Raw genomic sequence first — 63,013 nt, 5'->3', positions numbered from 1 at the left:
TTGCTGAGTTAGAAAAGACGTGCTGAATTCAAGCAATTTTGGGGCAATCCTTAATCCAATCTTGACCCAGAAGTGCCTCTGACATAAATAATTACTTCACTGACTGTGAGTGCTGTGGCTTAATCTAGACTTAGTCGACAGTACCTACTTTGGAAGAGTTGTACTAAAGGTAGACACTATGACATTGGGCAATCCGGATGGTGTGCCACTATTTAACTTCATCTGTTGTTCCAAGCAGAAGATCAAACCAACGGACTTATAGTTTCAAGAGTTAACTTGTAAGCTTCGGCAGGCAAACGCTAACGAATGCACAATTAACTGTGGCTGGTCCCCATTCCAAAAGCAGGCCCACACAAAGAGAGGAGATGCTTTGTTGGTCACAGGAAGGCCGGCCCAAACACTGGCTTTGGAGAGAACGCCAGAGGAGGAGAAGACACAGTGAACAAGTAAATCAGCACATCGGACTCGGAAGGTGTACAGGTGTGAGAGGAAGAAAGCATCAGGAGAGGAGGCAATGTTATAAAGTGTGCCAAACAGCCCAAACAGCTTTGTCGCTCCATGACTTAATATTGTAGGTCTTTTATTTACTAAGAAGCATTTACTTTGGGACTTTTCTGCTATATAAATAAAGCTTACATAGGCAAATGTGTCCGAGCAGCCCCCACAGTGAAGTATTTTAAGCCATGTCTTCATGCGCTTTTTGGTAACTTTCAATTCCCTGTGAGTTGTGTGGTTATTCACTGGAGCATATAATAATAATTATATGTAGTGCTTATTGTTTTTTATTTTAAATGTTCATGCAATTGGACGCATTGGATTGAGAGAGGCAAAGATAAAGGTGTAGACAATGGTGGCTGCGAAGAAATAATCAAGATAACCGGTTGGAAGATAATAAAGAATAAACACAGAATATTCATTCAATGCTCGCATATTTGGAAATACTACACTATTTTGAAAACCTGACTACAAGTGTAAAAATACACATGTATGTAGATTGCTCCTTATCTTCTTTTCTCACTCATTTTCCTGCCCCTATTTCTGATTCTACTTTGTGTAGTGTTAGCTATTCATTTTCTGCACCGGATGTTTGAGAGTAATTTGGATGATTTGTGTGAACTTTACATGGGGGGGAACTGGCAACAAAGCTAATTGAACTGAACCCACGCAAACTATTTCAAAAATATGGAAAGGGATATGCACAATTTGCCATGATGCCATTTTGACCGTTTTAACATTTGAATTGCAATATTACTGTCAGAACTGGCCTTTTTAGGGACACTTACACCAGACTCAAGTGCACCACACTCTCTCACATGCAAAAAGACTATGCATCCCACTCATAACGACAATCCTGGCATCAGTGCAACACTCTAAAGAACAAGTCCACCCAACAACACTACTTGGCACACTGTTCCTTTCATAAATCACCTAAAGCCTTTACTGGCACGAGCCAATGTATTAAATAAAGTGTTGCATTTATAGCCTTGAGTGGGGTGCGAGTTGAGGACAGCCAACTCCATGTGGTGCATTGATTCATCATGGGAATTTAGGAAAGAAGTGTGACAAGATTGCACAATGTTTAAAATATTCTAACATTGAACAAGCCACATTAAAAAGCAGGTTTAATGACAAAAAAAAAAGTAAATAACACTATTGGTGTATGTGTTTTTATTTGATTATAATATTTCTAATGTTTTACCATGTGTCGTTAGCTGGACAACAAATTGAATGATTGAACTGGATAGCAGTGTTTTGAAATATGTTTAGAACTGAAACAGTAGGCCATAAGAAGATGAAGAAGAAGATGACCGCCTTGATGAAAGCATCTGCAAAAAGTAAATATCAAGCGTCGGCTCAGATGTCTTGAATTGAGGAAATGTTACTTGTTTTAAGCAGTTTTTGGTCACTTTTTTCCTGATCTGACCAAGTTTATTTTGCTCTTTTGAGGACGTTTATGACTAGTTCTAAGGTAAATCTCGCTTGAAATAAGAAAGTAACACTGCCAATGAGATAAGACCAATGTTCTTACCCCATTGGAAAAGAAAATTACTTGAAATGAGGACAAAATGTATTGAAACAAGTCAGAAACGTCTCAAAACAAGTGAAATAATCTGGGTCAAAAGCCCACCTACATCTTTCCTCGCCAAAACAACAACAAATTCGGATTATTATGCTCAAATTGAGACTTTTATACTAATCTAGATAATGACTTTTTGCTTATAGACACAAAACAGATGGAACAAATTTTTCAAGTTTTTCAAATTATCTGGGATTTCAAAACCTTACGTTAGTGCTGTATTCTGACACACACAAAAAGAGCTCATGCATTACCGAGAAAAGGAGAAGACACTGGGAAGAGCTATGGCGGTCCAGTGTAACTAAGGACGAATGATCCCTCACTCTTCATAGTGCCCTTTAAGGTACCCATCAATCTACTGTAGAGCCTCTAGAGTACCCTGTGGAGTGCCCTCTGCTCCATTGTGCAATGCTGCCTCCACTTCTGCATCATTTGTTAACAGGCAGACCCCGTCTTTCTAGTTGGGGTGCAGAGCTGCATAGCAACCCCACAGCGCTTCCTGCAAGACCGAGGGGTCCATGTCCGTAGTTCACTGTCGTTATCCCACTGCCTTTATGGGGAACCGGTCAATCGCCCTTTGTGTCTTGAGAATTTAGAGGAAAAGGCAGCCCCAGTTTACTGACTGCACTAAAGCCAATGTGCTCAAAATAGTTCCTGTGAGCCTGTACCTAAATAATCTTCATCATTGCAACATACATATAAGATGCTGGGTCTACGTAGGACGAAAAAGGTTCCATGATTGAGCAAGTGCCATGTTATAAATATCTTGGCATTTGGATCAATGAGAAGCTCTCATTTGGTAAACATGTTCAGGAACTTACAGAGAAACTTCAATCAAAACTATCTTTGTTGGATTTTGGATACAGTGCCTTCCACTGCATCTCTGCTGAAGCCTCTGAATGCATTTTCCATTCAGCACTTAGATCCATCACAGGAGATAGCTAGATAGCTTATATAGTGCTTTTCTAACTTCATTAGGCTCAAAGTGCTTTACAGCAAGCAACCACTCACCCACTCTCATTCATACACCAATGTACACAGACACCGGAGGTAAGGTATAAGGAAACAAACAGATTAACACAATACAAATACGACTGTAGGCTACTGCAAAAATGATGATTTTTATTGCAGGTGAGATGAGTGATCTGAGTGAGTGATGGTTATAGGATCCACCACTGTGATCTATTTGCAAAAGAGGGATGGGAATCTCTAAAAGCACACAGGGAGCTGTCCAGCTACAAAGCAAAAAGCAAAGTTTTTAAATTTAGGAAATGTCAGGTCAAATGCTTACCAGTTGAGGTCTCAGGAGTCTCTGACTCTTGAATCACACTGTCCAAAGAGAGGGTGGGGTAAGGTAAGCTTTTCGAATGAGGCACAGAAGACCCTTGAACAGTTCAAATCCCCTGTGAAGGAGTATTCCTATGTGTTGTCATTGTTTTCATTGAATTCATATTTATATTGTTATTGTTGTTTATACTGTATGTTTTAAAAATGTGTACAACTGTTCAAACAGGTCTCTCTTGACATCTAGTCTCAAGAGACCAGTATATAGTAAATAAAGGACAACATTTTTACATATTGGGCGGCTGCGGCAGTGACTTTCTTCACACATCATTCTAAAGGTCTTACAGTTACAGCTCTGGTCAATTTGTCCTTGGGCAAAACACTTACCACCATAAACATATAATGAAGGACAGTGTTTTTTTAGTGAGAGGACAATAAACTCAAATGAGCTCGTGGATACAATCTGGTACGGCGTATTTACACGCATTTATCTCTTGTATCTTCATCGGCATGTACTGTCTTAATGTCTTATTCAGCTGTAATGATTCATGGGCATTTATTTATGGGCTGTAATGACAATTATGTAATGACCTGTAAAATGTACATAACAATATGTGCACAGAGAAGGTTCAAACCATTTACCTTTCAGTTGTTGGAAATTTCTGAACCCACGACTGTCAGCACCAGTGTGTGGACAAAGGTGTGGACTGTATTTTCTTGGTAGTTAAGATAAACCCAGTATTGTTACAAAGCTGTAAAAAGCAAAATATTGGCTTTGACACTTGCCAAACGTAGTCCATTGCCTTAACTCATAAGCTGCTTAGACAGTTCAGAGGTCAGCCTGTGTTGAGCAGCAACAGTGAAAGCTTGGTTGAACTTGTGAAAGTGATTAGGTCTACAGTAGTATTAAACAAGACTGAAGGATAGGAGATAGTTAAGGGTTTCAGGGTCAGGTTTGAGCCAATTTCTAATCTCGGGTATAATTATATAGGTTCACCAAACCGGTTTGTAAAGCAATGAAGGGGGGAAAAAAGTCAAGGCGTGTCTGCCACTCAAAACACTCTCATGGCACACAATACATTAAACTGCAAAGAATTACAAATGTTTAAATTACTTCTTATGTGTTTACTTTAATTAAACACATTAATAATCATTCGTTCTGCAGATGGATTTTTGAGGTCATTTTTAGATGCCGCTTAATCCGATGATCCTGAAATAATAGCTCCATCTAGTGGTTAGTCCGTTGTGGTGCAGCTCCACAGAGTGTCTGATATCTTTTTGCTGAGCATTTAAGTTCATATGGGCCTAATGAAAATTCTGATATTTACTATTGGCCCATTACAGACAGATAGTGATAGAATATAAATGAAAGCTCAAATTTATTACACCATGATTAATATGAAAAGCCTTTATCGCTTACTCACTCACAGTGGAAAGATTAACAAATGTTTTATTCAAGAGTTCTGTAACTTAAACATCATTTTCTAGCTCATTAGTTGGCTACTCCCGGCTTCTGTCTGTCACCTGTTGCTAAAAACCCATTTTAATTTTTACTGTACGATAACGATTATTGTATTACTTATTACTTATACTTGGTTAGGCATTGATAATGTTATTCAATCAATTCTAATTGAATTCTGGATATTAATACTCTCCTTTGTACTGGGATTCTACCTGCTCTGGATCTGGAAACCAGATTCACACATCACGGTCCTCCCACCCCTGTGTCTAGGTAAGACTGACACTGAGAATAATAAACAATATAATTCCTTGCTGGTCGACACACACACACTCAAACACATGGAATAGGTCTGATACTGGTCATATACTAAATTATCATCCTTATGAATCGTTTTCTTCCTCTTGTGGACTGACTACATAGGCCAATATTTTGATGGTTTAATGCATAACAGACAAGGCCATTTTAATTGTATCCTAGAGCTCAATTTGAACACAGGACACTTCAATGTGCTTCACAGCGAACATGTGTAAAATGTAAAAAAGGAGGGCAAAATCAATCCTAAAGCTAAATATAGCCTAGTTATTAATAAATTAACTTAAAAGCATGGAGTGTGGATGAAACACCTTCAGTCGTCACAGTCGCGTGCAAAACAAGTAAAACATAGGCTAGGCCAATCAGCAGGGGAGACCGGGGCTATTTGTCACACTTATTTTTTAGAGTCAGACCTGCATTTAATGAACACTTGAACCCTTGACTTGAAGTAGACTTCGCTCTTTTTTCTATCATATTGCGATTAATAGTTGTTAACCATCAAAGACAACAAAATCGACTGTGACAACTTGCCCCACATATTAATGGTTGTCACTATTAATGGAGTTTTTGATGTTAACACTCAGTTGATCTAAATGTTGTTTTTTTGTGTGGTAAATACTATATAAAATATACAAATTCACTAAAATGAGCCAAACATACAGCACAATGTTGAAACAGATTGATAGCCCATGTGACAAATGACCCCTCAAGTTTTGAGACAAATAGCCCCGAGTGTCCACTTTACCAACAATGTAAACTAGATAAGCATGCTAGCTCTAAAAGGGCTCAAACCAAAGCTAACATCTGTGTCTTTCAGATCAGTGTCTTTTGTTTATGGCACTAACTAAAGGAAAGCTCTACAAAAATAGTTGGGAAAAGGCATTAAAACCATTAAAATGTGTCCTGTCCTCCTCGTGTCTTTAGTGCAAATGACAAAACTATTTTTGGAGGAGAAGAGGAATGCCAATACACATATTATACACCAGTACCAACGTACAGCGCCCTCTAGTGTGGCTACAAAAAGCAAAATTGACAATTACCCATTAACTATTAATCACGTGACAAATAGCCCCAGTTTCCCCTACATCATTGCATTATTTTTTTTCTGAAAACAGGGAGCAAAATATATTGAAGAATGTTGTGAACCATCGACAGTTTAACCCCTTAACTCCCACCTGAACCGAGCACATTTTCTCCAGTTTGGCTTTACCCCAATCCAAAAGCTTCTGGGGAAAAAAGCTGGGAAAATAGCGACAAAACCGAGACGAAAACAATGATGAAAATGTCACAAAAATGTCACAAGAAATTGACAAAAATGTGACGAAAAAATGACAAAAATGTGACAAAAATTTGACAAGAAAATGACAAAAAAAATGGACGAAAAAATGACAAAAAAAATGACAAAAATGTGACAAAATGTGACCAAAAAAATGACCAAAAAAATGACAAAAATGTGATAAAAATTTGACAAGAAAATGACGAAAAAATGACAAAAAATGACAAAAAATGACAAAAAATGACAAAAATGTAAAAAAAAGAAAAAAAAATGACAAAAAATGACAAAAATTACAAAAAAGTTACAAAAATTTGATACAAATTTGACAAGAAAATGACAAAAAAATGACGAAAAAATGACAAAAAATGACAAAAATGTGACAAAAATGTAAAAAAAAAAGACAAAAAAAAGACAAAAAAAAGACAAAAAAGTTACAAAAATGTGATAAAAATTTGACAAGAAAATTACAAAAAAATGACGAAAAAATGACAAAAAAATGACAAAAAAATAACAAAAAATGACAAAAATGTGACAAAAATGTGACAAAAATGACAAAAAAAAATGACAAAAAAATGACAAAAAAGTTACAAAAATGAGTTGAATACCCAACAAAAAAAATGATGGAAAAAAAATCTGATAACGTGAGGATATAGATCTCTCGGTTCAGGCGGGAGTTAAGAGGTTAACGGAGCTATACCAGATTTTACTTCTAGAAATGGAATGAAATGACTTGTGTCCTCCTTTAGTATATTATAGACTCAAACGTTGTGGGGGGGAAACAGCGTGCGTCGAATTATGAAAACATTTATATTGATTTAATGAGCTTTCAGGCTATTTTCCCAGCATTTCTGTGAAGGTGACCCCGAAAAGTGACCCTGCAACTTGGGGAAATGCGCGGGAATGAGTTTGGACCATAACTAACACTATAGTTCAGTTGCTTCCCCTTTGTTTGCCTTTAAATGTTTTGCCCACGTAACCATAACGCCCAGCAGGTATCGCCGGTGGGTGAGGAACACGGGGCAGTCTATTGCGCTCCCAGTGGCCACTCTCCGTCCTCTGCGCGCTTTCTGGGCGGGGCCTGAGCGCAGACGGAGCAACAAAAGTCCCACAGCGACGCGAGCAGTCACTAAACACGGAGGGACGCACCGCTCACCTGTTGCATCGCGCAGAGGGATTTACTCGCAGTTGTATACGCATTTTCTTAAGATCTGTTGAGTTTATAGTCTGTCCCAGCCATGACAGACGCTCTTTTAGGCCTCCCGAACGGCATTAAAGACGGAGGAGGAGGGGAGCGCAACTACTTCAAAAAGGTGAGACTTCATTCTTATAGTTGCTGCGTAAAACGAGTCAAAAGAAATAGTTGGGAAAGAAAGCTAATCCAGTATATTTTGTACCTGAATGTTACACTTAAGAGCGGGCGAAAGGACTAAACTACATGAATAGCATATGTAGCGTATTTTTATGCAAATGTTATCCTCGTGAAATAATTTGCCAGTGGATCGAAGACTGATAACGACCATTGTGCTTAGACTATATTTAATCATTTCAAAATAAGAGAAAATTGTATCTTGACAAAACTTTATTCTTTTTATTTTTTGTGATGTCATGATGAGGAGCCGAGAGAGAAGAGCTCTGTCAAACTCAGGTGTCGCTGTGTGTGGGTGTGTGGTGATGTGCTGGGACAACAGCCTTATCTCCTGCAGTGAAACTGAAAGGCTATTCCGCTGGCGTTTCCATAATTAACTTTATCAGTTACCTGACGGGGGATGATGCCATTGACAGCTCATAGGGAGTTTTTGTTGAGTGGGAAATCTATTCATAGATCTGAGGTAAAGTGACTCTCTGGGTGACTTCGTGGAGTCTAGGCTAAATAGTTATTGTTAAAGTAGTGGTTGGTGGTCTCATCATGGGACTGTACTTTGTTCAAATGCAAACACGCCTTCATGTGATCAACTGTCATTACTTTGCTCCGATAAGGGAGCTGCTCGGGAATAAGCACAGGGCTATGTATATAAACACTGCTGTTGGCTGTGGGTAATCACTATGCCATTAGTTTCATCAAAACACTGTTTCAAATTGGATAGAAACTGGTGTCCTCATGCAAATGTTGTGATAGATTGTGTTTAAACAGGCTCTTTAATTCCTGTGAATCCCCTTCTGAACACAGTCTGGTTAACAGCTCCTGCTGTACTTCCTGTGTCTATAAAGAGGTCAGTGGGAGTTTTGACTTTGGCTGTTTTTGTTTTAATACCTCTTCCCATCTTTGTCATAGCAGAGTAGAGCACACCATTAATCCGAGTTAAAGATTCTAAAGTACCATTTCACTTTCATTGTGGAAGCTGCAGAATGAAAAGGCAAGCACATTTTTCAAACCACTGCATTACTCCTAGTTGGTCATGTTAAAGAGATTTCACATTAGGAAAGAGTTTGACCAAGTGGAGGAGGGATGATCTTCATGCACAGTGCCCGTCTGCTGGGTGAATAGGACTCTAATGATTTACTCGGCCTTGCTCTTGCTGGGACAGCTCAAGCTCGGGGGAGCTGTTATGGTTTGGGGCTCTGTTCCCAGCTGTCCACTGTTTCACCTCCAGCTGGCTGAGGTCCGCCTGCACCGCTGCAGAGTGGAAACATGGCACAACAGAAAGCCGATTCGGCATGTTTCTCCATTTTCTCTCCTTAGCCAATAACAGCATTGACGTAGCATCAGGCCTGAGGCTGTCATGCTGCAGACCACAGACACAAATTGGCAACATGTGCCCTGGTTCACAGAGCAGTGGATGTGCTCAGACTCACTGTAATCCCTCAGTGGGCTTGGGTTTAAACTACTTCACTAAGTACAGTCGAGACTGAATGGATGGGAGCCACTCATGATTTCATACAGTCATTAGCCTACTTCTCCTGGAAAGAAGTGCCAGAGCTTTCATTATGTGATGTCGCAGCTGGATTTCAAAAGTGGGCAATAATTGCTCACACTTTATTTAAGTCACTTATAGTATGTATAATGCATTGTTTAAAAAGTTTTGTATAATAATTACCCATTTTTATTTGAAGCCACAGTTACGCAACAGCTTAATAATTTGTTGTCTGGTGGCCACAGTGAGCCCCTGGCTGCTCTTTGTGCTGGTCTCTAATGAAGTGTTGTGTACACTCCGGGAGAAAGGCTGAACTGTGAGCGTGCCAAAGAGAAGGAGGGCTTCACCCCTGCTCTGGTTTACAGGGTTAGACACTGGCCTGTTACATAGTCATCGAACCACTAGCACTAGTAAAACCTTTTTCACATTTTTATTTTTTAATGCAACATTGTACAGAATTAATAATAGAACATAATGTTGATGTAATGGTGAGAATGGGAGTGGCTTAGATTGCTCAGGTAAATATCACCACTCCTTGTTTTTATATGCAGTATGTGTGTCAGAGTTTTTGTGACACATAAATACCACGGCCACAGTGGTATTTTGATTTCCATTCTGCCGCACCTTTTTCTATCTAGACGAGTGTTTTAAATATGTCATTTGTTCCTTTCGTATTAGTGGTTAATGATTAGACTGGCAGGTCACTGAAACATTTTCAGAGGAGCAAGAGCAGAGAAGAATGGTGATTATAGCCGAGGGCCAAAGGAGCAGGTTATAAAGTAAAAATGTTACCCACCCCATTTATGTTTGACCACAGTGTTGAAATATGTGCTTCTTATGAACATTGTGTATATAAGAAAAGGGTGACAAAAACATTTTTCAATGATAAGCCAGCTGTTTTTCTACCAATAGTATTGATAACTTGGTACCTTTTGCCCAGTCACTTCTAACTTCCATTATTACGGCTGTCACCCGAGCCTCCATCAGATAAGTACCTGCAATTATGGTATTTAGCTGTAACCTAACTGGTTTTACTGAGCACTTGTCTGCATCATTCTCTCATTCTCTCAGTGCATTGTACATTACAGACCACACCTCGGTGAGCTGTGAGTCAGTCCCCACAAATTTCAGGTTTCAAGTTATTGTCTGGTGATGAGGAAACGCAGAGCAGCCACATGTTGAGCATTGTGTAAAGTCACCGGGAGGACAATATGGTTTGTTTTTAGATCCTGTAATGTGTCAGTGCCACACTCCCATATGGTGGGTCATTCATTACAGGAGGATATTTTTCCTTAATGATTGCATTCCATTTGAATGAGAAATATCAGAAACTACAATGCATTCATTTTTAAAGAGATCATTTACTGTGTCATAGTGATTAGGTTCATTTCCACACATCTGCACATTGATAATTTTCAAGTTACCTGACAAGACCCTCATCTCAGTGTTAATATTAGGCCTAAATGTTGTGTCAAGACCTTTAACACTAATTTTTTGGGAGATTTTATATTGGGTGAAGGAAATGTATCCACTTTAATTAATTTATATATGTCTAGATATCAATAATTTGCTCTAAATCATTCCAACGTCTGCAATTTCTTTTGTTTTTCATTTGAAGTGCAGTTTTCTGTGTAGCCTTCATCCAATTAGTGGCAATGTAGGTAACTCTGCCTCACCCTAAGTCCCTCCCCACTCACTTCTGCTTTCCAGCTGCGACTGGTTTAGATTCTGTGCATTGACTCATTATACAATATTGAATATGTGTTGAATATCTTCCAGGGATGCAACCCTTTTGCCCAAACTGGACGAAGCAAGCTGCAGAACCAGCGCGCCAGTCTGAACCAGCAGATCATCAAACAAATGCGGTTACGGGCCGGGGCGGAGAACCTCCTCAAGTAAGTTGTCAGTAGGGCATCGCACAGAGAGAATTAAAGACGAGGCTGTACGCTCTGTTTCAATTGTGTATCAATGGATCTGTGTTCTGAATTTCTCATGCAAGTTTTCCTCATTTCTCCCTCGTCTTCTACTCCCAAGTATCACAACGACCTCCGTGGTTTTTCGCACATGGCTCGGCCCATTTTAAACATAGTCACCCCCCTCTCTCTGTAACCAGGAAGCTCTGTGCCAAGCTCCTCTCCAGCTCACTTTTCCCTGGCAAAACAATATGCTGGTGCTTAAAGGTGTGAGCAGAAGTTACACTTATAATGAGCCCTTTTAGATGAATATAGCCTTTCCTAATACATGGTAAGATCATGATCTAGCTGTCTCAATACCCGGCTTTAAAAGTAGACAGCATTTCCTAACTAACAAATGGTAAGATGATGATCTAGCTGTCTCAATACCCCGCTTTAAAAGTAGAGACCATGTTTTTTCTCAAAAGACAGACACATGATTAGATCTACTTTCATAATGGACCAAGATTATCCACAAGTTCTCCTCTCTGCCTTCACTGTTCCCTCAAGTCATTATTCTGTCCCATGCATGTCGTGGCTTTGTGAATGTGACCTCCAGTAAACTCCAGCTGGTTGGTTTTGACAGCTCGGGCTTGGCGTGCTTCATCACCAGTCTGTCAGGGCTTGTCATCTGTTCTTGGCACGATTTAAACAAGCAAAGCAAAGGGCTAGATGATATCGAGTGATAGCCGTCTTCACACAGGCATTCCGCACGGTCCAATAACAAAGATGTATTGTGGTGCGGCCGAGATGAATAGAGCCTTATCAAGCTTGAGTTTCGTGTACTCACTCTTAAAAGTATGTGTACATGGCCATAGAAATTCTTAAAAAGTGTTAAAGTGCGACTGGAAAAGTGCAAATTTACTATATCATTGAAAAAAACATTACATTACCAAGTGTATGTGGTTTACATTGGGCAAAAACATACACTACCAGTAGCGCACTCGCTTCAGGTAAGACTTCACTGTTCAAAGTGATAGTCGGTAAGTTTAAATGTTTTACAAACTCGTTCCCTTTGTTGATCTTAGCAACGTGGTGCCATCACTTTGGCCAATGAGACGAGCTTTCCTGTGAACCTGCCAGTCAAATGAGGACAGGCTCTCAGGTCCGATCAGGAGGGGGAGGGAGCTTGATTATGTACTTTAAAATTTTCTCCTCATTTTGCAATCGTGCAGACTATCACTTCAATTAATAAGTAAAAGCAACTCCTCCCCCAAACCAATCATTTACTACTTGAAGAATTATATAAATAAATGTTCATAAACCTTTAACTGAAAACATATTCTTGTGGGAAAATACTTCTTCTGTTGGTACATCCTATAGAATAACAGTGCTGGGCTCTATACTGTGCCTGTGCCGGAAGTCGCCCTCTCACTTTTCCCACAGGGATGGCCCCTCTGTGTTAAGATTAGCTGGTGAGAGAGGATGCGAGCGCTCATGCCTGTGTGTGTGTGTGTGTGTTAGTGGCCGTACATAAGCCCTCTGTCAGTATCAGAACCCTGCACATTCCGCTAGTGCGTCGGTGTGTTTGCCTGAAGCTGGACAGATGGGCACAGCCAGTCCAGCTGCAGGGCAGACCGTTCTGTGCACCCTGCTTCACAGGTATTTATTTTAAATTCATAAATCAAAAAAAGGAGTCTGCCTCGGGTTCTGTCCTTGGGTCTCCAGATGGGGATCGTGTGTCTGTGTTTGACTACACAGAACATGAGACCCATATACTGTATTCGTACTGTACTGACAACGCCCCTTGCCCTAAAGTAATATACAGGAGATCCTTTCACATGCAAAGACCTCGGTGCGTGAAATATCCCACTCTGTTGAAATCTTTGATAAGAAAATGCTACTCTGACATCATAGGATTTTTATAATTTTTCCTAAGCTGAAATAGAAAGTTAAATACGCAGTAGATTCATGATAACGTTACATGGCAGCTGTATATCATGCTTGTGCCTGTTCATTCTTTCAGGAAAAACTCTGACAGCCTCTTGTCAGTGGCATAACGTTACATTACATAACATCATCATTATCTCCTGATCTGACATCTCGGCAAACACGCTCGTTTGCATAGGCCTCATATGAAACAAAGTTTAGTTGTGATTCTCATAACCTCTTTCCTCGTGTTTCCATGCTTTGTCGTCACTTTTTCGTCACCTATTTGTCACGTTTTTGTTGCCTTTCCATCCTCAATTACATCTCGTTTTCCTCGCCATTTTGACGCTTGTCTCAGGAAGCTTTTAGATTTGAGTAATGCCTAGACACCTGGATAATAACTGGATAAAATGTGCCTGTGTAGGTGGGAGTTAAGAGGTTAATGCATTCCAATTCTTCAGAGTTTATCAGCATGTTTTATACCTTTAATGGAGCAACAACTAACCAATCAATAGAAATGATCGATAATTGGGTGCACATAATCTCTTTCACAATATTCTGAACTAGGATAAAGCCCATTTCAGCTGCACCTCCTAGAAAAATAAAATGAACTACAGCAGCAGAGTGTGGCAGAGGGGGAATACCTCAGAAATGAACAGAACTACCTCAAATTCCTCACGAGAAAAGGCTGCAGTCATGTGATGTGAATACTAAGCAGTGGCTGGCATCGAGAAGCAAAGTGAAAGGAGGGGATGATAAACGTGATAATGTGCTGTGGTCTGGCTTTGCTTGTAAAGAAAGATGTAACCTGCCAAACTCCCCATTTTTGTATGTTTTTGTCATCCGTTTTCTGAAGAAAGGTTGCCGCCAGCTATTTTAACATCTCTTGTTAGACATCACATCCTCGGTAATTATAGGTTAAAGAAGGCGCACAATAAAACAGGCTGCAGCATCTCCACACAGGTTTGTGGCGTGTGAGGCGGCGATAAGGACAAGCTCCTTGTAAAAAAAGGCCTGTGTTTACCCTTAGTTGCCATGGGGACTTCATTTCAGCTTGTCCTAACCTTTAACCTCCTGACATGCAGTAAATTGCCCCCTCATAAAGGATGTCTTTGCAGTTGTGTTTTTTGCTCGAGCACGTTATCTTGGTGGTTCAGGGAAACTGTGTGGCGCTGGATGACAATACATGGTACATCTACAAACTAGTTCAAATTGTTTTGTTTTGTTCTATTCATAGATAGATACTGTAGATAGGGCTGTCACTGACTTATTGTTCAATAAATAACAGAAATACAATACACTCATTTATGTGTAGTGTTAATCTTAAACCGAAGTAAATTGGGTTACATTATATTGCATGTTTATTGCAGCCTATTTGGTATTTTAGGATACAATTAAAGGAATAGGCCATCGTTTTTACATACTGAGATATGTTCTTAGCTTAGACGAGTTCATTTGTACCCGTCTGGTCTTCACGCGTGTCCTCAGTCACGTTAGCATTTAGCCGCTCCTCCTCTCCTCTATAGCTCCAAACGAGGTGAAGATAGAAAGTACCAAGCTCTTCCACGTTTTCCCTATTTAAGTTACATGATAAAGTGTAACGAAAACGTGGAAGAGCTTGGTACTTTCTATCTTCACCTCGTTTGGAGCTATTGCGGAGGAGAGGCCAAATGTTAACGCCGTCTGTGCTGTGTTTACGTGACTGAGGGCACGCGTGAAGACCAGACAGGAACAAATTAACTCGTCTAAGCTAAGAACATATCTCAGTATGTAAAAACGGTGGCCTATTCCTTTAGAACAACGATTGTCTTTTTTATACTTTAGAGTTGAAAGTATCAAGTATCTTTATAGTCAGGGATATCGTTTATCGCGATATTTTCCTCTCTCAATGTCTCGAACTTCAAAGTTTGCTACCATGACAGGCCTAACTGCAGTTGCATAGATATAATGACGGAATACCGGTAAATGCAATATCCATAAGCCACATCACTTTACAAAATCACTTAGTTCTTCCATAGTTCCATCTGACTGATATTTACACATTTTTGCCAATTACTGATCATGATTTTACAGCCCAAATAAACCAAATAAACTAATCTAAACAACCAAACCTATAATTAAAATTTATAAGTTATTATTATTATTATTATTTAAAAGTTTTGGCATGATATGGTGAAAAAAAACACATGCTACGTTTTGCTTTTTAAATTGAATAGAATGTGCTTTGTTGAAATTGTGCAGTAACTAAGCCAAAATAATATCTTTTTTGCTTTATTCAAGACAGCTATTCGGCCTAGTTAACATAATCTCATATCCCACTGTCTACTCCAACTAAAAAGTTTTCCTCTGCAGTAAGTTTGTAGGGCAAATGTAAATGCACTCTGCGGGACACAGTGACGCAGCTCTGCGGTGCAAAGTACTCGCGCATGTTTTAATAATCAGAAGCAGATGAGTTTGGCTTGCAGAGTGGATAATTAGAGGGGGGGTTGTTTTATTATTTTTGTCATCTGGATTGATTTAAAACTCTGGCTTGATCTTTCTTCGTGCAGGGCTTCGTCCAACAACAAAGTCAAGGAAATGGTGCTACTGGAGTTGAGCTACTGCAACTCCAACCTGCAGCTACTGATGGGGCAGCTGGAAGGCCTGAACAGCTCAGTGGAGGTCTATCAAAGTTCACAGTGAGTATTTTTTTTATTACTACGCACTTTCACTACACTGTGCCTTCCTGCTTTCCCCTGCTGCTTTGTAATAACAATGGTCGGGTTTGAGTAGAGGAGCATCAAAACCCAGGCGCAGATATATACAGGCAAGACAATTGTGGCTTTGGTCATGCATTAGTAAGAGATAGATTAAAGGTTTGCTCTCTGGATGTATTGTGAGCCTATGGTAAAAAAAAAAAAAAAAAAAACATCCCATAGCCCCAGCTTTCATCTTGTCCATCTTCGCCCATAAGCAAGCCACATAATGACACCATTGTCTTCCTAAAAGCTTTTTTAATGCAACCTCACTCTTCGCCGGTGACCAAAGCGATGGCGGAAAACATGCGCGATCATCCGCCATTTAGTTCTGGTAGGTCGCGAGGTTCAAGAAAGACACAAGCGAGTAGGAGTGTATAGCCTGTGTGACGACTGCGTTGTTGACAAACCGGATCAGCTGGTTTTGAAGGCACAATGAAAACAAAAACCGCCAAGCTGAATACGTATGCTAATGGCTTCTTCGCAGAGGTGCTTGATCATCGAGGCTGAGGGCGTTTCTTTTCTTGGACTTTCCTCGCTCAAATTCAACATTACTGGGTGTGAATGGGGCGGCTATTTTGGGCTGGCACAGTTTCAGGATGTGTCATCAAAACAAGATGACAACAAGGAAGTTATTTGACCAAAACTGGTGTCAAGGGATACATAATATTTGACAATTATCTAATTATGTTTTTTCCCCATCTCTGTATCATGATTACGATTACATTTGCGATGTTTTAACCTCTTTCACTAAGAGCATTTTCTCTCTGACCTTCGTATCATCTTTACCCAAATCGAAAATGTTACAGCCTTTAGGCCAGTGTAACGCCTCGTTTGAAAGCTAAGACCTACAAAACTCATCGCACTTGTTGCTCTTGTTTGGCTTCTTGGTGCGTTTTCTTCACACATTTTTGTCACTTTTTCATCACTTTTTTGCCATTTTTCTGTGGCTCTTCCGTCGCTTTTTCATCACTTTTTTCTACCTTTTTTTATTGCTCTTTTATCATTTTTCTGTCGCTCTTTTGTCACTTTTTTGTGGCTTTTTTGTCACCTTTTTGTCATTCTTCTGGTGTGTTTTCTTTACACATTTTTGTCACTTTTTCTATCACTTTTTTGTGCCTTTTTTCTCACCTTTCATCACTCTTCTGGTGCGTTTTCTTTACACATTTTTGTCACTTTTTCATCACTTTTTTGCCATTTTTCTGTGGCTCTTTCGTCGCTTTTTCATCACTTTTTTTTACCCTTTTTTTATTGCTCTTCTATCATTTTTCTGTCACTCTTTTGTCACTTTTTGTGGCCTTTTTGTCACCTTTTCATCACTCTTCTGGTGCGTTTTCTTTACACATTTTTGTCACTTTTTCATCATTTTTCTGTTCCTCTTTTTTGGTGTTTTGTCACATTTTTCTCACGTTTTTGTCGCTCTTTTGTTGCATTTTCATCCTCGTTTTCGTCTTGTTTTTGTCACTATTTTGACTCTTTTTTTTCAAGAAGCTTTAAGATTTATGTAAAGCCAAACTGGGGAAAATGTGCTCGGTTCAGGTCGGGGGTTAAGAGGTTAAAATGAAGATTCAACAAGAGCGTTAACATTTGAGAGAAGAATGAACTATGTAGGAGTGTCTATATTTTCACAATCCTATTTCACTATGTGTAGGCAGATGAATAAAAATGTACTGGCAGTGGCACCTTTAGTAGGTTTTGAGAGCCCTCGAGGCCGCTGTAAACCATCTGCTCAACTACTCTGCACGTACTGAAAGCGCACTACAAGCGTCATCATGGCTCCGTCTGAAGAAGAGCCATTTCCCCCTAAAGGATCCGTTGTTCAAGAAAGACTGTTGTGGGACCGTAACTATGGCAACCAATCAAAAGGGGCTCTTGATACACATTTGCCACGGTCGAACAAGCAGCTGAGCTTATCAAAAACACTAAAACAACCCTTTGTATGTAATGAGCGCCTGCCTATTTGTCTCGATTCTCCGCTAATTTGAACGTCAATCTGCTTGACATGTTATAAAACTCCAAATCCCGGCTTCCACCGATGAAACCGGGTCAAATTTATTGTTTTCGCGGGGTCTGGAGGTCTGAGAGCAGCCCGAGCCAGGGAGCTTTAACCTGGTTTTGATAAATCATTACTGGAGGGCAGCAGACAGGATTCTCAGCAGTTTGTTGGCAAGATGATTTTTTTTTTTTGCGCTTTCAGGAATTTGGGGAGTGAAAATATTTGGGCTAGGCTTGACTACTTTATCGCTTTATGGATTATTTGTTTTAGGGTTGAAGACTGAAATATGAACTTCGAAACTCATGCAAGAATTACATGCATTTCAGAGCATGTTTGCAGAGGTTTATTCAGAAGAAAACTAAGTGGATATTATTCAAAGTAAATAATTGCCAACCTTTTTGCTGCCCTTATCAGAATACTTAATTTTGTACTTATTAAACCTGTTAGTGGCCACGGAGCTTCAGCTACTGTTGTGGTTCCAGGGCCTTGTCAAGGTCTTAGTGCCCTTGTTAGCGAGGATCTCACAAACAAGTGCGGCACTAGTGGCCGTGGGAGAGCTAAGCTTCTTGTCAGTCATGCGTCGGGACAAAAACACCTGCCTCTTGTTTAACAATGAGTGTTCTGTGTAGACATCCCCACTGGTAGTGTCTACACTGGCTCTGAAAACAAAACACAGCGAGGCACTTCAACCAGCCAGCAATAAAGAAGTGCGAACAGATCTGAGAAAGTGTGAAGTCATCTTTTCTCAACAATGAAATGAACCTGATCCGCATGCACAAAGGAAAAGAAAAAAACGCTTGAAATTTGGACTCTTTCCCACCCCTTTTGAGGTTATCGGTTTTGCCTTTAGGTAATGAATAACACCCAGTGCGGGCTGCAGGGGCACATGGGCCGTTGGTGACCTTCATAAAGGGTAGCTCTACTAAGCCAATTGTAAGAACAAAGATTACCCACCGTTGCAAATGAGTGAGGACCATTTTCCCTGTCAGCAGTTACCGTCAATGATGATTAAAAATACTGAATGAACTGAATAGGACTGATTAATGATGCAATGAAGTGTGATTGTAAATGTCATAGTCTAAGCGAGCATTGACATTGCAGTAAATAATTGGAAACATCAATCTTTTTAATGATCAAAATGGTTTCCTTATAATGAACAATGTATGACTGATTCAGATATTGTATTTTCATGGGTTTCAAAGGACTTCTTTACTCTCGGTACCAGTATAGGGCCGATAACACATGCTTGTACTCGTACTCATTAATGTGGTTCCTGCGACCGGGGCTCCTATGGGACGCAGCTCTCAGCTGAGGGGAGAAAAGAGCAACAAACTGGAGAATTACAATAATCCACATAGAGCTGACTTTATAACAGACCACACTCCCTAAATCAGAGTCTGTGCTGGATTTAACCAGAGCTAAATGTTGTTTGTGCTGCAGTGTGGAGTCTGCAGTGTTTCCAAGATACAGGTAACTAGCGGCTAACAGCTCTGGCGATTCTTACGCCATTTTATGCCCATGGGCTGAATTCATCTGTAAAACTAACCCAGTTCTGAGAAAACGCAAAGTAAAGATATACAGCATGTCCATATTGAGCTGCAATCAAATGCATTAGGCTACTAGTTAAGTTGCTATAAGTTTCACAGGAAAATCTACACAGAGCTGTAGTAAAGGCGAGAAGAGACCATTTAGATGCAGTAATAACTAACCATCTCAATGCTATTGTTTAATGAAAATAGATGAATGAATAAAGCACAGGCATTGTGGAGCTTTTGGGCATGGGCTGTTCTGTCTATGATGGACAGTGCAATAAAAATTCAAAATGATATTGAATAAAGAATTAAAAATAAATAAAATGGCATATGTTCAATTCTGATATAACTTCTCTTAAAAGTGTAGCTTACTTTGCTTAAGGAAATGCAAAGGAGTGAATTAACTAATTACTAACTAATCTGCGGTGAAAAAGTCATAAAGGTCAGTCTATAAACCACCTATTCACTTCAAAAAGTATATATTGAAGAAAATGCCTTGTGCTCGTATCGGTATTTGGTATTGACAAGTACTTAAATCAAATTCTGTGCCTCCCTTCTTTGCTATAATACTAATGAACCCATGCAGTAAAGGAATAACAATATTTGTAACTTGTTTTGCTCTTCTTCATTCTCCAAGGATTATTCACTGCTTCTTAGACCTTGTCGTTTTAGAGCTTTCCCGAAGTGCTTGGCTGGGTCTGTTCCATGTCACGCTCACCCGCACTTTTAAGTAGTCGTCTTGTGAAGGTGTTTCTTGTCCGCTCTGTGGGGGCAGTGAGCTCTGAGAGGCTTTTAACATTTCACAGTCTCTCTGTACACAACAGATATCCCCTCCCTGCGCCTCTCTCTCTCTCTCTCTCTCTCTCTCTCTCTCTCTCTCTCCAACTTACTCTCCCTCTCTCCCGCAAACAGATCACACCTCAACCCCGTCTTTCCTGTTTTCAGATGAATTGGTTTTTCAGCCTGCGGTGCCAGAGGAATTCTGCCTTATCATCATTAACACGTCAGAGTAGCTTCCCTCCTGAACGTGGTGTTTGCGCTGTGTTCGGGATCTGTTTGTCCGTAATAAATGTTAGTAAGTCAGAGCTTGTCCACATCAGCAAACTTGTTTAGTCACTTGTCACTTGGGAATTAATGCTGGCCACGAACTTAATTAGCAAACATGTTTTTGTTTTGGGACAAGCAATTATCAAATGATTAGACGCGTTTATAGCAGAATACATGGTCGGGTAACTTCCTTTGAGACTCTTTACACTCCACCTAAACTGACCACATTTTCTCCAGTTTTGCAATACTCAAATCTTAAAGCTTCTTGAAAAAAAATGATGAAAAGGTGACAAAAAACAACAAAAGAGTGACAAAAAAGTGACAAAAACACATCAAAACAGTGATTAAAATGTGACCAAAAAAGTAATGGAAAAAGTGACATAGAAGCGACTAAAGACCAACAAAAGAGTGACAAAAATGTGGCAACAACACAAGGAAAAAGATCAGTTTGTAGCTTTAAAATGAGGTGCTACACTGGCATATAGGCTGCAACCTTTTAGATTTGGGTAAAGCTGAATTGGAGGAAATGCACTGGGTTAATGCGGGTGTTGAGAGGTTACAGCCCTGTTTGTTGTATGAGGAATCCCAATTCTTTGCAGGGATGAAATGAAATGTTTCTAAGTTTCACAATACTGTCACAGTAATGTAAACAACTACAACTAGCCCACGAGTTCACTATTGCTTTCACAATGTACTGAAGGAGAAAACCAATTTATTTCCACTACTAGAAGGAAAATTAAGCAATTCTTATTATACTACCTTCCCATTATAAATTATAGTCATAAAAAAAGGACTTGCTTGCCAAAATGTAGTTCTATCCTCACTCACCTGTTGGCTTGTTTTCGTGTAAAGCCCTTGCCTTAAAGGGATGTTTCAGGATTTTTGACGTAGGGCCTCATTTCCTAGTGTTGCTGATTTCTGGAGATATTTTTTTTGTAATTCATGCAGTTCTTATATTTGAAGAGATACGTGGCGCTAGGCTAGTGCAAGGCTAGCACATTTCCACGGTATCAGCGAGCCTGCATTAAAAACAGTCTGACCCGCTCCACAGTGCGCCTGAGGCAAATCACTTAAAGAAAATCAACAGAAAAGAAATCAACAACACTCTGGATAACTAGGAAATGAGGCCCTATGTCAAAAATCCTGACATATGACCCTTTAAGTTTTATACGTTATTCTCACCTTATTGTGCATTGTGCTTGTGCATCTTTACATCTATGACAGACACAGTGGATTTTCTGCTATATATTCCACAACACCTCATACAACCCCCCCTCACAGTGCGTTTGTCATTAGCAGCAGGTATGTGCCGGGCGCGCTCTCCTCCCCTCGGCTCTGACATCAAGCTAAACCTGCTCTCCATCTGTTCTCGCTCTATAGCTTTTACCCTCAACATGAAAACCCCCAAACTTCAACGCTCCACTCCTGCCAGTCAGTATGCAAAGGAAAAGTGGATCCGCGCGTGGCAGCAGATCGATTCGACCATATGTTCAGGTCAAATTGGGGTGAGGAGGAGAACGGGGCGACAGGTGCTGATGAATTAAATCAAGCAGGACTGCATCACTGATTAATTAGAGCAGTGAGTTGCGTGGCTTTGCTTTGGCTTTGACAATAAGACCAAGCCCCATTCACCTTCTAATCCTTAACTCCTGCACTGCCATCTGGCTAATCCACACCTCACTGCAGGGATACCCAACTTTAGAGCCATTATAAACAGTGGGTTCGGGTATTCATTGCCCTTTGTTCATTCTTGTACATACAGTGGTCATTATTTTGAATTTTTTAAGGACAATAAGATACGATCTGACTGTGAACCTTTCTGTATAATGGACGCTGAATGGGATTAATCACATAACTAAACGTTTATGTTCCCATTCAGCATAATGCAGCTATTATAGAGTAATGGAATAGTTTTGCAGTTGCTATAAAGTGTCTGAATACTTAAAACTGCGAATGTTTTGTAAGCTCTAAGTCGCACAGGAGTTGAAGGTTTACGCTACAGAGTACAGATGACTCACTGTATTTGTAATTTATTTTTGTAAATGCAGCATTATCAATAGAAAATCTCCGAAGTAAAAGAGGTCTGAAAACTTTTTGGCTTGTTTACTGTGTAGACTGTTAGAGGTCATTGGACATTTTCACTTGTCTTCGCTATCCACAGGGTCGGTCATTTCTTGTAAGCAAAGGCATTATCAGAGCTTGCCCTGTAGGCAGCTGGGTGCTCTTGAGCTCTGCCCCGCTCAGCCATGATAGTGCCAGTTTACACCAGCAACACTGTAGGATGGGTCAAATGCAGGGAACAGATGTGGGAGCAATGACGAGTGCCTTGACCCACATTAGCATGACTCAACCTGGACACACACATTGTATTCCTGTGATATAAAGACTGATGATGGAATAAATTAAGCCACTTTATTTTGGATTTGTCACATGCAAAACAAAAATGAGACCTGTTCAGTTAAAATGAGTCCAACCATACAAGGAGTGGGATGAGGTAGCGCTGTAATTGCTCATTACACATTTAAACCATTATAGTACAGTAGTTAACCACTGAGGCCCAGAAACCCGAATCAGGTCAGATAGAAGATTAAAAACTTGTGTTAGTCACTTCAACCTGCTAGACTGATTAAAAAAACATGCCAGATACGTGGGTCACAACAGATTTTCCACACAGTTAAGAGCTATGAAATGATAATGTTTCTGTGTCTGTGTTCACAGGGAGACCGCAAACATCCCGCTGATCGCTCTAGGCCTCAAGGAGACAAAAGAAGTGGATTTCTCTGCGCCATTCAAGGTAATTAATGTAATTTCAAAAGCAAGTACCTGTTCGGCTTCCCATGCACCTGACATCTTATTATTTCAACAATTAAAAAATTTCAACTGAAAGTAGGTCAGTAGTTTGTGAAGATGCTGCCACGCTGTAAAGTTTGTGGCTGGTTTTATTGCCACGGTTTTATGGGATTTTCTCTCCACACGTTGGCAGGCATTGTGAGATCTCTTTAATGCTGGCCTATTTACTGATAACCCTCACGGCACGCTAAAAGAGCAGGTGTCGCTTACATCTTTCTCTCTGTGAATCACCTGCCAACCTGGCACTGCGTCGCCAGGTCACAAACACGTGGGTGACATGTTCTTGATGTCTGTTTCAGGATTACATACTGGAGCACTACAATGAAGATGGCAGGAATTATGAGGAGGAGATTGCAGACCTAATGGACCTACGGCAGGTAATAAAAACTTGAGTCGATGTCTGAGCATGTAGAGCTAAAGCCATTATAGTGACTCCGGCTCGGGAACCAGAGGAAATGCATGTCTGAGAACTCTTGATACCCGCCTTAGGGTATTTGACAAACTGCAAGACAATTTCAGCATTACTCTCTCTGATTTAGCTTAGGAATGAACAGTTTTGTTTTCATTCAAAGTAAATGGAAGAAATGAGGCAAACAAGTGTATCTTTATATGAATTTATAGCATACCATCATGTTTTATTACTTTGAAATACTTGCCATGATAAAGAGCTGAAAAAAATGTGGGTGCTCGAGGGCAGGGGTTCACAAACTTTTCAGTTTACCACCCCCAAAATGACCAGCTCCCCCTTTTGTACAATGTAATTAGCATGTATGAGAATGTATGCTGCAAAACATTAACAATTTGGTTTAATGATGTTTGTTTGGATGCCACATTTTGATGTTTTGCTTGATTTCACTCAAGTATGAAGTTTTCAATCAAAAATATATCAACTTCAATGTCAGAAATGTAAAAAATACACTACAAAAATATCAAGCATTGGCTTAAAGCAGTACTAAGTAACTTGTTTACCTTAATAAATCCTTTTCGTAGGCCCTCTGGGGGTTACACAAGTGTTAATGGGATGATTTGGGGGGGGTCTTTCATCTCCCCCTGGTGTCTCTGGCCAGAAAACCACAATTGCAACTTCGCTGCCACCGGGTCGGAGCCACCAATTCACATTAATGGAATCACGAAGAAGAAGCTAACAGGCTAACGGGCAAAGCTAACTGTGGGCTAGCGCCACTTAAACAGTATTTACAGCCAAGTTTGAGTGAAAAAAATTAGCTCCATCGTGTAATTGGTAGTACAATATCCCTCTCTCCCTTTGCCTTTTCTGTCAGCGTAGTATTTACTCTCACAGACAATTAATGAGTAAAAAACCACGACATTCTACAACACCTGCAGTGGCGCTTATGGCCTCAAAGGGCACTGCTTTAAATGACAATGGGAATGGAAATGTATCTTGTTTTGAGCAGTTTTCACTCATAAAAAAAAAAAATCCTGTTCTGACCCAGTTTCCTTTCCTTGTTTGATGACATTTCAGACTAGTTCTGAGGTAATCTCGCTTGAAATAAGAAAGTAAAATTGCTAATGGGATAAGACCTATTTTCTTACCCCACTGGCAAAGAAAATAAACCTGGAATAAAGACAAACTGTATTGAAACGTGTTAGAAATATCCGAGAACAAGTGCAACAATCAAGGTCAACATTTGGATTATTATGCTCAAATTGAGACATTTAAACTAATCTAGTTAATTACTTTTGGAAGTGTATTGTGTCAAAATCCTCTTGCGTGACCTCCCCCTTTGGGAACCACTGCTCTAGGGGCAGTGAGCACATCCACACTGATCACTGTGCTGTCATCTGATAACCTGTCTTCTCTGTCACATCTAGGCATGCAGAACGCCAAGTCGAAACGAGGAAGGAATGGAGCTACTTACAAAATACTTCTCTCACCTTCCCCTGATCGAGAATAGGTTCTTCTCTCCATCTCGACAGACAGGCATTTTTTTCACGTGGTAGGCGATGATTATTACTGACTCTTTTTATTTGGTCTGTGGGGTTGTAACAAAGTGTAAGGCCCCTCTGTTTGTTACCTGAGCTCACACTTGGCGCCTCTTTGCTTGTCCAGGTATGACTCTTTCACGGGAGTTCCTGTGTGCCAACAAAACCTGTCATTGGAGAAGGCCAGTGTCCTGTTTAACATGGCCGCGCTGTACTCTCAGATCGGCACCCGCTGCGACAGACAGACCATGGGCGGACTGGAGGAGGCCATCTCCTGTTTCCAGAAAGCTGCTGGTATGCAGAAAGACATGTTTCATTGGTTACTTCATGTATGCCCAATTACACCTCCATATTTCATAGGTTCTGCTATTTCCACCTCTCTGTTTTGAATTACGATTGCAACAACAGTAGCATTACACTAAGTTAAGTAACCGGTGTCGCCACAAGTCAACTGTCCCTTTTTTGACCTTTCCTGTTTAAAACCCAAAACGTCAGAAGGTCTGTGTACATTCTCAATCAACCAGGCGTTTTATAATTGTAACCATCTAAACTATTTGGTTTATTTAGTTGAAGTCGTGCCAACTTTCATTCAGAAGGATCATCAGGTCTGAAGTTCTTCTAGACATGATAAATACAGCTCTTAGGAAAGTAAAGACTAAATAAACTTGTCCAGCTTTCAATCTATTTGTGTGGTAATGACAAGTTTGTATTTCCTGGTGACAATAAAACAATAAAAGAGAACGTACAGTATCTAAAAGCACACTAAAGACACTGTGTCATGCACCACCCTTCACTGATGACAAATTATGCACAACGTGCGTCATTTGATTACATTGTATTGTTGCACCTGTCACATGATTTGGGTTCCCAACCCTCACGTCTTCAGAGAACCCTGATCTAGCCCAGCGTTGATAAAATTATGGCTTTGACTATTACTCTACACCAGCAGTATAATTACAGTACAGGAAGTGCCAGCATATGCTTCTGTTGGTAACTACTATAATTATTCCCAAACAAACTACATTTTTTTTTTTTTTTTTTTATCAAGCTCTTCAATAGTTCATAAATATACAAATACAATGCAGTAAGTAAGTAAGTATTAAACAACGTTTTGTTCCCATGATCTGAAACTATTAATTTGGCCTACTTGCTTTTGTTTTGGGCAGGACTTTGGGCAGGACTCAAAAGCTGTTTTACCTGAAACTAGTTCCACAACAATAGTAGCTCAATTGTTTATCGTTACTGGAAACCGCTGCTGTGGAGTGATATACAGAATGTGATTAAACTGTTGCCGGACTAATGCTGCGTTCTACTTATGTCAGAAGTCAGAAAATCTGCCAGGGGTCAAAGTTTTCTCCGAGTTGTAGCGTTCCAGTTGTCCAGATCGGAAACATCGGAGATAACTTTGTTGCCCTTGTTGAAGCATCAAGCATCAAGCGTCAATTGAGATGTTAGCAACTGTACTGTATCTGTTTCCCGTTGGCATTCAACAAATATATTTGGGACAAAATCTCAAATAATGTGGTTTATTGAAGCTTTACATTTGTTACATGTCACATAGGGCGCAGCCATCTTTAAATGATCCATTTTGGGTTATGGTGATTCTGTCCCGAGTTTCCGAGTCGGAATTACGGGGTTGGTATGCGTTTTAGCTGAAATTTCCAGGTCGGAGTTCGGAATTTCCCACCTCTGAGATCACGTGAAACGCAGTATAACTGTGCGGATACGGTGAAATAATGCACGCCAGTTAGCATTAAAATTCTCACAATTTAGCCTACTATTAAAATCTCATGCCAACTTCATATTACCATACATTAGTAATGCTGCTATGCTTTTGCTTCTATCTTATAACCAGGTACCCTGCACTATCTAAAAGAGACGTTCACCCACACTCCCAGCTACGACATGAGTCCGGCCATGCTGAGTATGTTGATCCGGATGATGATCGCCCAGGCCCAAGAGTGCATTTTCGAGAGGACTGCACTGCCTGGCGTCAGAAACGACTTCAACACTCTGCTTAAAATGTCCCAGGAAGCTGCCAAGGTAGGTCCATTCATTGTCAAGTATAGTTTTGAACTCGAAGCAACATTAGACCATGCATAATGTATATTGTTCAACAGGTGTCAGAAATCTACGACCACGTCCATCAGTACATGATCCAGGCCCCTCTTAAAGACAATGTGCCGCTGTTCTGGTCAACTATGGCACAAGTTAAAACCAACCACTACCGAGCCGTGGCACACTACTTTGTATCTTCGGCACTTTTGGACCACCAGCGTAAGTAAACTCTCCGCAAAGTGATTTTACGCAGAGGTCAGATAAATAACCAAAGAGGAAATTAGCCAATTTAAAAGTGTTGTTTTCAAAAACCTCTTTTGCATGGAAGACATTTAATTTATGCCAGTGTTTGTTTTGTATGAATTAAAAAACCCCAGCATAAAACCGGTCAAAACACCCGCATTTTAACAGATCAAATGGCTGGCTTGTCCTTACCTTGATATTAAACTATAGGCCCCTGCAAATGTTGTGAGGTTTGAGCCAGATTAAACCATCCCCACATAAAGCCAATCTGTAAAGTAAACTAGGTTATACAGTATGTCACAAGAGCAACTAAACTGTCAAAAGCTGGTAAATGAATAAATAAACAAACATGCCAGCGATACCAAACAGGCTCTGTATGTTCAAGTAGACACAGACAAAACTAATTGTATTTACAGTATTTATGCAGTGAGTTATCTAAATAAAAAGTAATGGAAGAGGACTTAACGCATACAATTTCACCCAATAAACAATGTTGAAATACAAGAATTTATTTTATGACCGATACTTTCATCATTGAAAAATACCTCGTAAATGAACAAACAAACATGTGCCTTTGCTGTGAGCGGCTCACCTCTCCTAAGACATGACTGTAACTTTGCCGGGAGTGGGTACGGCTCCAGCTCGTCTCCATGGAGATGTTAAATAAAGTTAGCAGAATTTGAGATTTAAACATCCAGATCCATTCTTTGATCACCTACTGCAAAAATAGCATTTTCTGTGTCGAGCTGGTCATTGGGAGCATGTTCTGTACTGATGGTAACAGTATACTCCAAAATGTTACGCAGTGCGCCTTTAAAGGTGCATTATGCTGCTTTTTATTTGAAAAAAAATTGATATTTGGCGTATTTTCCCTTGTAGTGACCCAGTGGCTGTATGAGTGGTCAGCATGGCGCCTTTACTTTCCATCACGGTGGTCTCTACAACCCTCCAGGATCAATTGTTTTGTAGGTTTTCTGGTGAGAGGGTTCGTCAGCAGTGAAAATCTACCTAACAACTGATCCTGGTGCGTCCTCGAGACCACTGTGATTGAAAGTAAAGGCGCCATGCTGACCACTCGTACAACTGCTGAGTCACTACATGGTCAATGCGCACTAATAGTTTTTTTGTAGTCAAAGCAAAACAGAAACTCCTCCATGTAGATTAGCTGGTGATGTCCCGGTCCTAACCTGAAGAGAGGTTAACGTAGTCGCGCAGTGTGGCTGTAATATAAACTTTAAACATACACCTACAAGTTGCTGAGTTGTGTAGACTGTGTTAACTTGCCTTCTTTGGCGGTGCTAAAGCCTTTGTTTTTCCAATGGGCTCTTTAGGCCACTGGGTTGGTCATGTCAGATTACCGCACTGAACCACAGCCAACCGCAGTGGCATTACATAACAGCTATTTAGGGACACACATTTGAAAAAGTGGCTATTTTTCCTAGAACCGGACTGGACAGACATAGACAAAGACAGCAGGAGAGTTCAATGGAAAGTGAAAAGCCGGCATGAATAAGCGATTGAGTAAGAAGTACTTTAGTCAACTCTAGTAAGTGAGCTTTAATGCTGACTCCATGATGAAGTAGCAGTACGAGAAGGTGTAGGAGTAAAGAGCAAACGGGGCCATGCGCTGACAAAACTGCCAAGTATTTAAATCATACGTAATTGATTCATTTACGTTCTGTGATAATGATTAACTACTTGCTTGTGAGCGGGTGATCTTTTATTCAGTATTGAATGAGGAAAAACTGAGCGAGGCCTCTGAGTTTGGCAGCTCATTAGTAGATTCCAGTGTCATGTAGAAGAATAGCACGATTAAGCACTGAACTGCGTTACACTGCACTGAGCATTAGACGTTTCAAATACATTTCTTTTGATTTGGGTATACAATTAGCACATAATTACCAATCAAAAACTATTTTAACAGGAGGTGATGTATGGTTTTAAAATGTATACATCTATTGAAAGAAAATATTTGTTCTAATTTTGTTTAATCTTAAGCCCAAATGCTCATTGTCCAATCAAAAAACCCATAGAACATCATGCTCGGGTTTGGCAGATCCTATGGCTAATACTTTTGAGCAAAATCCTGAAATGTAGGCCAGGTTAAGGCAACACAACTTTATTTTTGTCGTTCCATTTGACAACAGTAAGTGAGTATGTGCTAAAAACACATCCATGTCGACACATGTTTTTAGTTGGAGCACGTGATGATGAGGATCAGCAGGAGAAGTCCTTGTCTCAGGTGTATGATCACATTCCCGATGGACGCACAGCTCTGGACATCCTGAGGAAAAGGGAGGAACGAGAGCGCATTGGTGAGTCTTGGCAACACATACACACACAAATACTTCATTGATTCTCAGTTTTTAAAGCGTCCTCGGCTCACTGTTCCCCCAGGTAAAGCCCACATTCGCCGGGCCATCTTGTGTCACGAGGAGGCCCTGAGGGTTTACAGCCTGTGCCTCCACTTGAACAAACTGGAGGTTCTGCAGGACATTCTGAGGGCCAGTCTGCAGCGCTCTGTGGAGAAGTCCAGTGAGCACGAGAACGAGGAGGAGTTCACGGACTACATGGAGGCCCCAGACATTATCTGTGAGTATTGTATTTCAAAAAAAAAAAGCAGGTGGAATTTGACCTCTAAAGCTTATGGATTGTTCTGGAAGTGCCGCCATGGTGTTAGATACTCTTTCTCTTGTTACTAATAACGTGGAGGTTCCATTAACTGTGTTTGCACAGACTCTTTACATGGGGAAAAACAATGACAATGACTGTCTTTTGTGTGTTGCATTGTGAAGTACTGCTCATTTGATACAGCAGTCATTTTATGTACCATGCCTGCTGTAGATCTGATACGTGACATTATTACCAGGTACAGATGATGTAATGTTTACACTGCCAACTGCTTGTCCACGTTTGCAGGTGAGATGTCCCCATGACTGTAAGTACACAAATGACCATTTTATTCTTTATCTTTACAGCCAAGACCGAACACAAAGCAGAAATGGACGTTCCTGTCTCCACAAAGGTGAAAGTCATCGACTTTTTCCAGAGGCTGGTATGTGGGTTACTAATATTCTTTCATTCATGTGTCTATTTCATCATATTGGTTGGTTTGTTTAGAAATATAAAAATTGGTTTCTGCTTCCAAAAAAACAAACAAACAATAAAACACTATTTGTGTTTCTGAATACAACCAACTACTGTAAGAATGATTTTCTTGAAAGCTTTGGTTGACAGTTGAACCCAGAGCCTCCAAGACTCTCATTCATACAATAAAATGCAAAACTAACTCTAACAGTGGACAGTGGTATGCTGGATTTTTTTTTTTTTTGTGCAAAAGTGGGATTTGGCTCTTTTTATTACATGCTGTCATGGAAATACATGTCAAAGAATTTAAACTTGAACTGTTTCCCATGACAGTACTGTGGCATCTTTTATAAACTTACTTTCTTTCACTTCATTGTAATGTAAATGCACAGGTGAGTATAAACACATGTACAACATTTATCAGCAATGTTTGTATTACATTAATTACATTTGCAGTACTTTCAAGCATTATTGAAATCATTCTTGAATATCCATCATGGGACTTGCTCAATTAATAAAATGGCAAGAAACAAAAGTTATGAACATAAATGTAAAACGCTGAATTGTATATACTGTGTAAATGTATAACTATTTTATTTATTGCAGAGTGAATGGGTAACATTTCAACAGTTTTCCATAATTCCCAAAACTTCCTTTACACAGGGGCCTTTGTCAGTCTTCTCAGCCAAACAGCAGTGGACTGAACCGAGGACGATCCATGTCAGTCCTGAAGATCGAGACCTGGGCTTTACTCTGAAAGGAGAACCTCCCGTCCAGGTGGTGTCTCTGGACCCTCTCTGCGCAGCTGCTGTGAGTGCATCTTCATTAGTTCATTGTGTTTTAAACAAATCTAGTTTCTAAAATATGTTCATATTTGCTTTTAATTCAAGGGGAAAAAGTATGTTATTAAGCATACTTTTTTTTTTCATATATTAGCCAAGTTATGCCGTTCATTTATTTAGTCTTTGAGACTGGGTCACAAAAGGTCTACAATAAGTAGATTTGTGTGAAGGTTTGTAGGCTATTGAAATCAACAGATTTGTAGTCTTGTACATATAAGTAGGTCAAATTTCTTGTGATCTTTGTATTTACTATTAATACTGGCATGAAACAATGTTCCTAAACAGTTTTCAAACAACAAACAACATGATTTTGTGTGCTCATATAAAGATGATTTTATGACTGACTGTCCACATATGGGAGCCATGTGAAGTTCTCTCTCATACATAATGCCAGATTTTGCTCACCCGCAAAGGCTTTATTTGGGATTTTCAGTCCAAATGTCAGTCTGCTACAGCTGGCTGCAGGTTGTTCTAGGAAAGTAGGTGAACCTGAGACAGATGCAATTCAAACAAACCTTCTAGCATAAATATTTACCCTGTCTGCCTGTGTCAGGAGGCCTGTGTCGCTGGCTCTGCACTCTAACTCACAAGCTTTGGTTTTCTTTTTCCAGGCGGATGGTCTTAAAGAGGGTGACTACATTATTGCTGTAGGTGAAACGGCCTGCAAATGGATGGGTGTGGGGGATGTAATGCGTTTACTGAAGGATGTCGATGAAGAAGGCATTGATATCCAGGTTGTTAGCATGATGGACTCGAACTCAGCTATGGTAAGAATTCTTTGAACAAATAAATGCAGTTTAATATCTGGTTTCCTTCTAACCAGTGATTCTTGTGTTTGTTTTTCAGCCTACAAAAAGTGCAACCTTTTCTGGCAACCTCCCAAAAACCTACTCTATGATTTGTCTGGCTCATGATGAGGACAAACATCCGAAAGCAAACAAAGTGAGCAAGAAATCATCGTTTCTCAGTTGGGGTATTAAAAACAAGCTGAAAAGTGTCAGCACCCTTAGCCTCCCCACAGCAGACCAGTCTGGTTCCCTGCCTTGGAATAAGCCCTGTCCCAGTTTCCCTAGCTCTAGTTCTTACAATAATGACAGTCTCCACCACTGATTTTGTTTTTAGTTTTATCTGTAGCAAACTAAAGATGTAAGATATCTTACTCATAGTGTACTCGTCTTCCATACTGGCCAGTATGTGTGTACTGACTCGTGCACTAAGGTAGCTCTGTTAGTCATGTTTGATATTTCTGCCAGCTACCCTTAGTGCAGCACACAGTATGCAGGTGCCCATGAGTACATGTCTACTGTGGTTGTCCAAAAACTGAAACATGATTATGCATTTTGTACCATAGTATGTGTACAGACTGTACATGCACATGAGGATCAAACCTCATATGAGTTCGGTGTCCTGGCCTCACCATTACAAATGCCTACTGACACATTCCACACTTCCCCATTAAACTAAAAAACTAACAAAAACATGTACATAAAGACAAACTAGTCTTCTCTGAGGATGTTTTTTTTTGTTTTTGTTTATCTTGTAGTTACCTGTATTTGTTACATGGCCACATTAGGCCTCTCACTCTGTGATAGGGATTTCCACATTAATTATTACAATCAGTTCTTTTGGATTAGCTTTTCTTGTGGGCGTTACTTTATGTAAAATAGGAGATCTAATCCTTTCTCAAATATTCAGATAGTGTACATTGTACAGTGAATAATTCTAACTTAAAGGTGAATATGAATGCAACCTGTATAAGCTGCTATAGAAATGTCGAGGACGATACATGTTTTTATTATGGTCACTTTTGTATTTTTGCAATAGCCTTTTAAGTTGAGCATCTGCAGTGTGCCATACATCTGTACATGGGAACAGTTATTCTTTGTTGACTGCCACAGACCAAAATGCCTCTGTCCATATTAATGCCAGGATGTCCAATGAATATACATATCATCTCACTAGAGCTTTCCTGTTAAAGGCATTGCCCATTAGAAGATGAAAGGTCTTGCTTGAATGTGAATATGCAGTAAAAGTCTTTTTATTTCCCCCCTGAGATACATGGACACACTGTCAATATTACTCAAACTCATCTGTCTTCATGTGGACTCCGGCCACATCTCTTTTTACTGACACAGTAGCAGTGTCGAAAGTATTTCTTTGTCTACAAAGTAGATTCTTATTTTATACATTTGATAATCAAATTATTTATGTCATAAAAGAGGAAAAATATATTTGTATCTGTTGGTTTTAGATTCATCTCAATACTTTTAGCTGTATTGGTCTCGTCATTATTTGCACATTCTTCTGAGTTGGAGGAAAGTATTGTAGTTTACTTCCTGTTGAGTTTTGGTGATGTCAAGTTATGGGTAAAATGTATGTATGCAAATATTTTTAAACACTGAGAATAATTTTACAGTTTACTCTTTATGTGTCTTAAGTATACTAAATGTTTTATTAAGTGCTATTGATACTAAATGAAGGAACATTTTTCAACCCATGCTTATTGTTTTATTTCTTTCAACATGTAATTGTTTTTACTCTATATAATCTTAACATGTTCTGGGCGTACAGGCAATTAAATTCCTGCAATTTTAAATATATTTCTCTTGTTGTCTATTTACTTGTATTGCGTAAACACAGATTTGAATAAATTGACAAAATAAAGGGATCACATACAGTTCATTGTCTTTTTTTTAAGTGTCAAGTTTCACAATCTGGTGTGTTATGAAATGTTTTTATTCTTATATTATACCATGTTATTTGGTTGTATGACAGCAAATGTTTTAAAGTGTGATTATGGTTCAAGATATACATTGAAATGGCACATTCTAAACAGAGGAGATGAAACTCACCACCATTTGGCTGTAGTGCATTCCCTTCATAAGTCTTTAGAAATTAGTCTTGATTATGAATTCTAAATGTTTCACTTAGATCAGTGGTTCTCAACGTTTTGGTCACACCGTGAGAAATGGGAAAATTAGCCTACATAATTCTTAAACAAAGAAAAAAAAACGGCTGAAATAAAATTAATCAACCTACGAACAAAATAGCAAACACATGCTACAATAAAACATTACATTATATGCAAATGAAAATATGTATGTTTTATCTAAATGATCTGGCGACCACCCAAATTTGTCTCGCGACCCCTTTGGGGGTCCCGACTCCTAGGTTGAGAACCACTGGGGTAGGCAAGTTTGTGTTGTGAAGGGACAGTTTTTATCATCGCCAAAACACGAAGGGCCGAACCTCACCATAGTAGCCTAAAGTTTTTTTTTTTTTTCTGCAAATGCTAATGTTTTACATCTGTTCAAGTGGTACGGCTGCCCTAGGATGGCAAGCGGTGACCCAAATGAAACTGTCATTTGCCATATATCGTATAAAATATCGTATTTTCCACAAAATTTAAAATAAATGAATCCATTAAAGATAATTTTTGATCAATCACTTATTTTAATAGTCTATATAGGTCTAGTATTGAGATGTTTCGTCTGCCAAATAGAGCTAATCACAAACTATTTTTCGATTTTGTTAAAAATAAAAAAAAAGTAGGCCTATTAATTTAAATGTGGTTAGAAAAACACCCCCCTGCACGTGTCAGCCCTTCGCTGCATAATTGAAGAAATGCTGCCCCCTGGAGGCCGTGGCTCTGGAACTGCCTGAACGCCGTTGCTATGTGATTGTAACAGGCCGCGCATTGGCTGTTCACCTTCACTTCTACCTATCAGCTTCACTTTTATAACGAAGTCTCTCCTTCGGCCAAAGCGTCTAGATACAGTTACCAGTCAGCCTGTTGAATGTGGTAAACACTAGCTTTAGATTTACTTTGCTGTCAAAACCAGGGCTGATAGAAAAAAAAATTGTACGACATTCATTGTTACGACAAAAGCGAAACCCGGAAGAAAACGAAATCTGGCTCGCGATGTTAAAATTTAGCTTCAGGAGGGATAAAGACAAAGGTTTTGTAAGTTTTGCTTCTTTTTGTAACGTTTCCATTACAGGAGGGCACGCGTAAAGTTATTTATCTTAGCTGCATCTGCTTTGGATTAAATTAGTCTGGATTCATTTGGCCTGAGCTAAACTACATCGCTACACGGCTACTTTTAACTGAACGCCCCTCTCTTCTATTGTCCTTTGTCTTTAACCTGAAGCTGTGTTTTTCTTATTAGCGATATGTTGTATTAATATGTCTCTTCCTCACTTTGTTGTGCTCAGAAACATATTAGTCATGGCTTAATCCCAGCCGCTTCCATAGCACCCAAAGCAGCTGTGCCTCGTACCCCTCCTCCGCGCAGCCCAGACCCCTCACCTGAGAGACCCAGGTACCAGCCTCTTCTCGACACCGACACTGGCCAAGCTCGAAAACAGAAATGGTCGATTCATTTGACTCGCTCTAGCCTCTTGCCACTTGAGTTGAGTTTAAGAAGATTAGATAAGACTTTATTGATCGTCTCCAGGTGGAAAACTCTGAAAAACACAGCAAGGTGCAAATTAAACAAACAAAAAAACACATAAAATAGATATGTATATGTATGTATGTTATATAGGCTATGTGGAGTAAAAAACAGGAAGGAAAAGAAAAAAATATATACATCATAGTCTGAAATATACAAATATCAAAAGTGCAATACAGTTACCATGGAGATCCGCCATCTTTGCAGCTGTTAGCATACATTTCCATTGACTAACGTTAGCTCAAAACGGTGGAGAAAATAGCCGTGGAACAACTCTGCTAGATGTATTTACCAGCAGTAACTCAGCAGCTAACGCACTGTGGTGTTCAAGTGTTTTAATGTGAACAATAACTCCAGTATTTTAGCTTTTAAAATCTCCATTAGTTTATAATTGCTGCTAATCCCATAATGCTTAGCGATATGTGATTGCATGAAAATGTTTGAGCTGAGAAAATGTTAAACTTCCTGAAAATGTTTCAAATATAAACATTAATCGAAAAGTTATTTGCATTTTTGCAGTATTTTCAAGCATTTCTGTTTTTCCTTTTCTTACTCTCTGTGCTACAGTCCTTATTTACCACATTAAACTCTTGATATGGAGACTTTGAATTAAATTGTTAGAGCAGAAATGGAGGTGGGTGGGACTGTTGAGCTCAGGTGACAGGTGTCCTATAGAGGTTATTGCACATTAATTGCTCTTCAGGTGAAATCTACTCAAGAAATATACATTTAAACCTATAATCAAATTGTTTATACAAAAATAAACACGGCACACCTATTCTCGGCCTAGTTTATATTATCATGTGTTTTCTTTGCATTGTATTGAGTCAATCTACATAAATATATATAATTGTGAAAAAACAAACAAACAGCAACAACATCCTCATAACTGATTAAAATGTGGTTAGCTAAGGGCTGTTAATATTTGAAAAAGAGTAGCCACAGTGGCCAAGAATGATAAGATAAGATAAGATAAACCTTTATTGATCTCACAAAGGAGAAATTCACTTGTTACAGTCGAACCCTGGTAACTAGTTTCATCATTTGTGAAGGCATCCATAATCATCTAAAATAGTTGCCTTGCCAGTTTTGTAACAGTATTGTAAACTTAACTAAAACAATTTACAGGTCAGCTTTGGCGGCAGCGATTCTATCTTCCTCGCTGACTGGCCAGACGTGGGCGCTCCCTCTCGCCCGACCAAGATCCTTCTCTGAGACTGACCGATCAGAATCTGTTAATTATGGACCAAACGCGGCAGAACAGTTTCACCGGTAAGCCACCAATGCCCTATTAGTATTATTAGTATTATTATTTGTCTCTCTCTAGTTTATCAGTGTAAACAAAACAAAAAAGTCAAAATCAACATTCCTGTGCTCATAATGTTGTGGTTTTATGGTTGTATTTCTTAGGGACAGATGGTCAGATGATTTGCCGAGTCTAGAGCACTCTGAAGGGGAGTTGGAAGACAGACAGGAGTTTAAGGAGGAGGCTGAACTTGAAGATGAACACGTCTATCAAACTCTGGAGACCGGGGGGCAGCGTGAAGACTCTGAACCAGTGTATGCCTTTCCTCTGAAAGCAAAGGTGAGGCGTGATGGACATTAGTACATGTGCAAAGTTTATCCTGTGGGGGGCACAGTTGGGTAACACATCCTGTATATCATGTCAAATGGGTTTTTCTTGTATTACCATTAAATTACTACATTCGTTGTGTCATTATCATCCATTATATTGTCATTTGTCTATATTTAATTCAATATGAACTAAAAGCATTGTCCCTTGCTGTGCATCTAAATATAGCAGCTACATCCAATTTAACTCACACTACACCCCAAGAACCAAGTCTCACTCACTCCTGGGATCTGATTCTCTTATTATTCTTTTCTGGTGTCGCATCACGCTGAGTTAATAGTCCCATTGGGCTCTATTTCCTCCTGTCAGCTGCCTTTCCACATCATCACAGTGGGTCTGCTGCTTTAGGCATGTGTTCGAGTTAAAAACTTTTTAGCCGCACAGTTGTACTGTTTCACCCCAGCATTGTGTGTTATTCCCCAAAGGATTTCAGTGTATCACTTATGCCGTTCATGAAGCTGCTGTTATAGAGTTACTGAGACAAAGTTTTCATCTGTCTCATTCAATCCTCTCTGTCTGTGGAAGTAATGCACGGCACAAAGAGAAAGATAATTATTGTTATTGCTTATTGTTCGAATTGCTTATTGTTTACAGTCTTTTGTACAATGTCTTGAAAATACAAAACAACTAAACTCAAATAACTGAAATGTTATTATCAGAACTTTTATTATGGTTTATTTGCATACAAATTTGCATGTAGCCAAGTTGCTTTGTAGAATAGTAAATGCATCTCCCCTGAAAACCTATTTCAAACCTTTCCCTCACCATCTGCTTGTCTTTCTGCCTTTAGGCAAGTGCACAGACACCAGCTGGAACGTCTGGTGAAGTCCTTGCTTTGGGTAAAACATTCTCATTTTATCTACAATGCCAAAAATCTAAATGAATATATTCACATGGCTTTAAAAAAGAAAAGTGAAAATAACCCATACAAGACTAATTCATCGAAAGACTGAACAGATCTTTACTTAGCTTCTATAAAGCATATCGGTAATTCTTGCCTTTAGGCTACGGAGTGCAAATCAGTTGTTGCAAGTGCTATATAAGCACTAGACTGCATATCCTCAAGGCAGCATTAAAAACACTAAGCCAGTCAGTGCAAATTTGTACCAGGGGTTCCATGAGATCCCTGTACATGATTTATTAAAACTAGTTGTGTTTTTGAATGTTTTTTATGCTAGATCGCACCGAAGAAAATGTGCAGTCTCCTCAACATAGCCATAAATCCTTCAAGAAGAAAGAGTCGGGCAGAAGGAGCTCTCGGCTTAAGAAGGATGTGCCACGTAAGTCAAATTAGTTTATGTGGGCTGTGTTTTCTAAAGCCTGAATTTGCCGCTGGTGCATAGATGTTTTTCAGTCAGTTATTCTTTTGTCAAATATACAATTTCACCAAAGAAACGAAGGTGAAGGCAACCATTTACAATTTGTTAGTCGTCATTGTACTGCTTCAACTTGTTTGTCCTTGAGAGACCCCATTGAACTTACTGAACTTACTTACTTACTTTTCAAGGTTCAAAACTTAAAAATAATTTCTTATTTTCTCATCAAATTAAAATTTCTCTTCTAGCTGCTCAAGCAAGTCAGGCTACAGATGCTTGCTCCCAACCCAGCAAAGCTATTCTCTCCCGGCGTTCCACACACATTTCTTCTGTTGTCAATAAATCCTTTACTGAAGGGCAAACAAAAGAGGACGACAAGGGAAACATGGACCAGACTTCAGAACTAAGACAAGCAGAAAGATCCTCACCTTCGATTGTTTACAGTCACAGCTCTTTAAACCCCTGGGACAAAAGGCAGGATTTGAACAGTAAGAGTGTTTAAGAATTATACTGTATATGTGTATAATATTCACTCTGTTTAGTACATTAATGCGTAGTGTGTATACTAAAGGCCAGGCCGAACTTCAGAATTTAAGACTGGAGGCTCAGGAGCTGGTGGATGAGAATGATGCCCTCAAGATGACCGTGCATCGCCTCAACGTAGAGCTGAGCCGCTACCAAGTGCGCTTCAGGCCCCTTTCCAAAGAGGAGGTATAACACCTACATTATATGAATCACCTCTACTTTTCAAAATCCTTTTAATTGTCATTTACTGGAGAAATTGACCTTGAAGTGCATATGAAAAGTTTTAAGGCTTTTGAAAATATTACTTTTTTAGAAGGACAACGTCAGTTGCAAGTTCATCAGTTGCATAATTATCATTTTATTTCAGTGAAGCAGCAAATTTTAATTAAGAAATGTCATTTACTCATTTCCTATTGACTTAACATAGTTAAAGGAATAGTTCACCGTTTTTCCATGCTGAGATATGTTCTTACCTGAGCTTAGACGAGTTGATACGTACCTGTCTGGTCTTTGCGCATGCCCGTGGAAGAGCGTGGTTGCTTCTAACTTCACCCCGTTTGGAGCTATAGGAATATACTGGGAGAGGCCGATGCTAAAAACATCTTTGGTCTTTTTGCATGACTGACGGCACACAGTTCTTCCATACCGAGATATGTTCTTACCTGGGGTGAGACAAGTTGATACGTACCTGTCTGGTCTTTGTCTGTGCCCGTGGAAGAGCGTGGTAGATTCCAACTTCACCCCGTTTGGAGCTATAGGAATACATTGGGAGAGGCCAAATGCTAACAACATCTTGTGTCGTTTTGCGCGACTGAGGGCACGCACAAAGACCAGACAGGTACGCATTAACTCGTCTAAGCTCAGGCAAGAACATATCTCAGTATGGAAAAGTGGTGAACTATTCCTTTAAGGCACGGCAACAGTTTAAAATTGGGTACAATCTTAAAGAGGGGGTATTGTGCTTTTTTCAATCACATAGCACCAGTCTATAGCACACCACAATGATGATGAAACCTTCTGTTGGTGTGTAAATGCAGTAAATTAGAATAACTGCCTTGTATAAAATTGCTCTCTCAAAATGGCTGTAGCGAATGTCTTGAAATAGGCCTCTGTCTCTTTAAGAACCTCTGACCCTTTCCGACACGCCCCCTCCACACGCTGTCTGTGGCATCAGTGGGGAGGGGGTTCTGCTGAGGAGCAGTGGTTGGTTTACTCGGCTGGTGACGAAAGCTTAGAGGCGTCTCCAGGAGGTGGGGGCGTTCCTAGGAGGACTCAGGCAAACCTATTCCTAAAATGGCTGCCATCAGAGTTTTTACAGATTACTCAAAAATACGTGAATGTGCCAAGGCAACACTTCAGGCATGTTTTTAATGAGGGAATGGCATAATAAGATGATGTCAAGCTTGAAAAAGTCGATTTTTCATAATACCCCCCCTTAAATGTAATTGTGTTAACTATATTGTGTCTAATGTGTCATATGCACTTTAAGTAAGGATTGGTCTATGCTTGCCTAATCACACGTCTACAAGCAGTTCTGCTTACGTAAGCTGGCGGTACATATCCTTGTTATTTTCCAACCATCACAAGTTTGCCTCCAGTGTTTGGGGCCCTAATACTTGATGTATAAAGTGTGGTTTTGTGGCAGGCGGCGACTCTGAGAGGTTTCTGGATTGGTATGGCTGACACATCTCTGCCAGACACAAACCCCCAGAGCAGTTGTGTCTACAGCTGTACAGAGCTTACCACCAGTGTGTGGGGTTTAGGGAGTGAATGAATAATGGACGACACATTGTGGAGTCATTCTGCAATTTACTTTTAGGGGTGCATTAGATGATGGGGGTATCGGAGGAAGTGGACTACCAGGAGGGGTGAGCAGGCCGGGCATCAACAATAACCACAATATATCAGCGAGGCTGCCAGAGCGCACAGGCCAAAATACAATTGCTGACTGGCCACCTGTTCAGCAGGACACCGTAAGGGCAAAGAGAGCTAAAAAGTGCCACAGATGCCTAGTAGCCTTCTCTGGGGTGGTCACAATATGTTAAGGTTAAGGTATACTTTATTGTCTCTGTAGGGAAATTAGTCCTCTGCAGTTGCCGACGGCCAGGGACCCATCTCCAGATGTGGAGCCAGGCTATTTAATTTCGTCTGTGAATGTTTACATGTTATGGCCAGTAAAAATATGATCACATGTAATTGTTTGGGTGGTATTAGTATTAGTATTAGTATTATTCTGATGTTATTAAAGATCAGACCAATTTAGACAGAAATGTACAGTAAAAAATTCCAAGGGGTTCACATACTTTTTCCTCCCACTGTATTGTACATGTTTTTAGTGGTAAGGGAAACTGAAGTATCTGAAGGAAACCTACGCAGACACAGGGAGAACTTGGGAATCGAACCCGAGACCTTCTTGCTGTGAAGCACGAGAGTTAACCGCTGCGCTACTGTGCCGCCCAGTATGTAGTAACAGCTTTGAAATAACAGTGTTTTAATGATGAAGACTGTGATGGTTCAGGTTATTTTTACTTGAAAATAGATTAACCTGCTTTATCACAGTTCTATCTAATCTTCTGTTGCACTGGCTTTGAAGTTGCAAATCACATAAACTGTGTCCTCAGATTCAAGACAGAGCTTTCTTGTGAACCAAGCCTTAAAGATAATAAAAAGCCCCTTTTGATCACAGTCCGGGTGGAATGAAAAAAACAAAGCAAAAAACAAACAAAACAACTGCTGTTTTAAAGCTTGTTTTTGATCCAGCTGTCTGGCGTTTAAAGTGTTTTACATGGAGGAAGAAAGCAGTGGTTTTAATCATGGCTGCCCCCTGCTGCGTGTTCACTCTAGGATCTGCTGCTCTCATTAGAATCGGTTTTGTGTCCGTGTCACTGAATGTGTCTGTGGGACTCTTTAATGGCTGCTCAAAGTCTGGCTGTTGAAAGGAAGATATGGGCCGCAACAGGAAATGAAGTTTAGCCCAATTGTGTGAACAGGAATTGTTCATTAACCAAAGTATAATCTCGCAGCACATCTTTTGGCTCCTATCTTTCTCCATGAACTGATGACTTGTCATTATAGTTTTCTATCTGTCATAGAGTGCCAAAATCAGTGGATTACCAATGAAAGGCCCACCTCCGCCCTGGCTGGTGAGTTACTGTCCTTCTTTGTGTGTGTTTATGCTTACTGACTTTTATAGGTTTTAAGATTTTCTAATGAATTCATTTTCTATTACTTAGTTTGATGGTATTATGCCTGTAGTGAGTAATAATTATAGTATAGCTTTACACCAGCGAAGAGCCGATTTTATAAGGGAGCAAACTTTTTTTCTGGCTAAAAAATTGAATGTCTAACACATTTGAGAGATGATGGATTCTATTCAGTGTTATTCATTTTACCAAGAGACACTAGTGGAAATGGAAGTTGCTGTGTGAAGATTCATCATATTTAAACTGGACTGTGCTCTATTATTTTCTCTTGGGGCTGTGTGAAACAAGTGCTTTCATAATAAAGGTGTGAGCATTTGGAAAGCTCTGCGTTTTTACTCAAAGAGCCAGTTATCAATACACAAAAACAAACACAAATCTTATTTGGGGCCTGTTTGCATCATTAGAGCAAAGCCGATTATACGCTTAACCTCGATGTTTTGTTCTTTTTGTTCTAGCTCGACATGAAGTATTTATCTCCTCTGTTACTCGCCTATGAGGACAGGATGAATGAAAAGGATGCTCTTTTGAAAACCACGGAGGTATTTCTTTACAAACTTGTTGGTTGAGGTTATATGACAATGATCGTTTTAAACAGAGCAATGCTCACCAGTGGGTGGCCTGGGAACAAATCAGGCCACCAGAGCTCCCATCTGGCCCTCAACCTGTCTGAAGCACACGCTTGTACACCTCCCCCCATCCATCCATCCATCCATCCATCCATCCATCCATCCATCCATCCATTTTCTTCTGCTATATCCGGGGCTGGGTCGCGGAGGCAGCAGTCTGAGCAGAGAAGCCCAGACTTCCTGATCCACTCACACCTCCTCCGGCTGTTCTGGGGAGATCCTGAGGCGACACCAGGTCAGCTCAGAGACATAGTCCCTCCAGCATGTCCTGGGTCTTCCACGAGTCCTCCTCCCAATAGGGCATGCCTGGAACACCTCCTGAGGGATGCGACTGGGAGGCATCCCAGTCCCAAAACAGATGCCCTAGCCACCTCCCCACATGATTCATAAAATAGTATTCCATTGAATTGCAATGTTAATTTTGAAGAGCTGCTGCTTATCCATATGAAATAGAAACTAGCATTATGTTTATTGTCTTCTCTGTCAGCAAAACATTAACATTGTTAAAACAGGGGCATGTCTACGGGGTGGCCCAGAACAGGTCGCCTCTGGAAACTGACAGGGCATCACAGGTGCTAACCCTCTCAATCGGGGTGAGGAAGCAAACAGGATGCTACCTTTTTTCCATTCAAACTACACACAAGACAAGTCTCTCATATGATCTGGCAACACTGCAAAATGATCCCTCAAGAGCCACTGCTTTAGATCAATGCTCTTCACCTGAAATGATGGCGTCAGTTTGTAGTATGTAGTGAGCTCAACCTATAACCTATTTGATTGAGTTCAATTATTTTTTGGTATTACCTCATTTTTAAAGGAACTATGCGCAATACACATTGGATTTGGCACTCCATTATTATTATGTGCCTTGAGGGACCAGAACAGCAACTGCACATTGGATGTCGCATGCAAACAAATGTTGTTCTTGTTGTTAATGACTTGGAGCCTGTCTTCATTTGCCACAGGAGGAAATAAAGAGATTACACGTCCATGTTGAGGAGGTGATCAAAGAAAATGAGAAACTGCGTGATGAAATTGCACAGAGCGGAGGGGTAACACAAAAAGACTGGTGAGAAGATTGGTTTCTGGCTTTGGATACAATTATTTTTTGTAAAAATTGCAGCAGTTATTTAGTTGCAATGTCTTTTTCCTATTCACTTGAAGCAGTTTTTTCCTGCCGTATCAGGAAAAGCGGAATAAGTTTGACAGATTTGCATTATGTATGAATCGACTGCAGTTAAAAATAGCCTAAAACAATGTCAGGAAGAATAATATTAAAATTCTGAATGACTATTTCAGAAAAGGTTTCTCGGATTCATATTTGCATTTTTAATATGATCAGGCACCAGCTCCAGGAACAAGCTTTTCTGGTTTTGCAAGAGAACCAGGTGCTGATTGAGCAGCTCGAGGCAGAAAACGTGAAGGCCAAAGAATCCCAAAGTAAACATCATTCTGAAGGTAAAATTATGTCTATTTCTCTACTGTCTATTTTTTTCTGCCCGTTTAATCCTTTTATTCACCCCACAATCTGTCTGTGGCTTAACTAACAGCCAATCCATCCCAGTAGAGTAGAGAGAGCATAATTATTTCACTATCTGCTCAAATCAAGGGGTGTACTTAATAATTTAAATTCCTTCTTTTTTTTTCTTTTTCTTTTTTTTCTGGGTTTAGACAGGAGAAACATTGTAATGCAATTCGCTTCTCTTGCTCCTGTGTGCGCAGTATCCAAATTGGCCAAGCAGCTGATGTTGTGCGAGGCAGAAAAACATCGCTTGGAGGAGGATTTGGAGGCAAGCAAGAGAGAAGCCCAGAAAAACAGGAGAAACGCACAAGCTCTGCAGGATCGCCTTAAAGATGCAGTCACATGGGATGAACACTGCAATATCGCCACAAAACTCAGGGGGTTTGTGTCTCTTCATATGGTTGTTATGGTTGTCATTAGGCTGGTGATTTGTGCAATAGCATGACCCCAAAAAACTAATAACGAATGGATTTTTATTGTGTGTTTAGACTGAAATGTATCCACTGCTGGAGTCCATCATCCTTTTAGAAAATATGAACAAAAACACAAAATGTCGAGCCACAGGAGGCCAGCTAGACAGAGCTGAATGCCATGCACCAAATTTTTCCATCATGTTCAAAACAAAAAAATATAGATATTTTTAAATTGTCAGTTGTGGCTCAAAATCATTCCTTTCCTCAACCTTCAACACAAAAGCAAGAAAAATGCAACAGAAACTGACAAAAATGTGACAAAAAAGAGACAAAAACACTTTTAAATTGTGACAAAATAGTGGCAACAACATGACAAAAAATAAAAATCACTTCTGTAGGTTAACACATTCCTACCATGTTTCTGATGGCTCTCATTCATCCAGGGAGTATCCATTGTAGAAAAAAGCTGAAGCCCTGAAGCTTCTGTGACCAAACCCAATCCAGTCGATGATTTAACCTTTTTTCTACATTCCTAGCATCTTGATCCTTCATGTGGAACAGTTATAAGCGTGTCTCCCCTCTTTCAGAGAGCAGCATGGCCCAGTAATGTTTACTATAATAGCCTCCGCCGTAATTGTTTCTAGCATTGGTTTGCGATTGCTTTGCCTCAGTGTTCATGCAGCCTCTCTTTTTTTTTACCACAAATATCAGCAAACACAATATACTGCAATGGCGCTAAAATGGATTTTGCTCTGTTACAAATATAAAACGAGGTACTGACCTTTTAAAAAAATATATTTATCAAGTTGTTTTTTGAAGCACTTATGGCTCAACAGCTACATCCTTTTTATGTTTGTAATCAAAACTGCCTTGTACAGGTGCAAACCTTGTCTTTATTGGAAAGCCAAAGCAATATAGAGAAATACCTAATGTTTTTTTTTTACTTATTAAAATTACACCCACTCTATTTTTCTCACTCTGACAAAAAAAAATCAGCTTGATACTTAATAGGTCTACTTTGTTTGCTTGACCGTTGAGGAAATAAATGACGGTTAATTTTCTGTGTTTTGGCAGGCAGCTAGAGCTGCAGGACAACAGAAATAAAAGTAACATAGAGGAACTCCTTCTGAAGCTGTCCCGTCTGGAAGAGGAGAACAGGACCCTGAATTTGGACAAGGACAGTCTGACTGCCGACATCAGAAGACTAAAGATGGATGCAGACTCATCCAAGCAAGCTCATAGGTGCGTCTGGAACATATCATCTTTTCTCTCACCTCTAATGTGTTATAATTAATTGTCACAATATTTGTTTCTTATTCACAACATACACCTCCATTTATCCTATGTTTGTGTTTTGAAGTCAAGTGCAGAAAATGTTAATGTTTTCATCCATTATACCATACTGCCACATATCAAAAGAGAGAGGTCTGAAAACGTTCTGAACCCACTGTGGCCAAGTTTCATCTCCGAAACGAGCAGAGGAGATGCTTTGTCCCAGAAGAAGCAGAAGAGACGTTGTGTCCCAGGAGCAGTAGAGGAGATGCTGTGCCCCAGGACGAGGAGAGGAAGTGCACTCAGTGACAATGCACATCACGCAATAAAACATTGCAAGCACCAGTTGTGAAAAGTGGTTTAGAAATAGAATAACACGTCTCACCCACGTTCAGATCATCTTTCCCATAAACTGTATGATTTATTTCCCCCTCGAAACAGCTGCAATCCACAGAGACATTTCAGACATATTCAGTGGACGGGGTCACTTTGATGTGTGAAGATTGTCGGAAGGTGTTTGATTGGGCCACAGTTATTTTATTTCGCCCCGTATCTTATCTGGACAGCGGTTTACGCGCGTGCATTCTTTCTTTTCATCGTGGCAGTCCTGATATCTCCTCAATTTGCTGTCTCATCTCTCCCCGTCATACAGGAAGGCGGAAAGGAGGCTGAGTTTGCTGAGGGAACAGAAGGATGAATCGGTGCTGAAAGAGGAAAAGACGCGACATTACCTGGGAGCTGTCGTCTCCGTGGCGGAGCACATTTCCCTGGAGAGAGACCAACTGTTGCGCATGGTATTGCTCATGTTGTGGAGGAGTCTTGTTATTCTGTGTGCTGCAGCTAAACTTTATCTTGATTACACTCTTCCCAAAGGTCACACCACAATAATATATATATATATATATATATATATATATATATATATATATATATATATATTTTTTTTTTTTTTTTTTTTTTTTACATAAAACAAAGCTTGCAAATAGCACATAGACAAAGGAAAGACACATAAGGGTAGGGTACATATTTGATTCTTCGTTCTTGGGTTCTGCATGGCGTGGATGTGTGGTTTGTGTGCTTAGTAGGTGTGAGATATGAATAAGAGAGAAAACAAAAAAAAGATGAAAGCAAATAGTAAATCATGGGAAACAAATCGTGGAACATGAAAAATGATGATAGTAACAAATAATAGTAAAGAAACAATAATAATAGAGGTAAAGGTAAACTGAATGGGGTAATGAACATGAGGAAGGGTAAACATTCAAGATTGAAATCATATAAACCATTTAGATTTGGAGGAAGAAAAGGGAGAAAACAAACAGGAAACTACAATATTAAGTTCTGACTACCCCACCTGCATCTCTGTCCTTGTGTGGTGCATTAAAAACTTTGTGATATGTGGTGCAATTAAAAACCCATAGGGTAGTAGATGATGCAGGTGAGGGAGCCTTATTCCAGAGCTCCTTAATGTTTTATTTTATTTTATTATTTTATTATGTTATTATTTTATTATTTATTTGTGTGTTTGTTTATTTATTTATTTATTTATTTATTTATTTATTTATTTATTTATTTATTTATGTATTTATTTATTTATTTATTGATTGATTTATTGATTTATTGATTTATTGATTTTTCCCTTCCTGTCCCACTCTTTCTATCCATGTGTTTGTTCATCGAGAGCAAAACCTAGGTCTTCTTCCCATTTGATTGAATACAAAGATATTGGACTATAATATTTGTTTAAGGATCAGGTGATATTAAGGGCTAAACTTTTCTTGTTTATTTCCGTACAGACTATGCTTTAAATGAATTAGCTTTTTCCCCCCTGAGAGAGAGCGAGTTTGGACTTGAAGTGGGCACTTTGAGCTCCATGAAGTGGTCCGATTAACAAAGGTCTCAGGGTAGACCAGCAAGTCAGCAGTACTTCACCCGTAACTACACATCATACTTAAATGCCGCGGTGTTGCTGTGGTTTCTACATCAGTTGCCAAGAATTAACTCTCACCCCTGTTGTCTGGTTGGCTCCTTCTTGTGCGTCAGAGAAATTATGTAATTTTATTAGTCATCGCCATTTCGTGTCTCAGTTTCCGCATTGTTTGTAGAATAATGAGCATTATTGACAAGTTCAACTCATGCCAATAGAACCACGGGAAAGCACATACAAAAAAATGTGGTTTGGTGCCTTTAATTAACAGATAAAAAAAAGTCTTTGAAAATGTACAAAGCAGCTTGGTTTTGAATTCACTCTGTTTAATGTCGGCATAATGACAGGAATGATTAATGCGTTTGACGTCTTAACATTTCAACAGAGCACAGTCCATTCATTTGCAAAGGTCAGTTTTAGGTTAACATTATAAGCATCAGAATACTTAAATACGACCCGAGCCTAAAAAGGCATGACATTTTTCAATGTATAATATCGCAAGTGATTCATTAGTCGCCGTGACATTATTGAGTGTAATTAGCTGATAGTTATTAACATGGATTGACCTGAGGGCAGGAGTGTGATATTCCAGTCATGTATTTCTTAATCAATTTTCTTTCCTGTAAAAAGAGGGTCGTTTAAATAAAAGATTAAAGAGTAGCACTTTGCCTTACAGCACAGTTGCTGTATATCATGGTATGGAAATACTGTAGCATTTAGGTAATTGTGTTATGGTCATTATGAAATAGTGTGAATTCTGTCATCTAGCGGTTGATTCAAACTTTAAGGGTTAAAACAAGGCAACTTGACTTACATTTTTTGACACATGAGACATGGTTGGCTAGTTTTGACCCTACAAGATTAAATGTGGTAATTGTAGTAATTACATTGAAACAGCATACGCGCCTTTCATGGTAATCATAGCCCGAAACATAACCCTGTATGACTGAAAATTACCTGTAAATGAGGTCCATAATGTATTTTCTTGGTAATTATGAAAACATGCTTTATCCCCATTTCCAATGACCAATTATGACCAATACTTACCTTGCCTTTTCCATCACATCATATTACTGCTATAAATAGCAACCTTTTAAATAGTGTGCTTATTAACATAAACTCAACAATGAGGAATGTGCGAAGCTGAATGAAAGACTTTAGGGATTTGTAATTAATGGCATTCATTAAATTCCGAACAGAAGGTCCATAATGTTGTGTATGGCCCAGTCACCTATAATCATAAACAATGGAAAGATTGTGTAGGTCTACAGTGTGTATGTTCAAATTCTTTATGGGCTGAGCAAGTCTAAAACGCAGAAATGTTGGAACCAGCTCCTGCCTCCAAGCTCCCACGCTGGCAATGTTACGAATAAAACAGTCAGAGGATTTCACAGTTGTCAGTTTATGGATGTATTTTAATCTCCCTTGTTTCATATTGCAACACAATAACGGCTTCTCGAACACAATAGTTCATAATGAAGCACTTTTTGTCACCTCAGTCGCCCACACATTTATTCAAAGATTAAACTTGGTAATGCTGTTTGTGATTTGATAAGAACCCATGAACAATATAAATGCACAAGTGTAACCTAAAGAACCTAAATAACCGCAATCATATAGTGCACCTTCCAAATCCTTTTGTTTTGTGACCACCTTCTGTGCTTGCTTGTTTGTCAGATCCGTAACTCCTCTCTTTTCTTTTCCGTCACACCAGGCATCAGTTCTAGAGCAAGAAAAACAAGGATTTATCTGCAAGCTTTTGAGTGGCACTGTTCGTTTGGGAAAGCTGCAGGAGGATGTCAAGGTAAGACTTTCCTAACCAAACAAAAACAAGCCAAAATGTCAAAATTGACATCATTCTTCTCAAGCCTTACATATTCACCATAGTTTATTTCTGTTTTGGTCCTGGAATCATGAATATTAATGTTTATTACCTGCACAGGCGTCCTGACCTGTACATGAGTGTAGATTACAGCTGATTATAATATACCCGCCTTAAATCCCTCACAAATAAGTACTTTGCTAGCTTTGGTGTAAGTGCATTTGTGCCTAACCCAGATGTCACGCAGCTTGCCTGATGATAATGTCACTCAAGCCACTGAGAGAGCAGTAGAAAAAGAAAACACATTCAATGCTTCTCACAATTTTATTAGTGTCTCTATAGCAACAGGCCAGAGAGAAAGAGGTAGGGTCATGCCTGTGTGAATGTGATTTCTATAGCGGGTGATCAAACCATTCAACAAGAAGCAGAAATAGTTTTTCCATCATCTCCCATCAGAACTAGCTGTCAGCGATAAAGGTTTGTGGCTAGAGATAGAATAGAAAACCATGGCCTTTTAGCCGATAGCAGCACCAGATTTGTTGGAGCAGATTTCCAATTTCGTTTAGTCCTTGCTAGTTATTCATTAATCATGCCACAATAAGAGATGTGTTTATTGTCATAAAGTAATGCAGAGGAGTTGGTTATGGAGCTGAGTACTTTCTTTCTGGGTCCAGGTTTTGTAAACGGTCCAGACAGTTATGAAATATACCAGGAACAAGTACATCCAATTGAAACCAGTGCATGATGCATCGAACCTTCGTGACTCCCGAAAAACTTTAAGAACATCTTAGAAAAAGAAGAAAATCTTACAGCTGCTGCTGTAATGGCATTGTTCATGGGTAATGAGTGGCTATTTTCTTCTACCACCTGGATTTTATAAATACTTCATTTAGTGAGTGCTGAAATATAGCCAAGGTTTATCTAATTAATTGAATGCTGGCATAACATCATGCAAGCATAAAAATATATCTGCAAACAAACCAATGAAATAACTGTAGAAAGTTTAAAGATTGTGTCAAGCAAATGTTTTCATAAGGCTTGTTATTATGATGTACAGGTCAATTTCTTCCTCTTCCTGTGTAGTTCTGTGTATCACTGAAGTTTGAAGTATAAATTATTATTTACTGTCAATGGACAGGAGACCAGAATGCAACCCAACTGTTCAACAATCTGCGGTATTTTGTCAGCGTATTATTAACATAATTATCCTTTTCAACTCTGCACTTCTCTGCTCTCTGTAATTACCACTATTTTCATTATATGTCAAGAAGCAGAAAGCTTAAGTAAGACCGTCAAATGCAAACAATCAAATCCTTTTCTGTAACATTTCTTTCATTTGATCCGACACTATAGTTTCAAACAAATGTCTGCAGTGGTCGTGTTTGACACATCGTCATTTCTGATCCAGCTGTCTCTCAAAGTTACTACAGCCCTATCATTAGTTTTTCATTAATATAAACAGTTTTTTTTAGTAACTGGCTCTTGTTTTCAATGGGTAAAATAGATTATGATCTTTCAGATCAATAAAAGGCAGAAAACTATCAAGTAGCATTAATTGTAGGCAATGGGTGAACTGGTTAGTTTTTAGTCCTTGGAGTTGAGCTGTATGGTTGATTTTGTGTATTATCCTGTGAGGCTCTGAAACATAAAATAAAATGGGTCCTTCAGTCTGTCATCCTATTTTCCCAACCAAGCAGATTTTCTCCAGTTCGACTTGGATGAAAAGGCAGCAAAAAAAAACTTCAAAAGTTGATGAAAAAGCAACAAAACTGTTACAAAAAAGCGAAAAAACGCAGCAAAACAGGTGACAAAAAAGCACCAAAAAAAGTATAACAAAAAAATGCAACAAAAAAATGCAACAAAAAAGTGGCGACAACACGAGGAAAGATCAGTTAGATCAGTTTTTTAGGTCTAAGCTTTCAAATGTCTATAAGCTGTAAGCTTCAGTCGAGTGCGCTTGTCTAAGACGGGGGTTAAGAGGTTAATACAAATCTAATGCAGTACAGATATTTTCAGTGAATACTTTCACAGTCATATTCATTCATTCATATGAAACCTATGAATAGTTTGAACAAGGCCATGCACCATAAACTATGCTCTCTCTTTTCACATTTTTCATGAGTAGCAGAAGTAACCTAAGTAGGTTTACGCAAGGAAACCTCTTCAGTAAATAACATATTGGAAATGTATGTATAGAAAATATTTTTTATTTATTTCATTGTCTAGTAGCATTTGTGATAAGTGTAATGGCACAAAGATTAGAGCTACAACCGTGAGACCACACAGAAAATACATAACAGAGCTTAAGTTTCAGAAAAAGTGACATTAGCCTAAAAGGTCTGTGAAAACTAAAGTCAATATGCTACAATTGTGGTGAGGCACATAGCAGGCATACATACATACAATCAAACAATCAAACGATCGATCGATCAGTCAATCAATCAATCACTCACTCACTCACTCCACAAGTAGACAAAAAGATCATCAACATCAGGTTTTTACTTGTGTTAAACACAGAAATGAGGCTTAGATTCAACATAAGTCTCATGAATATTTTCTTTCCATGAATTAAAAGGGATAAAATTCCCCACACTTCAGCACATGCTGTGCAACACTATAAATTAATGACTGTATTTTAAGAATGACTGGTTACAATCATGCAGCTGTAGTTACAATTAGCACTGCTTTTATAGCTGGTGTAAATGTCTGTTTAGACGTAGTGTGTCACTAACTCTTTAACTATTTGAGGCATACAGATGTTGTTGGCAGCAATTTACTCCTCACATACAAACCAACTACTTCTTTATTTTATTGTGGAGGAGACACAATAGATAACAGCTAAATCCGACAACTGAAAAAACACCAAAGTATTGCAGTTATAAAATGTCACTCACATCACAGTTTTTAGAAATCAAATGTTGCAGTCAATAGTTTAAATGATAAGAAATTAGATCATAAACACCATTTGTATATGTTGATCAACAAAAGACAAAACGTAACAAATTCTGCATTATTCCAATTTAAAATTCACATGGCACAACCATTGTATTGTTTTAAATTCAGTTACAATCAGTGGCATGCTGGGTAATCAGGAGAGTTGGGAAATTTCCCGGTGGGCTGCGGCTCAATAACAGACTCTCACAGTGGGGCTATTACAGACCTCTAGGCTTTGTCTGGGCTACAGTAGTATTCTGGGGTCTGCTCATAATCATTAAGACACGAATAAAGTAAAAACAACTTTTTTTTTCATGTAAACTATAACTTTCACATAGTACTTTTAAGTCAGAGGTCTGCAAAAGGTATATCCCATTGGATGCTGAACTCTTCTCCGGGCTAGTCAAAGGTCTGATCAGGTGGGGATGAAAAAGAAAGACATTAGCGACCCATGTGTAAAAATTAAAAGTGGATAAATAAGATATATTTAATTTGTATAACGTGGTCTGCTCACTCTGAAGATGTGTCAGCCCCAGGAAAAAGGGTCGGTTCAAACGATAAAACGCCCAGGCTGAAAGCAGTGCCCAGCACGCCACTGGTTACAATCCAATTGGTGCAAGATTTAAGATTTGACCACAGTGTAATGTTGGCTTTATCACAACATTGCTCTTTCAGCCATCCTAGTGGCTGATTTGGTTAGAATGAATGGAATTACTTAGTTAAGTATAACTTTAGTGAACATTAGCTTCTAGTGGAGCAATCGCACATGCCTTGACACAGACACTGACAGAAGCCATAGACTAGACATACAGTAAGGCTTGAGGGCACCAGACTCACACACACAATGCCAAGTGTTACTCTTTGAATCACTAACAAGTATATCCCCAATGGTAACGACCCGAAATATAAGAACCCAAGCAGCCAGACTAGTATACGTGGTACATGATTACACAATTTCGACAAAGCGTCTTGTTCGGCTGTCCCATTCGACCCAATTGAAAGTGAGTCTAGACTTTGCTCTGCGTAAGCATCCGAGCTTCCATTGCGAGATCTGGAATTCCTGGGGACCTCCATTATTGTGATGACCAGGCAGTTGGACGAATCGTGCGACGGACTGGCCGAGGAGAAACTCTTCGGAGTCAGGACCACTTCCCCGTTGAGGTCAGAGCTGCCGGATTTGTCCCGAAAGGCTAAGTGGGACATAATGTTGGAGTCGTCAGGCAGGGCTGACACCTCGTATTCTGTGATTTCAATCTGGTGGCGGCAAAACGGGCAAGAGACTGAGCCTGCTGGATCTGTGTTGTCCAGGATTTTAACAAGACAACGACCACAAACGCGATGAAGACAGTCCAAGATCTTAGGTTTGCGATTGTGGACATTGTAGCGCTGGTAGCAAATCTTACACTCCAATTCTTCGAACGGAGGAGACTCTTTCTCCTGGGATTCCCCAGGAGGACAGCTCATCTTAGAATCATGTTCTGTAAAAAGAAAGAAACACAGGTCACAGGAAGAGCCAGAAAATTGGTGTTTTAGGAGTTCTCAAGGTGCAACATAAAGTGATTTGTATTTGTGGCATGTTTGGCCACTTTGAAAGGTCAGGGCTCTGGCTGCTTCTCCGCTCTGTTTCTGGTGGTAATTAATAATGTATGTGGTGGGATTTGGATTAGGGTGTCCTCCCAGGGATCTCTATGGCACTGTGAGCGCCAGGAATACTATTGATCTTCTGGGTAGTGAAAGGCCAGCTGCTTCTTCCTTTTTGCGGTATTTTTGGAAAGTTTACAATTATAGTTTGGCAATGGGACTATATTTTGTAATATGACGTTATATATGGGGAGTGCAGGATTGAATTAGGTTTTGCAAAGGAAATAGAAGCATACAGACTTCTTTAAATGCATAAAGTAAAATGATGTGTTCGCAGCATCTTCTACAGGCTAATGTGTACTGACTTATTTTGATCCTGTGATAGACCTGCATTAAGCTCGTCATTCATCTTAACGTCAAAAAGCTATATCCATTTATCTACAAACTTCACTCAGCGAAACCTGAAAATTGAAAGGATCTCTGCTTCACCCCAATTCTTTGTTGTCTTGTTTGTTTAGAGTAATATCACTAGCAGAGATGTTATGAATCAGATTCAAATTTTATTTGGGAAATGGGGGAATTGTTTCTGGCATTTCACAATGCCCAAACACTACAACAAAAAGGCAGCAGTCTGCTCAGTGTGCTTACTGATAACAACTATGCCAGAACAACATTGTAAACCATCAGTAAAGTGCTTAAATACCCGATGCATATGTTCTTGTCTATCACTGCTTCTGAACAAGACCCTTTCTGTGCTATATTAAGTAAAGTCTTTCATGCCTTCATTCATTTATGACCATGAAATATAGATCGAAAGGTGAATGTCGGCTTGCTGAATGTTGGCTTGCCCTCTTCAATATTTCAGTCACTAGGCTGTTGCTTCAGAGCACTTTTGTCAGAATGAAGTAACACCCACTACATCAATCCAAACTCTTGGCATTCCCCCAAAGCTTCTGATGGTTCCATTTATGTTGCATAAAGGTATGGGTTTGTGTGAGGACATTACAAATGTCAACAGTTTAACTGGCAAACATCAACATTGCGCCCCATGCTTTTTGTATGTATTGTTTTTTGTACCTTTTTTCTCTTTTTCTTCTTCTTCTAAATGCCTAGATACAAATTAAAGCAATACTAAGTAACTTGTTTACCTTAATAAATCCTTTTCGTAGTCCCTCTGGGGGTAATACAAGTGTTAATGGGATGATTGGAGGGTCTTTCATCTCCCCCTGGTGTCTCTTGCCAGAAAACCACAATTGCAACTTGACTGACACCGGACCGGAGCAACCGATACACACTAATAGAATCAAGAAGAAGACATCAGGCTAGCTCCACTTTAAACAGTATTTACAGCCAAGTTTGAGTGAAAAAAAAATATTTCCATTGAGTAACTGGATGAACAATATGCCTCTCTCCCTTCGCGGACAATTAATTAGTAAAAAAAAACCCTGCAGTTTCGCTTATGGCCTCTAGGGGCAAGAGTTACTTAGTACTGTATTTGATATTTTGGGTTTAACTCGGATGTCCTACGGATCTTTAACTTTACACTATGGTCTACGCCAGGGTCTTCCCCAGTGTTTGAGTTGAGCTCAAATCTACCTAAAACTACCGAACCCCCCTGATTAGTCCTTGCAGCTAAACTATGCTATGATGCACTACGGCTCTTTCCTTATGCAAAGTGTGTAACGAGCTATACACTCACAAGCACTGCACCACTTTAAAGGCTGCTTTTTATGTTGCTGATGGTTGTAGTGACTTAGTGACTCGATCGGAGCTAGCATTAGCTGTGGCTCCGGTGGGGGTCTTCTGTCTGCCTCATGGCTCAACACACATTCTTGGTGCCACAAAAGTTAGCTCCCCTGGCATCCTCGTTGGACTACTAGTGTGCGGCTTTGCTGAACAACGGCAGTAGTCCATTAGAAGCACAATGTTTTTTATATGCTGTTGTTCATTTGACAGCGTGAGAGTGAGTTTCCTGGGCAAGGACAGCATGCACAGTTACTTTGGGCTAATTCAATACACTTTAATTCGACAAGACAGTTACATGCTGCTCTGAGCTGACCACAAACAGCCCGGGCAACCCCCCTCCCCCACCAATCGAATCGCTCGGATTTACTTGGACAATCATGTTCAAGTCAGACTAGGTGAGAGATCTATCTTGCCCTTCGACCATGTAACCACACTGACCTTGGGCTAGTGGTTTTGGAAGCGGATCATCTCTCATCCTAAAATAATTAGCCGCCAAAACAATTCCTCAAATCAGGTGTTTTTCCCCCCTCCAAATCAACAGTTTATCATCAGTTTTCTAGATACATGAATAAAGGGCTCGGAATTATTTATGCTGTTCATTTTCCACTTTGTGATTTGGCAAAGCTTGTATGATTATATTGAGTCTTCTTTAAGACTAAATGAATTCTCCTGCAGTGTTTTGTCTTACTGCCCTGCAAGCTTTTCACAACTCCCTTTAGCTGTGTCCAATACAGTATTAGATCCGCTGAGCTTGAAGCGATGATGTTTAATAAAAGGCCTCACAGGTTTGTTTGTTGTGGAATTGTACTATACATTAGACTGTCCTCTAAATATTTAATCAGACCGCGCTTAGAAAGCAGGGAAAACCAATATTAACCTTTACAATCCATTACATATTCATATAATTCATTATTTACAGCATGCATGACGAAGGTTGCACATCACTGTGCACAATGGGATATGAGAGTGTATAGAGATAATATAGAGAAAATCTACAAACGTATCGTACTCTGGCATGCATATGTGAAGAGCAGTTCTTCAAGCAGCGCAGTGATCTCAGCTGTGTTTTGACTGACTGAGTGCCCCATTGATCGCAGTAATGACTAATAGACTGGTTAAACAGTGAGTTATCGACAAGTCGACTGACTGATAGCCTGGTCTCTAGCGGGAATGTGGGAATTTAATTTGAAATGTTGATCTTGGAAAAGTATGGCTGATATACTTAATCTTTCTTTCTTCTATTCTTTTAAATCTATACCTACAAATAAAATAATGCACAACACCACTACTTCCACTGCTTAAAGAATGTTACAACTACTACCACGACACCTACTACCACCCCGTCATCTCCACGATCTCCACATCTCCACTGCAACAGGGTCACAGACAAGAATTTGTAGTTGTCTGATCAAGATCACATGTGGTGCACAGCACCAGTACAGCAGAGAAATAATCAAGTTGCAATATAAAAGACCAAAATACACAAGCCAAAAGCAGAAGAAATAACATCAAAACACACTTAAATAACTCTCATATAGGTGCAACTCTCCGTATTTGTTTATAAGCTTAATCAAAGAAGAACAAATACTTTTTCATAGATATTCTGTGGGATGTGATGTTCCTGTGCGCATATAATTTCCAAGCAATGTGGACCAACAGCAGCAGCAGCTAGTTTTCCAGCTGAGCGGAGAGGCTGCTGAACCAAGCTGTGATGCTGTGTATAACTAGGCTCCCCAGAACTGTGCGATAAAAGATTATCACGGTCTTTCTGTCCACCCCATGGACTCTTGAAGGGACATATTCTGCAAAATGTACTTTGATGAGCTTTTCATCATTTTGTTATGATTGTGTTTCCTCAAGAGAAAAGGTTGCTTAACTTGCACAGATAATTTTTTTCTTTTAGTGCAGAAGTACGACTGTATCCCGTAACTGCTGTTGCTGCCCTTGACTCTTTACTCTCCAAGTGCCTCCTACCGCAGGGAGCAGCTGATTTAGAAAGTGATTAACTTAATTACGTTTTTGGTATTTAGTAACATGTAAAATAAAAACCTTATCAGAATAAAACCTTTTACTGCAAACCATGATTAAAATTAACTTTCCCTGATAATAATTTTGTAACATTGAACAGTGTTGTGTTTTTTAATATGAAATAATTCCATGCACCGACCACTTATTTAAACCCAAGAGTGCCACATTTTTAAAGCCCACAAACCATCATGGAACCTTTTCTGAACAGCTCTTCACTTAAAATCAAGTAATAATAAATAAAGAGGAATTCTGTTTTTTCCATTCCCTTCACAGCTGTTTCAAAAAAAGAGTTCCCCTTTTCACTTTGCGATGCTTAAGCTTAGCATTTAGGTTTGTTTTTGTCGTTCGGGTGCCACTCGTGAAGATGCAAAGATTACTCGAAAATGTGCAGATGGGAACAGGCTTGTAAAAAGTCTATTTTGCATGAAACCCCTTTATGCGATTCTATGATTATACGATTCGAATACTGCCTGAAGTACCCACTGACATAAGTGCCGACATAGTCCATGGCCATAAAGTGTCTTTCCCATAGACATAGACAACATGAGTGCCATACTGTTGTTCTTGTAAGCTCGATCAGGGATGTCTCTTGACAGATCTTAACATTCTTTGTGTGACACTTGAGACCGTGCTGGTAGCTTTAATGATGAGAATCAGCTGAGGTTTTGTATTGTCCTTGAGCGATATGAAAAGACACAGATTTATTAAGCATGGACATCTCTCTCTTGGAATATACGGATGTGTCTGTGTATTATTACTTTTTCAGTCTAGTGCATTTCTGTCAAAGGGAATCTATACATTTTGACCTTGCTGTAGGCATGATCACCGCACTGGAGCACATGCCATTGATCAGAGGATGAAAACGTGGCTCGGAGCATGTACTTGCACTTTAATAAACAGGAACAAATTAAGCACAGGTGTTATTATCTATCAGAGTCACACAGCCAAGCCCTTGAGGGATGAAATCTAATCTATTTTTCTTCGTTATTTTGTTTTCATATTTTTTCAAGAAACAAATATTGTCACAAGCTAATAGTTGTTTGGCTCTTGTGGGGAATTTTACGGTGGGGCATGGGAGCGCAGCAGTTGATCCTCCAGCCATGTGCCCCAGCAGCATTGACGGATGGGGCAACAAATTCCCTATAGCAATCAAGAATACAGTGGGAGGAAAATGTATGTGAATGCTTTGGAATTTCTCACATTTCTGCTTAAATTTGTCATAAAATGTGGTCTTATCTTCATCAAAATCGTAAGAATGAATAAACAGTGGGGGGAAATGAAAAAAATGGAAAAATGAATTCACAAGTTTATCAAGATTATTTTGCAGAAAAACCTGAGACATTCACAACAACGTGGACTAAGAAAGTGATCCCATGTATTAAATAGCTGACTGATCCTTCTCTTGCCGCAATAACTGCTTTCCTTTAGCTGCAGATTAGACGTGCACAACAATCAGGATGAATCTTGGACCATTCCTCACAAAACTGCTGCAGTTCAGCGAGATTCCTGGGTTCACTTACTTTTTCCTCGTCCTGTGAATGTTTACATGTTATGGCCATTAAACATGTGTTTGGGTGATATTAAATGGTAAATGGTAAATGGTCTCAACTTATATAGCGCTTTTCCACCTACATTAGGCACTCAAAGCGCTTTACAGCAAGGATCCACTCACCCATTCATACACCAATGTACGCAGACACTGGGGGCAATGTGGGTGAAGTGTCTTGCCCAAGGACACAACGACAGTGTGCGCTTTCAGGAGGTGGGATTCGAACCCCCGACCTTCCGATCATGAGACCCGCTCTACCATCTGCAGACACTGTTTATTCATTCTTTTGATTTTGATGAAGATCAGACCACATTTTATGACCAATTAAAGTAGAAATGTGAGGATTTTCAAAGCGTTCACATACATTTTCCTCCCACTGTATAACATATCCTATGTACATACCCTTTGTGCGGGTATGAGCCAAACCAATAAGGCATCACATTGAATTATTCTACAACTGCAGGAAAATATCGGGTATTTTAAAGGAAAGAAGAACTTTGATCAAAAAAACGGTTCACCGGCTTGTATTAGTCTTGTAATACTTTGATCTCCAAGATAAAAAGCACAAACAAGGCTGAAAAGTGTTCATTGCCTTTGCCTTGACAGCCATAATTACACTGGTCGATGTTCTTCATAGATTTTGGAAAACAAACAAGGTGGAAAAAGCATATTAATTACAAGCATACGCTAATATATGTGGAAATAAAACATTGTGCATTAAGGATTCCTATTAAGACTCAAAAACAATTAAAGATATGAAATATCTTGTGAAGTTCATCTTGAGGCCAAATCTGTTTTAAGTTGTCATCAAAGACAGCCTCACTAATCGAGTGTGTTCTTTGAAAGTTGGCAGCAGACAGCTCAAAAGCAATTATCGCCTTCACCGCTGCTTATACAAAACCTGTGGTGAACAAGGAGAAAACACCCCCCCTTGATAACCTTCAAACTCAACAGCTGTACATGTCTGATGTAAGGTAATCTTTGGCCATAATTGTTTGCTTCTAAATGTTGCTGCAGCGTCCAGAGAAAGCAAAGGAAGTTGAAGTTTGTTTTTTTCACACGGTAGCAGACTGTTTTTCTCTCTTCCTGATGATGCTTGAGTCAGACTAAAACAGCAACCAACAAATCCGGTAATTTGGAACGTGTTCATAACTCCTATCCACCTGTTTGAGTGATAAACAGGCATCTGGAAGGTTGAAACTAAAACAATGTTCCTGCCTCGAGTGTTTCTGGTCGTTGATCGGATGTGGCCTCTGCAGTGAAAATGTCTACTTACATACACAGTGAATTTGCCATTGATCCCAAGCTGTTTGTCTAGTGTTTTTGCAACACTGCAAGACATTCAGGCAAAGTGAAAGCAGTCAAGGTTGAAATTACTGCAACAACATATGCAGTGCTGTATATTCAAATTAATAACCTTCAGCAAGGATGAAAACACAACTCAGGGCCAGACACAGAGCAAATTAATCTGTTGCAAAACTAAATCTAAAATTGGTTTAAACATCCACATTTTAACTAGTACACCAGAAGAGCGACACTCTGTAAGCGTCTTCAATGGAGGAAATAGTCAGTTCACTCCTTGTTCGAGATTCGAGACACATGTTGTCATGATGTCTTTGAGAAAAACATTTAATCTGATTCATGTGGCTGGTTGATAATGACATCCAGCATAAATTTTAGTCAAACATAGAGATAAAGATTGGGGGGAAAGCCATAACTGTATAATCTTTTTTACACCAAGATGTGACATTTTGGGCGAAATAGTCCATCAAACAGAACCAAAAATCTGAACCACGGTTTTATCTTGTACTGCAATGACCTGTTCCAAAATCCAATACGTTGATGCAAGGTTATTGCTGTAATTTGAGCCATCACAAAAGGGTAAACATGGAGTGACCTTGTGTTTCTCTCTCAAAGCAATGTCAGATTTATTGACACGGATGTTAGCGGTCGAGCAAACTGAAATTGAATGTTTGTCATGTGTGTCATTTTGTCGGTTACAAACAGCGGGCATAAAAGTGTGGAGCAGCTCTTTTTTAGACAATAATGGTGTTTGGATAAACTTATTTGTGAGAATACATAAAACAGCCTTGTTTTAAGCTCAATGCATTGAGAAAATAAAATGATAAAATGATTCTTAAATTGTTTTTTTTAAACCAATTGCATGTCTGTCTATGTTGAGCAGATGCAGTGTATAATTTTATAGATTCATTAATTCCAAGTGCTACTTTTTTCTTCATGAAATTGTCTAATCTTCCGGGAATAATGGGCACTCTAGCTTGTTGGCTCTGTATTGTTTTTATGAGATGCCATAATTAGTCAGTTCCTGTCTTCTTTAGCAGCTTTTGAAATCACCTGTCACTTTTGCTCATAGAAATTATACTGTGGAGGATTTGCTGACCTACTTTAATGTGTCACTCACCTGGAAGCTCCCAAATTGAAAATCCATTTTAATACAGAGACTGTCTCTAGGCTTCTTTCTAAAATGGCTCTGAAGTCTGAACCAGTGTTACAGGTGATCAAACTTTGCATAAACACACACTTATATGTAAATGTATGTCGGTAATGTAAGCTATGACTAAGAAATCCAGTAAGCATTTATACTCATCCTTGTTAGTGTTTTATGCACTTTTAAAGGTACTAAAGGTAATTGCAATTGTTAGTAGAGTTTTGTTTTTTGGTCTGCATACTCTGTTTGAATGACTGGATTAAAACATCAACAAAAGGCAAATGGATGAACACCACAAATCAAGTTCAAAAATGGATTTCTGATTGAAAGCAAAATTTTCAGACTAAGCCAGAAATAAAGTCATGCTTTTTGTTTTGTATCTTACTAGATGGGCTTTGTGGCCCAAAGTGTGGTTTAAAAGGCTCTGGAAATAGTCCTGCCAATAATAGCTCAATGAATTGAATTTATGAGTCAAAAACCTCTGTGAAAGACACAGGTTTGTCAGAAAATGACTTATTTTCTTTTGAATTCAATTAAACATTTGAATAGCTTATAGCACGCGCATGCATCTAATTAGTAAATCCTTCAAAACATT

The 63,013-nt window shown here is 39.4% G+C and overlaps 3 protein-coding genes across 3 annotated transcripts; 2 read left to right on the top strand and 1 right to left on the bottom strand.

The window, feature by feature from the left end:
- The first annotated feature begins 7,550 nt into the window (after window positions 1–7,550).
- On the top strand, window positions 7,551–32,898 carry rhpn2 (rhophilin, Rho GTPase binding protein 2). The gene is made up of 15 exons (XM_079554709.1): window positions 7,551–7,721; window positions 11,043–11,158; window positions 15,634–15,762; window positions 23,113–23,188; window positions 23,544–23,621; window positions 25,078–25,202; window positions 25,316–25,482; window positions 27,044–27,231; window positions 27,309–27,465; window positions 29,685–29,804; window positions 29,887–30,081; window positions 30,468–30,544; window positions 31,240–31,386; window positions 32,030–32,185; window positions 32,265–32,898. The coding sequence occupies exons 1-15, from the start codon at window positions 7,647–7,649 to the stop codon at window positions 32,526–32,528; spliced, it is 2,070 nt and encodes a 689-aa protein (XP_079410835.1). The 5' UTR covers window positions 7,551–7,646; the 3' UTR covers window positions 32,529–32,898.
- A 2,290-nt stretch (window positions 32,899–35,188) lies between these two features.
- On the top strand, window positions 35,189–50,260 carry cep89 (centrosomal protein 89; the record flags this gene model as incomplete). The annotated part of the gene is made up of 17 exons (XM_079554521.1): window positions 35,189–35,382; window positions 35,634–35,740; window positions 37,001–37,144; window positions 37,283–37,457; window positions 38,296–38,344; window positions 38,684–38,785; window positions 39,070–39,309; window positions 39,393–39,532; window positions 42,439–42,489; window positions 43,005–43,088; window positions 44,141–44,244; window positions 44,518–44,633; window positions 44,898–45,078; window positions 46,185–46,352; window positions 47,035–47,176; window positions 50,024–50,113; window positions 50,252–50,260. The coding sequence occupies exons 1-17, from the start codon at window positions 35,341–35,343 to the stop codon at window positions 50,258–50,260; spliced, it is 1,944 nt and encodes a 647-aa protein (XP_079410647.1). The 5' UTR covers window positions 35,189–35,340.
- A 3,289-nt stretch (window positions 50,261–53,549) lies between these two features.
- On the bottom strand, window positions 53,550–54,569 carry LOC306962150 (E3 ubiquitin-protein ligase RNF182). The gene has a single exon (XM_079555222.1). It carries the CDS (start codon window positions 54,527–54,529, stop codon window positions 53,807–53,809), a length of 723 nt encoding a protein of 240 aa, XP_079411348.1. The 5' UTR covers window positions 54,530–54,569; the 3' UTR covers window positions 53,550–53,806.
- Window positions 54,570–63,013: the final 8,444 nt, after the last annotated feature.

This window comes from Gobius niger, assembly GCF_951799975.1.
Source record: "Gobius niger genome assembly, chromosome: 4".
Classification (NCBI taxonomy): Eukaryota; Metazoa; Chordata; class Actinopteri; order Gobiiformes; family Gobiidae; genus Gobius; species Gobius niger.
Note: the sequence above shows the minus strand (reverse complement) of the source record. Positions and strands in the feature narration are given on the sequence as shown.

What these genes read in the sequence shown, in the direction of transcription:
- rhpn2 (XM_079554709.1), top strand. Translation starts at nt 7,647, where the DNA reads ATGACAGACGCTCTTTTAGGCCTCCCGAACGGCATTAAAGACGGAGGA. An exon ending in GGGGCGGAGAACCTCCTCAA is followed by an intron (nt 11,159 to 15,633) that starts GTAAGTTGTCAG and finishes TTCTTCGTGCAG; the next exon opens with GGCTTCGTCCAACAACAAAG. An exon ending in TCGACTTTTTCCAGAGGCTG is followed by an intron (nt 30,545 to 31,239) that starts GTATGTGGGTTA and finishes TCCTTTACACAG; the next exon opens with GGGCCTTTGTCAGTCTTCTC.
- LOC306962150 (XM_079555222.1), bottom strand. Translation starts at nt 54,529, where the DNA reads ATGAGCTGTCCTCCTGGGGAATCCCAGGAGAAAGAGTCTCCTCCGTTC.